At 41.0% G+C, this 72,089-nt stretch overlaps 2 protein-coding genes across 2 annotated transcripts in view; both read left to right on the top strand.

Annotated features, from left to right (window-relative positions):
• LOC127680181 (arylacetamide deacetylase-like 4) overlaps nucleotides 1-16,203 on the top strand; it is a 22,989-nt gene extending 6,786 nt beyond the window's left edge. The window contains exons 2-4 of the mRNA XM_052175744.1: nucleotides 11,101-11,317; nucleotides 12,022-12,085; nucleotides 15,429-16,203. Coding sequence (XP_052031704.1) covers nucleotides 11,101-11,317; nucleotides 12,022-12,085; nucleotides 15,429-16,203 — 1,056 coding nt within the window. The remainder of the gene's footprint in view (nucleotides 1-11,100; nucleotides 11,318-12,021; nucleotides 12,086-15,428) is intronic.
• Nucleotides 16,204-32,858: 16,655 nt separating this feature from the next.
• Nucleotides 32,859-42,785, top strand: LOC127680179 (arylacetamide deacetylase-like 4). Its single transcript, XM_052175743.1, has 4 exons — nucleotides 32,859-33,026; nucleotides 37,402-37,618; nucleotides 39,753-39,816; nucleotides 42,011-42,785. The coding sequence occupies exons 1-4, from the start codon at nucleotides 32,859-32,861 to the stop codon at nucleotides 42,783-42,785; spliced, it is 1,224 nt and encodes a 407-aa protein (XP_052031703.1).
• Nucleotides 42,786-72,089: the final 29,304 nt, after the last annotated feature.

Below are 72,089 nucleotides of genomic sequence, written 5' to 3'. Positions count from 1 at the left end.
AGTGTAGGCTGGTCCATTGTCTGTCTTAATGACTTTGGGTAATCCCATGGTATTAAAGGCTTGTAAACAATGATCAATTACATTTTTAGAGGCTTCTCCCGTATGCAGGGAAGCAAAAATGAGTCCCGAGCACGTATCAATGCAAACATGTATAAATTTTAATTTCCCAAATTCTGCATAGTGAGTTACATCCATTTGCCAAATTTGATTGGGCATAAGACCACGTGGATTAACCCCTAAGTGGGGCACTGGTGCTAAAGTGAAACAATTAGGGCATTGCTTTACGATCATTCTAGCTTGCTCCTTTGTGATCTTATGACAGAGTCTCAACGTATGACTAGAAAGATGAAATGTATCATGATCACGTTTTGCCAATTCTATGGGTGTGAGTGCCAAAGCCTGTCCTATAAGCGCTTTGTCAATGCACTCATTACCCTGAGCCAGAGGTCCAGGAAGGCCTGAGTGGGCTCTGATGTGTCCTATATAAAAAGGATTTTTCCTAGCAAGAATGATACCTTGCAATTGTGAAAACAAGGATCCAGCTGGCGTATTAAAATTAAACGTGCCACAGGTTTCTAATTGTGGTATAGAAAATGCAACATAAGCACTGTCAGTAAAAAGATTAAACGTACTATTTACAGATTGAAAAACACACAGCACTGCTGTTAGCTCTGATAACTGAGTGGACAATCCAGGTGTCTCTGTGACCACCTGCTGATTGTAAATACGATATCCGGCTTTTCCTTTAGACGAGCCGTCTGTGAAAATTAAGAGGGCGTTATGTAACGGCTGTAGAGATGTCATTTTAGGAAATACAACCTCATGCATATTTAAAAACTTTATCAACTTGTCTTGAGGATAATGATTATCTATACACCCTTTAAAACCTATTTGAGCTAGCAACCAATCTGTGCTATGCTGTTTTAGCCATTCATCCTGATTTACACTGTAAGGTTGTATAATAACGTCCGGTTCCTTGCCAAAATAAGTTAGCGCCTGCTTTCTACCAAGCATAATTACTTGGGCCACCGCCTCAAAATATGGCAAAACATTACGCCTTGAAGACACCCTCAAATGAATCCACATCAGAGGCGCCTTTTGCCATAATAAACCTGTAGGCGAGTGAGTAGTATTAAAAATTAGCAGATGCAGAGGTAAAGAATAATCTATATAGGTAACAAATTGATTTTCAATAGCTTTCTCCACTGTCTGTAAAGCCAAAAGTCCTTCTGAAGTTAATAACCTAGGAGATGTCGGATCAGCATCCCCTTTAAGAATATCAAATAAAGGTTGCAATTCCCCTGTTGTAAGCTTTAAATACGGCCGAAGCCAATTAATGTCACCCAATAACTTCTGAAAATCATTTAAAGTTTTCAAATTGTCCCTGCGGATAATTATCTTCTGGGAAAAAATTGCCTGGTCTGTAAGTTTAAAACCCAGATAATTATACGGCTCCTGGGTCTGAACTTTCTCTGGCGCTATCTGCAACCCTTTGGCGACCAAGGCTTGCTGTAAATCTTTAAAACATAAAAGCAAGGTCTGCGGATTTTTTCCTGCAATTAGAAAATCATCTGTGAAATGGATAAAGTAAATATCTGGCCATTTCTGTCTCACAGGCTGAATAGCCTGTGCTACAAATTTCTGGCATAAAGCCGGGCTGTTAGCCATGCCCTGAGGAAGCACTGTCCACTGATACCTTTTCATAGGCTCTGTAAAGTTAATAGAAGGAACACTGAACGCGAACCTTTTGCAATCCTCAGGGTGCAATGGAATGGTAAAGAAACAATCTTTTAAATCTATGACTATTTTATGAAACCCTTTAGGGATAGCCACAGGGGATGGAAGACCAGCTTGTAAGGTTCCCGTGGGCAACATTGTTTCATTTACTTTTCTTAAATCCTGTAACAATCTCCATTTGCCGGATTTTTTTTTAATTACAAATATTGGCGTGTTCCATGGAGATAATGACTTTATTAAATGTCCCGCCTTTAATTGTTCCTGCACTAGCAAAGAGGCGGCCTCCAATTTCTCCTTAGATAAAGACCACTGATCAACCCACACAGGATTATCACTAAGCCATTGAATTTTATCGGCGTGGGGTGCAGGCAAGATAGTGGCCATTACTGAAAATGCCCCAGACTTCTAGAGTTGGGGTTTGGCTGGGGGTTTTTAAACTTTCTAGTGCCTTGTCCTTCATTCCCAAGCCCCTGAGCAGGTAAGGATTCCTCCGACACTGTCTTTTGCTTAGAGGCGATTTCATTTGGACTACACATGATTAAATTCATCTGAGATAGGAGGTCTCTACCCCAGAGGGTAGTAGGCAAGTTCTGCATAACAAAAGGCCGAATTTGTCCTGAATTCCCTTCTGCATCTTTCCAAGTTAAAAGTCTCGAGCTCTGTTTGGAGTTATTTGCATAACCGATACCTTGGAGATGCGTTAGGGTCTCAGTCAGTGGCCAACTCCCGTATCTATTAATCCTTCAAAACTCTTTCCTTCAATAGTCAATTTAAGGTTAGGTCTTTTATTGGTGATAGATTGAACCCAAAACACTCCGGAGGAGCCAAAGCCCTCCTCTCCTCTTTTATCTTTAATGAATTTGGAAGGCAGTGGATGTAAAGGAACCAAAACGAGTTGAGCAATTCTTTGATTAGCAGGTATAGTTATGACACCATGAGGGGAAACAACCATAATTTTTATTTCTCCCTCATAGTCACTGTCTATGACACCTGGATAAATCTGCAGTCCTTTTACAGTAGAACTGCTTCGTCCTAACAGCAATCCCCAAGTGCCTTCAGGTAACGGTCCAAAGACCGTAGGCAAAACCTGAACACCCATCTCTGGCGCTAGTACGGCATGGAATATGCAGCCGAGGTCCAATCCTGCACTTCCTGGTGTAGCTCTGGCGAGTTCAAAGATAGATTTCCTTGGCTCGGCAGCAGCTGTGTTGCCCCACAGACTGTTTGTCCTAGATGCATCGGGGCCTGGGGCTGGCCCCTCCCCCCGTTTCCCGACACGGGTCTGCCTTGGGAATTAGTTTTGGACTTGCATCCCTTCACCCAATGATTTCCTTTTCTACACTTATGGCATGTTCCTAGTGGACCACCTGATTGCCCGTTTATAGTAGGCCTGTTATCAGGGCAATCACTTTTAAAATGACCCAGACTGCCACATTTAAAACACCTTCTATTTCCTCGTCTCTGCGAAAGGATTCCCTGGATAGTGGTTCCCTGCAGCGCTGCAGCCATAGCTAATCCCTGATTGTAGGAGGGACTGATTTCAGAACAAAGACGAATGTAACCAGCTAAGTCTGTCTTCCCCCTATGGGGTCTAATCGCCTCCTGGCAGGCCGCATTAGCATTCTCATAGGCTAGTTGAGTAACCAGTGGATTCTCTGCCTGAGAATTTCCAAAAATTCTATTAGCCGTTTTTAGCAATCGATCCACGAAATCCTGAAAGAGTTCATTGGGAGCCTGTTTCACAGCTGTTAAATTTCCACTAGGATCTCCCTTAGATGGTAAAAGATTCCATGCACGGCGGGCAGCCACCGCAATCTGCGCATACACTGCGATGGGAAACCCCATCTGGTTAGCATTTCCTTCATATAGGCCTTCCCCCAGTAACATCTCAGCATTCCATTCTGGATGGCCTGCCTGAGTGTTAGTGGCGGCGGTTCTTTTGCTAGCCTCACACCATTCAGAACTCCAAAGCAAGAAATCTCCCCCCCCCCCCCCCCCCCCCCGACAATGTGGCTTTGCACAGCGTTCTCCAATCCTGTGGAGTTAAATTCGACTCTATCACAGTATCCAATAACGCCTGTGTAAAGGGAGCTGTTGGGCCGTACTGGGCTACGGCTAGCTTTAATTCTTTTATCACTTTAAATTCCAAGGTCTGATATTTTCTAATCACATTGTCCTGGTCTTCTATCTCAAGGACTGGAAAAGCTAAGATTTCTGACGTATCCTGCCCCTCCCCGCGGGCCTGGTTTATAACTCTTTCTAATGGCGACTGGCGGGTCTCAGAATTATTGTTCTCTCTAGTATTAGAGACCCTTTTTAGCTCCTGTAACTCATTAGTTAATTTCTGCAATTTAATTTCAAACTCTAACTTTTGTAACTGCATGTCCTTCTGGATCTCGCCCTCTGCCATCAAGGTCATAGGCGGAGCAGATGGCGCTACAGGGGGCCATTCTTCTCCATGAGATTCAGTCGCTCCTTTCTTGGGATGAGCTATTTTTTTTCTAACAATGGGCTCATCAGGACTGTCTCTGTGTTTACGAGACTTAGGGTGTGGAGGGTCTTCCCTTACAGGGATCCTCTCTATCAGGCTTTCTTCTTGAGATTCCTCAATTTCTTGAATGACACCTAATTCTTCCAGACCTCCTTCATCTATGATATCTTTTTTTTTCTTTTTTTTTTCAGAATTAATTTTTATTTCTCATCAGAAAATTAATGGGATCCAAAATAAGGGATACATTTATAGGTTTTTACTTCCACATCTTTCTATTATTTTAAATTCTGAACATGCTAATGGGCATAGAAAAAGATTCAAACAGACAAGATAAAGGCAAAGCAATGATTTGAGGTATTACAGTAAAATCAATTCCAAAATAATGAAGTTCTACTGCAGCTGTTGCAATATTTTTTTTTTCTCTCCAGGCTGCAATGCTTCTCTTCCGGGCGGCCATCTATGATATCTTTAATAAGAGTCCAGAGGCAGAGAGTGATATTGTCTGCCTTGGCTGCCTTTAGTGAATTACCAATTCTTACCCAAGTTGTCTCGTTTAACGTTCGTTTTTCTTGGAACCAAGGACAACAAGAATATATATGGTCCAAGAAATCCTCTAATCTTTCTTCTTCAAACCCTATCCCTTTCGCCTGAAGCAACTCTTGAATGTTGCGGGCGCAAATTTTGCGCGAACTTTCCTGTCCCATATTTCCCTATCTTTTCAACCCAAGCGGCCACTGTGCCGGGTCAACACAGTTCGCTTGCAAAACCCGTATCCCTCTGCACTCACAACAATAGAAAAAAATTTTCCACTAGCGCTAGTATTTGACCTCTATGTTGCTTACCGTGCGGATACCATTCCTTATCACCTTTTCTGCGAAGCTTCGCTCAATAGGGTTACCTCAGGATATTCTCCCGTACCAGGTTTTCCCACGTTCTGGCGCCAATATGTAGTCTGCCAGCAGCTACATGTGAACCCAGTTACCTGTTAAGAGAATTTTGAGGTTACAGGGAAGGGGGAGGCGGAAGAGTCATGAGTCAAGGCGAATATTCCAATCAAGACTGGTTTTAATATTTTTAAGGCCAGTTATATAGTATTTGGGGGCTCGACCACCCCTCCCAGAAGTCGGTCACTTCAAAGGCGGGCCTGTGAATTCTCCTGGCTCCAGGTCTCAGCGGGTCGCCTGCCTTCAGACTGGCGAGTCAGGTGAAAACTGCCTTGGGGGCGGTGTTGGTAGTCGAGGTGAGGAGCCTGTTGTTCACAGGAACAAAGGCCGGAGGTAGCCATCGGAAGAGTTTGGGAGCTGCCAGCCAGCTTGGTTGTGGGGGGAGGAGACACTATGTCAGATGTAGGGTTGTTTAAGATCCTTTCCCAATCTGTTGGTTGCCATTTTGTCCTTTTGACTGTGTCCTTTGCCTTACAGAAACTTTGTAATTTTATGAGGTCCCATTTGCCAATTCTTGATCTTAGAGCATAAGCTACTGGTATTCTGTTCAGGAACTTTTCCCCTGTGCCTATGTCCGCAAGGGTCTTCCCCAGTTTCTTTTCTATTAGTTTCAGTGTGTCTGGTTTTATGTGGAGGTCCTTGATCCACTTGGATTTGAGCTTAGTACAATGAGATAAGAATGGATCAATTCCCATTCTTCTGCAGGCTGACCTCCAATTTCTCAAATTCCTCTAGAATACCAAAAAACCCAGGATTGCTAAAACTATTCTCAACAGTAAAAGAACTTCTGGAGTAATCATTATCTCAGACCTCCAACATTACTACAGAGCAATAGTGATAAAAACTGCATAGTATTGGTACAATGATAGGCAAGTGAATCAATGGAATAGGATTGAAGACCCAGAAATGAACCCACACACCTATGGTCACTTGATCTTTGACAAAGGAGCTGAAAACATCCAGTGGAAAAAAGATAGCCCTTTCAACAAATGGTGCTGGTTCAATTTATGTGCTTCTTAAAGTCCTCTATCATCATCATGAGAAGTGATTTTAGATCTAAATCTTGCTTTTCCGGTGTAATGGTGTATCCAGGACTTGTTATGGTGGAAGAATTCGGTTCCAATGATGTCAAATAACCTTGGTGTCTGTTGCTTATGTTCTTAAGCTTGCCTCCTGCCATCTGGTTATCTCTAGTGCTACATGTCCTGGCTATATCTGACTGGTGCCTGTCCTTTCTATGATCCTGGTTGTGTAAGAACTCCTTTGAATGAAGCTGTTGCTGTGATCCTGTGATTATGGGACACTGTGATACTGAGTTCCTGGGTGTGACCAAGCTCCTGGGAGTCAAGCTGCCTCTCAGACCCTGAGATCCTGGTGTGTTCAAGCTCCTGGGATCCTGGGTTCTTGTGGTCCTGTGATCCTGGGCAAGTTAGAGTACCCGACAGTGCAGCTTCTGGTGGAGTTCCTGTTTGCCTGGGTCCCACCAGTCCCAGTTCCTCCTGGACTTTGGACAGATGTTGGGTCCTCTTTACCTCTGACCATATGACCTGAGTGTTTTAGAGCATCTGGCAGTGGAGCTTTCTCTGGGTGTTGTGGGACTTGCTGCAGAGTTTGCTCCCAAGATCTGCTCAGGGACCCAGCCCAGACAGACTGTAAGGAACCAGTGCCACTGGTCTCTTTCCTAGAGTTCCTTTCTCTTCCTGATATACCATCTTCTGCCTGAGCTTATTGTCCATCAGATTTTCATTGACAAAAGTTCTTCATAAAATTACTTCATAGATAAAATGTTACATGAAAGAGAAGTTGCAAAAAGGATGTTGATAGTAAGTTCAAATTAGCAGTTTCACATGGCCTTGCTTTATCATAGTGCATGTCTGTGACTTCATCCTTGGACCTGACCCAGAATGAATGTTTTTCATTGACCACAAATTTGTCCCAAACCTATTTCTTAGTTCAATTTAGAAAAGTTCATTGTATTTCTTATTATGCACCATTTACTTACTGTCCTATGAGGAAGGAACACATTCTTTTCTCGATTTTAACTTTATTGCATCTTTCTGGAAAAACAACTAAAACCATCTCCTTAAACTTTCTTCCTAAAATTATTTCAATCAAAGCAGAATGCTATAAGGTAATTAACTCACCTATACAACATTTATTCATGAAAGTTCATCTTCATGTTGATCCGCAGAAAATTTGTCCAATAGGGTGGGCTTATGAATCATTAGTCTGTGTAATAATGTCAGGAAAAACATAACAGCAGTGAGAAGCAATCCCGGAATGAAGTCTCTGAGGACCTCACATCTCAGAGTGTACCCATCACATCCATACAAAATGGTGGACTATTTCCAATGAAACTCACTTGCTAGACTCTTTTCTAGATGGTTGCTGTCAGTTAGTACATTTTCGACTTTCTAAGAAGAACTGTATTGACTTTGATGAATTGTCTTGACGTTACTAAATTTATTGAAAGAGGAATTACAATATTTTCTGATAAAATCGAAGATTTACATGAAAAATATTTATGTTAGTCTATGTCTTTTTATTGGGGAATTGAGTCCATTGATGCTAAGAGATATTAAGGAATAGAACAGGATTGTTGCTTTCTGTTATTTTTTATGTTTTATTTTTATGTTTGTGTGGTTATCTTCTTTTGGGTTTGTTGGAAGAAGATTATTATCTTGCTTTTTCTAGGGTGTAGTTTCCCTCCTTGTGTTGGTTTCCATCTATTATCCTGTGTAGGGCTGGATTTGTGGAAAGATGTTGTGTAAATTTGTTTTTATCATGGAATATCTTGGTTTCTCCATCTATGGTGATTGAGAGTCTTGCGGGGTACAGTAGCCTGGGCTGGCATTCGTGTTCTCTTAGGGTCTGTATGAGGTCTGACCACGATATTCTAACTTTCATGGGCTCTGGTGAGTAGTCTGGTGTAATTCTGATAGGTCTGCCTTTATAAGTTATTTGACAGTTTTTCCTTATTGCTTTTAAAATTCTTTTTTTGTTGTTTAGTAAATTTGGTGTCCCGTTATTTTGGAGTTCTGTGGGCTTCTTGTATGTTCATGGATATCTCTCTCTTTAGGTTAGGGAAGTTTTCTTCTATAATTTTATTAAATATATTTACTGGAGTTATAAATATTCACTCTCTTCTATACCTATAATCCTTATGTTTGGTTTTCTCATTGTGTCCTGCATTTTCTGGATGTTTTGGGTTACAAGCTTTTTGCATTTTATAGTTTCTTTGACTCTTGAATCAATGTTTTCTATGGTATCTTCAACACCTGAGATTCTTCTATTTCTTGTATTCTGTTGTTGATGCTTGCATCTATGACTCCTGAATTCTTTCCAAGGTTTTCTATCTCCAGAGATGTCTCACTTTGTGATTTCTTTATTGTTTCTACTTCCACTTTTAGATCATGGATGGTTTTGTTCAGTTCCTTTACTTGATTGTTAGTGTTTTCCTGTAATTTTTAAAGGGATTTTTGTGTTTCCTCTTTAAGGGCTTCTGCCTATTGATCCAGGTTCTCTTGTATCTCTTTAAAGCATTTTTGTGTTTCCTTTTTAAGGGCCTTTTCCTGTTGACCCATGTTCTCCTGTATTTCTTTAAAGGAGTTATTTAAGTCCTTCTTGAAGCCCTCTATCAGCATCATGAGTTATGATTTTAAATCCAACTTTTGCCTTTCTGGTGTGTTGGGGTATCTGGGACTTGCTATGATGGGAGAACTGGGTTCTGATGTTGTGAAGTATTCTTGGTTTCTGTTGGTAGGGTTCTTGTGCTTGCCTTTTGCCATATGGTTGTCTCTGGTGCTAGCTGCTCTTGTTGTGTCTGTCTGGAGCTTGTCCCTCCTGTGGGCCTGTAAGCCTGTGTTCGTACTCCTGGGAGACCCACTCTCCTCTGTCAGGGTCTGTGCACAGAAGACTGTGGAGCCCCCTGACTCCCTGGTGCAAATGGCAACCCAAAGACCTCTATCCCAGCTGCTCCTCTGATCTTATGCCCTGTGTGCTCCTAGGTCTCTCTCCCTCCAGAGAGAAGGTGGAGGGAGACCTCATCTCCATGCTCACAAGTGAAAGCGCTACTGGGAGATCACTCTCTCCTGGCAGGCTGTGCACAGAAGGCTGTGGTGCAGACTGGCTCCCTGGTGCAAATTATGGCAGGAAGACTTCTGTTGCAACTGCTCCACTGATCATATGCCCTGTGCACTCCTAGCTCTTCCCCTCCAGAGAGAAGGTGGAGATCTCATCTCTGAGCTCAGAAGTGAAAGCGCTGCTGGGAAATCACTCTCTCCTCATGACAAAGAACTATCATAAGTGTTTGAAGTCCATGGAGGACACAGTCCAGTGACTGTGATATATTAAGCACATACACTGTGATGCCCTGTAATGTTTCCTGAAATATGACTATAGGGCATATTAGAAAAAATTTATCAGAGTGAACATATTAGCTTAGAATCACATTTGAGGGCCAGTGAATTGGCTCATTGTGTAATAGCTCTTTCCATGGAATCCAAATTCAAACCCTGGGACCAAGGTGGCAGAAGGAGATCACCAAACCTAAACTGTCATTTGAGACCCTTATATGTCCTGGGATATAATCACATTTGCATTGCATCCCCAAATAAATAAGCTAAAACAGAAAAAAAACTTTATTTGTGAAATGTGTACAAGCCTTTTTTTCCCTTCTCTGGATCCCATAGCATATCCCTAATCAATCATATTTCCTTCCTTCTGTTAATGACACACATAGGGTAAGCATCTTCCATAACCCAAAACTGTGGGGTTTTGATGATGAGTGCTGACAGTGATGGAAAACTCTTTTACTATCTCAGGATATCTGCAATCTTTCAGAGAGCAAGATGTTCTGGTTTCTTTTCTGTTGCTGTGATGAAACACTCTGATCAAAAACAATTTGGGGGAGGAAAGGATTCACTTCAAGATACAGCTCCAGGTCATAGTTGATCATTGAAGTCAGGGGAGGAATTGAAGTGGGGATTTGAAGCAGAAACCATAGACAAACACTGCTTGCTGACTTGATCAAAAGCTCATGCTTATCAAGCTTTCTAACATAATCCAGGGTCACCTACCAAGAAATGGTGGTGCCTGTAGTGGGTTGAACCATTCTACATCAATTAACAATCAAGATACACCCTCCCCCACACCCAGTCATCTCTTCAGGACAATATAATCTTGGTAGCCTATCAACTGAATCTCTGTTTTCAGGCAACTCTAGAATATGCCAGTTGACAGCTAAGTGGGACACCAAGGTTACAGCCTGTGACACTCAGCTTCATCTCACTTAATGACTTCTTGCTTCTCAACATTAAGCTGGCTTATCCTTCAGTTAGTTGTTTTTTTCTGCTGCTCTAAGAGTACCACAAAGCAGGTGATTTTCAGACAATAGAAGTTAGTTTGTCTCGTCGGATTCGTTTGGAAAACTCAAGAACAAAGTCTCAGCAATGGGTCTTCTTCATGTCATCCCTCAGTAGAAAGACAAGTGTGGCTATGTTCAAAGGACAAAACATTCCAGCTGAACTGACTCCTCAGGAGCCTATGCTAGAATTAATGATTTCACTCTCTCCCCTATAGATTTAAACCATATGTGGGGATAGCATGTCACCATCACTCAAATTATCCATCTCTTAACACTCACAATGGCAATGACATTTCAACACAAGTTTAAAAGGAAAGAAACACTCAAGTCACAACAACATCATCATTCATCGAAGGCCTTTTGAGAAGAAAAGTGTGAACTACCTTCCTTATATAAAAGAGTGCAAAACTAGTTAAATGGCCATGAATGTATCAGTGCACATGCAGAAGGCATGTGTGAAATGGTAAATATACTTGAGCAATGTTACATAGCTGCAGCAACTACTGTCTTGTCTCATCATTCCTACCCTCACACTCTCATTTTCCTTCCTTTCCCTCCAACAGGGTAATATATTAGAGAAACTGAGAATCTGCTCTATGCCTGGTTTCATTTCATTTATTCATGATTTACTGCCCATAAAGAAGGACCCTACCTTAGTGGTTACCAACATGCATTTTGGAACAATCCCTGTGAGACTGTTCCAGCCCAAGGCAGTGTCCTCCAATCTCCGGAGAGGCATCATCTTCTTCCATGGAGGGGGTTCCATTTTTGGTAGCCTGGGTGAGTAGCTTTCCCATAGGATGAGAGGGGGAAAGTCCTCCTGATTGATGGAATGTTGCCTCATGAGGATCCCTTGTGGTGAAACCAAAACAAGTAGAAACAGGTGATTTTATTAAAGAAAATAGATGGAAAGATTGGGGCTCACTTCAGCCAGAGTCATTGTAGTCTCCATGGAAATATTTCCTATATTAGTCTACCTTCAGGTTGGGACATCAATGCCTGGGTGGGGCTATCCTGGCACTGAATATGACTCCCTCTTTTCCCCACTCAGAGTACTGGTTATTCCTGTCTTTTCAGAATGGCCACATATTCAAATCCTTCTCTTAGCTCAGCTGAATTGCTGTGGTGAAAATCCATTCATTCACTTCCATCCTCTCGATCTCTGCTTCCCTAAATTGGGAGACTGGCTCTACTTTTTTTTATCTTTGCATTTAGTCTCATCTTCCCAAGAGAAGGATCCTTAAAAACACACTTCAGAGTCCATCACTGCTACATTTTAACTTCTCCTGTGTGCCTTAATGCTCTCTCCCATTTGCACACTCACCATTATCTCTCCCTGACCTTGATACAATAAAGCACTTAAACTCTGAACTTCAGAGAGGAGATATCAGCCATGTTCACTCTAGTAGCTGATGTCCATGGGAGTGTGGTGGGAGGGTCTTTGTTCTTGTCACATCTATTTAACAATTGGCCTTCTCTTACAGACCTTTACCATAACCTGTGCAGTTTCCTGGCCAGGGAGACAGACTCAGTGCTCCTTTCAGTAGGGTGAGTACCCTGAGAGCCCTGGGATAGTAATTATTTTTTGACTAGAGGTCACCAAAAGGAATCCAGAGATGGTGATTCTCTTGTACATAGTCCTATATCGGTGAACAGACTAAGTTCAAAACAAAAGAAGCCTGGCAAGATACCCATTGGCTTAAGTCCATTTGTGAGCTGTGCAGTACGATTTTGATACTAGAGTGCACCATGCTAATCTGAAGAATCACTTTGCCATACAATAAATGAGCCTTAAGAAAATGAGGTGATTTGAGGAACCTAGTGTGAAACCTTGGTAAAAACTTATTATAGCTTAATATTTCTTTATGACATTAAATTAAAATCAAAAGACTGTTGCCTGGGCCTGGCTGACATTCATCCTCTTAAAAAATCACAGGAGAAATGGTTTTTATGCGCAGTTACTTTGCAGAGCAGAGGATCCCTCAGGCTCTCTTTGACAAGTTGGAAGCTTAGCCGTGCAATGTTCCCTCCTGCTGGTACCTTTCTCATTGTTTGAGTTCAGAGAAAGGTACCATATCAATAAACAATTACAGCATCCTTTGCAGCACATTAACTTCTTTAGTTCTTCCTTTCTTTTCAAGCTGTACATTTTGTAATTTTTCATGCCCCCACTTGCTCTTTTTCAATGAATTCATGAGAGTAATCATTAATAATAATCAAGCTACAGATTTAATGTTATGTTATATTAAAAATTTCACCTTTTATGAACTTATCTATTGCTTTAAAATTTAAACTTATGTAAATTCTCAGAACGTGAGTAGAAAATAGATAGATTATTTGTTAAACTATCACATGAATCACCACATACAGGTTACAATCTTTATTCTCCTTGGAATCCTCTTGAGTATGGTCTCTACATTTTGTGTTACCCTCAGCACTACTGCCTTTCCACTTCTACTGAAAGAGTGTTATCTCTGCTAATAAAACACAATGACATCTTTCTTATTTCTTCATTCTTCTTTCATACAATACATTCTGACTGCCACCCCACCTCTCTCTCATTTTTCAAGTTCCCCTCTCTACCTCCCTTCTACCCCAGATCCACTCTTCTGATTATTTTCAGAAATGAGCAGGACTCCCAATGATATGGCATAACAAGATGGAGTAAGACTAAGTATAAACTCTCACATCCAGGCTGGAAGCAGTAACCCAGTAGGAGGAAAAGGATCTTATGAGTAGGCAAAAGAGTCAGAGACACATGTTCCCCTACTGTTAGAAGTCCCCCAAAACACGAGGCTTAACAACCACAGCATAGGCTTAGTAACGACTCCATGATTGCCATTTCACTCCCTGTGAGACCCTATGAGCCCTGCTTAGTTAATTCTGTGAGCTGTGTTCTCTTCTCCAGGTGTCCTGAACCCTTGTGCCTCCCACAATCCTCACCTCTTTTGTCTACAGTGTTCCTTAAGCTCCACCTAATGTTTCTCTGTGCATCTCTGTATTTGTCCCCATTGTGTGCTGGAAGAAGCCTCACTGAAGATGATTGGGTTAGGCACTGATCTATGAATATAGCAGAATATTATTAGGAATCATTTCATTGACATTTGGGGGTGTTGTTCATATTTGGTTCTATCCTAGGTCTCTACAATATCCAGCCTCTTGTTCCTGGGCCTCCAGGCAGTGACAGGCATGTGATCTCTCTTATGGCTTAGGTCTCAAATTAGGCCAGTTATTCATAAATGACTTTTAAAATCCAAACTTTTAGTCCCCCTTCAAAAAATAATGTAGTTGTGATTTTCACAGCAAAAACCTTACATGAAGACAGGGTTTATTTTGGTTTATGATTCCTTAGGGTCAGAGTCCATAAGGGAAGGGGAGGAGGCATGGTAGCCAGTAGCTTGGAAAATACATCTCAACTGCACATGAAAAACAGAGAGAACAAAAACAGGAATCACTGACATACTTTCTCTAGCAAGGCTCCATCTCTTAAAGGTCCCATCTTGGGAAGAAAGATGCTTCTCAAACAGCATCATTGACTAAGAAAAAGTGTTTAAATACATAAGCACATGCCACATTTGTCATTCAATTGTCATATGTAGCTGAAAAAATATTATCTTCAAGTCTTTTTTTTATTGAATATCTTCTCCATTTACATTGCCCAATGGTAAAACCTTTCCCAATTTCCCCCCCTCCCAAAAGCCCCTGCTCCCCAATGATTCCCTACCCCTGTTCCCAGCCCCTGTCTCTATGTATATGCCCCTCTACCCAACACACTCTCACCTCCCCCCCAAACCCCCATCCGTTTCCTTTTGTTGGAGCCTCTATTGAGCCTTTACCTGACCAAAGGCCACTCCTCCCACTGATGCCCAACAAGGCATTCCTCTGCCACAGTTTTGGCTGGAACCATGTGCACCCTTTGGTTGATGGTTCAGTCCCTGGGAGTCTTGGGGTGTCTGGGTGTCCGAAGTCATTGTTCTTCCCATGGGGCTATATACCCCTTTAGCTCCTCTGGACCACCCTCCAGATCCTCCGATTGGGATCCCAAGCCCAGTCCAATAGTTGGTTGTTAGTTTCTGCCTCTTTATTTGTAAGGCTCTGGCAGGGCCCCTCTGGAGACAGCCATGACATGCTCCTTTTGATACATGCTTCCTGTTGTATTGTTGGGGTTTGGTGACTATTTATAGGTTGAATCTCCAGGTAGGGCAGTCTCTGGGTGGCCTTTACTTCAGACTCTGCTCCACACATTGCCTCCCTTATTGCTCCTGTGAGTATTATGTTTCCTTTCTCAAATAGACCTTCAAGCAACTAAACATTTATATTCATGAGAATTGCTATATTGTCACTTTTGTACCAGTCTAAAAGAGTCCCTCCATTGGTCTATTAGGAAGAACAATTGCTCCCATTACCTCATTTCAATTCAATTCCAAGAAAAATAAACACTAGAAGGAATACTTATGAAAAGACTTTAATGTTAACATCATTATCAATTTGAAGGGTTTAGCTGTGGTTTAACAATGATCAACATGTGCCCAATACATCAGGAGAAGCATCCTTCAATTTTGTGTTAGCAGAAGCAGCAGTAGTTCCAAATGGCTTTTCTTGGCTTTAATGGCAGATTGGTCTCTAAAGGCAATGGCTTTGAATCTGCCTTATCCCATGTGTGCTATGCTCATCAATACACAGTGTGGGTTGGAATGTAGAATCCAGACCTCCCTAATTCTAGGTACGTTCAAGTTCATGGAGAAAAAGTAAGGGCTGCCTCATTTACTTCTTAGGATCACTCTGAGGACTGAATCAGATTCAGTTACCTTTGAGAGAAGAGGATAATGATTTAAATAACTTCCAGTTTTCCCTTTGTAAACAGGCATGCTGTGTTTGTTTTCTTCCTTAGGTACCGCAAGCTTCCTGTCTGCCATCACCCTGCCACTTTTAAGGATTGCCTGAATGCCACCATCCTCTTTCTGAAGGCCCTGGAAACCTATGGAGTGGACCCATCTCGGGTGCTGCTCTGTGGAGAGAGCTTTGGAGGTTGGATTGCAGCCTCTATCACCCAGATCTTGGTCAGTAACCCTTGTCTTCCCCAGATCCGGGCTCAAGTCTTGATTACTCCAATTTTACAGGTCATTAATTTACTTTTACCATCTCAACAACAGAATAAAAAGATCCCATTTCTTACCAAGGACTTCCTGATTACACTTCTGTGTAAATACCTGGCCATTGACCACTCTTGGAGTGATTCCATAGATACAGGTGCTGTTATACCTCTGGACAAGTGGAAGAAATACAGAAAATGGCTCAGTTCTGACAATATTCCCAGACATTTCTGGAGACAAGACACACAACCTGAGTTTCTTGGATGTTTTAATGAGGCTGCCTATCTAGAAGCACAACACATTTTTGATACAGAAATTTCAATTGTCATCGCAGATGATAAGACCATTGCTCAGCTTCCTGAGGCATTCCTAGTGAGCTGTGAGTATGACATACTTCGTGATGATACCTTGCTTTACAAGAAGCGCTTGGAAGACCAGGGCATTCCTGTGACCTGGCACCACGTGATCGATGGCTTTCATGGATGCCTAGTACTGTTTGATAGAAAGTTTCTGTCTTTCCCCTGCTCCATGGAAATAGTAAACACTACTGTCAATTACATAAATAGCATATGATAGTCTGATCTTTGAGTGTAATGAAATAAAAATGTCCTGTGCAGTGGAGTTGGTTGGGTTTTATTTTGCTGTGGGGGATGTTTACATTGTGTATAGTCTAAGAGAACAGGATGAAGTGTAAACAAAGTACTGATGGCTTTACAGTAAGGAAAACTCAGCATAGGCACATCTAATCTTATATCTTGTGATATCATCTGCTACTGCCATTTAGATTACATAAACATAAAAGTGAGGAAATATTTCTGAGATTTCTGTGTAGTTATTAGGGTATTTAACTGTATACAAAGGACACTAACCAAAAATGAAAAGATGCTAAGATCAAAATAAACATTAACCTCAATGTATATAGTTACATGTGAAAATTAGGCAGAAACAAAAATACCATATTTTCAATAACAACAGAGGAGAAAATACACCTGGGTGTAAATTAAAACAGGAATTCTAACATAGAATAATGAAAAAGTTCAGATATATCTTAATAGCTATCTTAGAATTTTATTGCTGTGAACCACAACTTTGGCAGCTCATATAAAGGAAAACATTTCATTAGTGATGGCTTATAATTCCAGAGGTTTAGTCCACTATGATCACGGCAGTAATCATAACAGCATGCAGTCACATGGAGAAATCTAACTTCTTAGTGTTGGAGGAGAAGCTAAGAGTTCTACATCTGGATCAGCGGGCAACAGAAAATGAACTGGCTTGACCTTCTGAGATCTCAAATCCTATCTCCTAATAGCACACTTCAACAAAACCACACATATGCCAGCAAGGATACACCTCCTAACAGTACCACTCCCTAGAGCACTACACTCCCCCACTTAGGATATATATATCCTAAGAACCACATAGAAAAAAAGAGAATATATGGTTCTTCTTTTTATTAGATATATTCTCTATTTACATTTCAAATTTTGTCCCCTTTCCTGGTTGCCCCCTACCCTGAAAATCCCATAAGTCATTTCCCCTTCCCCAATCAACCCTTCCCCACTTCCCTGTCCTGGTATTCCTCTACACTACCACATCAAGTCTTTCCAGGACCAAGTGCCTCTCTTCCCTTTGGTGTTGAACAAGACCAACCTCTGCTGCCTATATGTCTGGAGCCATGGGTAACTCCATGTGTACTTTTTGGTTAATGATTTTATCCATGGGAGCTCTGGAAGCACTGGGTGATTCATATTGTTCTTCCTCATGTGGTGCTGCAAACCCCTTCAGATCCTTGGGTCCTTACTCTAACTCCTTCGTCAGGGATCCTGTGCTCATCTCAATGGCTGGCTGAGAGTTTCACCCTCTGTATTTGTCATGCACTAGCAGAGCGTCCTATGTGACAGCTATATTGACTCCAGTCAGCAAGTACATGTGGGCATTGTAATAGTATCTGGGTTTTGTAACTACATGGAATGGATCACTGGGTGAGGTAGTTTCTGGATGGTCTTTCCCTCAGACTCTGCTCTATCCTTTGTGTCTGTATCTCCTTCTGTGGGCAGTTTGCTCCCCTCCCTACAAAGGCCCCAAGTATCTATACTTTGTTCTTCCTCCTTCTTGAGCATCATTTGATATGTGAAATGTGTCTTGGGTATTATAAGCTTCTGGCTAATATCCACTTATCAGTGAGTGGCTACCATATATGTTCTTTTGTGATTGGGTTCCCTCACTCAGAATATTTTCCAGTTCTATCCATTTGTTTAAGAATTTCATGAATTCATTCTTTTTAATGGGTGAATAGTACTCCATTGTGTATATATACCACATATCCATTCCTCTGTTGAGGGACATCTGGGTTATTTCCAGCTTCTGGCTATTATAAATAGGGCTGCTATGAGCATAGTGGAGCATGTGTCCTTATTACATGCTGGAGAATCCTCCGGGTATATGCCCAGGAGAGGTATAACAGGGTCTTCAGGTGGTATTGTACCCAGATTTCTGAGGAATCACCAAACTGATTTCCAGAGTGGTTGGACCAGCTTGCAATCCCACCTGCAGTGGAGTAGTGTTCCTCTTTTTCTACACCCTCGCCAACACCTGCTGTTTCCTCAGTTTTTGATCTTAACCATTCTGACTGGTGTTAGGTGAAATCTCAGGGTTGTTTTGATTTGCATTTCCCTGATGACTAAGGATGTGGAACATTTCTTTAGGTGCTTCTTAGCCTTTCGGTATTCCTCAGGCGAAAATTCTTTGTTTAGCTCTGTACCCCATTTTTAAGGGGGATATTTGGCTCTCTGGAGTCTACCTTCTTGAGTACTTTGTATATATTGGATATTAGGCCTCTGTCAGATGTAGGGTTGGTAAAGATCTTTTCCCAATTTGTTGGTTGCTGTTTGTTCTATTGACAGTGCCCTTTGCCTTACACAAACTTTGTAATTTTATGAGGCCCCATTTGTTAATTCTTGATTGTACGTTATAGGCTATTGGTGCACTGTTCAGGAAAATTTCCCCTATGCCCATGTGTTCAAGACTCTTCCCCAGTTTCTTTTCTATTAGTTTCAGTGTGTCTGGTTTTATGTGGAGGTCCTTGATCCACTTGGACTTGAGCTTAGTACAAGGAGATAAGAATGGATTGATTTGCATTCTTATGCATGCTGACCTCCAGTTGAACCAGCACCATTTGCTGAAAAGGCTATCTGTTTTCTTTAGGTCTTCTTGGATTTCTTTCATCAGAGACTTGAAGTTCTTGTCATGCAGTTCTTTTACTTGTTTGGTTAGAGTCACACGAAGATACTTTATATTGTTTGTGGCTATTATGGAGGGTGTCGTTTCCATAATTTCATTCTCAGCCTGTTTATCCTTTGAGTATAGGAAGGCTACTGATTTGTTTGAGATAATTTTATATCCACCCACTTTGCTGAAGTTGTTTATCAGCTGTAGGAGTTCTCTGGTGGTGTTTTTTTGGGTCACTTAAATATGCAATCATATCATCTGCAAATAGTGATAGTTTGACTTCTGCCTTTCCAATTTGTATCCCTTTGACCTTTTGTTGTCTAATTGTTCTAGCTATAACTTCACTTACTATATTGAATAGATATGGAGAGAGAGGGTAGCCTTGTCTAGTCCCGATTTTAGTGGGATTGCTTCAAGTTTCTCTTCATTTAGTTTGATGTTGGTTACTGGTTTGCTGTATATTGCTTTTACTATGTTTAGATATGGGACTTGAATTCCTGATTTTTCCAAGACTTTTAGCATGAAAGGATGCTGAATATTGTCAAATCTTTTTTTCAGCATCTAATGAAATGACCCTGTGGTTTTTTCTTTGAGTTTGTTTATGTAGTGGATTATATTGATGGATTTCCATATACTGAACCATCCCCGCATCCCTGGGATGAAGCCTATTTGATCATGGTAAATGATCATTTTGATGTGTTCTTGGATTCAATTGGCAAGGATTTTATTGAGTAAATAGTAAGGGTTTATGTATCTTGCTGATGTTTTCAAAGAATCAGCTCCTGGTTTTGTTGATTCTTTCTATAGTTCTTTTTATTTTTGCTTGGTTGATTTCAGCCCTGAGTTTGATGATTTCCTGCCTTCTACTCCTCTTTGGTGTATTAGCTCCTTTCTGATCCAGAGCTTCATAATGGAAATTGGTCTGAAGTTCTCTTTCTTTGTTGGATCTATGTGTGGTTTTGGTAACAGCATAATTGTGGCTTCATAGAATGAGTTGGGTAGTGTTCCTTCAGTTTCTATTTTGTGGAATAGTTTGAAGAGTATTGGTGTTAGGTCTTCTTTGAAGGTCTGATAGAATTCTGCTCTAAAACCATCTGGCTTTGTGCTGCTTTTGGTTGGGAGACTGTCAATGACCACTTTTATTTATTTATGGGTTATGGGACTGTTTAGATGGTTTATCTAATTGTGATTTAATTTTGGTGTTTGGTATCTGTCTAGGAAATTGTCAATTTTCTCCAGATTTTCCAGTTGTGTTGAGTATAGGCTTTTGTAGTAGGATCGGATGATTGAATTTCATCAGTTTCTGTTGTTATACCTCCCTTTTCATTTCTGATTCTGTTAATTTAGATACCGTGTCTGTGCCTTCTGGTTAGTCTGGATAAGGGTTTATCTATCTTGTTGATTTCCTCAAAGAACCAGCTCCTGATTTTGTTGATTCTTTGTATAGTTCATTTTGTATCTACTTGGTTGATTTCAGCCCTGAGTTTGATGATTTCCTCCCATCTACTCTTCTTTGGTGTATTAGCTCCTTTCTGTTTCAGAGCTTTCAGGTGTGCCATTAAGGTGCTTGTGTATGTTCTCTCCAGTTTATTTTTGTAGGCACTCAGGCCTATGAGTTTTCCCCTTAGCACTACTTTCATTGTGTCCCATAAATTTGGGTATGTTGTGCCTTCATTTTCATTAAATTCTAAAATGTCTTTGCTTTCTTTCCTTATTTCTTTTTATGACCAAGGTATCATTGAGTAGAGCATTGTCCAGCTTCCATGTTTATGTGGGCTTTCTGTTCTTTTTGTTGCTATTGAAGACCACTTTTACTCCATAATGGTCTGATAATAGGCATGGGATTAGTTCTATCTTCTTATATATGTTGAGGTCTGTTTTGTGACCAATATATAGTCAATTTTGGAAGAGGTACCATGAGGGAGTGAGAAGTATATTCTTTTGATTTAGGATGAAATATTCTATAGATATCTATTAAATCCATTTGGTCCAAAACTTCAATTAGTTTCACTCTGTCTCTGTTTAGTGTTTACCTGATATGTCCATTGAGAAGAGTGGCATGTTGAAGTCACCCAAAATTATTGTGTGAGGTGCAGTGTGTGCTTTGAGCTTTAGTAAAGTTTCTTTTATGAATAAGGGTACCCTTGTATTTGGAGCACATACGTTCAGAATTGAGAGTTCTTCTTGGTAGATTTTTCCTTTGATGAGTATGAAGTGTCCTGTATCTTTTTTGATGACTTTTAGTTGACAGTCTATTTTATTGGATATTAGAATTGTTACTCCAGCTTTTTTCCTGGAACCATTTTCTTGGAAAAATGTTTTCCAGACTTTTATTCTGAGGTAGTGTTTGTCTTTGACATTTTACTCTGAAGTAGTGTTTGTCTTTGACACTGAGGTGCATTTCCTGTATGCAGCAAAATGTTGGGTCCTATTTATGTATCTAGCCTGGCAATCTATGTCTTTTTATTGAGGAATTGAGCCCATTGATTTTAAGAGATATTAAGGAATAGGATTAGTGATTGTAGCTTCCTCCTATTTTTGATGTAATTTTAATGTTTATGTAGTTATTTTCTTTTGGGTTTGTTAAAAGATTAATTTCTTGCTTTTTCTAGTGTGTAGTTTCCCTCCTTCTATTGGTGTTTTTCATTCATTATGCTTTGAAGGGCTGGATTTGTGGAAAGATATTGTGTAAATTTGTTTTAGTCATGGAATACCTTGTTTTCTCCATCTACGGTTATTAAGAGATTTGCTGGATAAAGCAGCCTGGTTGGCATTTGTGTTCCCTTAGGTTCGGTAAGATACCTTCCCAAGTTCTTCTAGCGTTCATAGTCTCTGGTGAGAAGTCTGGTGTAATTCTGATAGGTCTACCTTTATATGTTACTTGACCTTTTTCCCTTCCTGTTTTTCATATCCTTTCTTTGTTTAGTACATTTGGCATTTTAATCATTATGTGACAGGAGGAATTTATTTTCTGGTCAAATCTATTTTAAGTTCTGTATGCTTGTATGTTAATGGGCATCTCTCTTTTTAGCTTAGGGAAGTTTTCTTCTTTTTGTTCAAGACATTTACTGGCCCTTTAAGTTGTAAATCTTCACTCTCTTCTGCACCTTTAATCCTTAGGTTTTTCCTTCTAATTTTGTCCTGGATTTCCTGGATATTTTGATTCAAGAGCTTTTTCAAATTTGCATTTTCTTCTACTGTTGTGTCGTTGCTTTCTATGGTATCTTCTGCATCTGAGATTCTCTCTTCTATCTCTTGTATTCTGTTGTTGATTCTTGCATCCAGGACCTCTGACTTCTTTACTACAGTTTCTATGTCCAGAGTTGTTTCTCTTTGTGATTTCTTTATTGTTTCTACCTCCATTTTTAGATCCTGAATGGTTTTGCTCAATTCCTTTGCCTTTTGTGTGTGTGTGTGTTTTCCTGTAGGTCTTTAAGGGCTTCTCCCTATTTACTTGTGTTCTCCTGTATTTCTTTAAGGGAGTTATTTTTGTCCTTCTTGAAGCCTTCTATTAGTGTCATGAGCTGTGATTTTAAATCCAAATCTTGCTTTTCTTATGTGTTGGGGTATCCAGGACTTACTGCTGTGGGAGAATTGGGTTCAGACGGTGCCATGTTGCCTTGATATCTGTTAGGAACATTCCTCCATTTGCCTTTTGCCATCTGGTTATCTCCAGTGTTAATTGGCCCTGCTGTCTCTGGCTGATGCTTGTCCCTCCTGTGTGCCTGCAAGCCTATCTCAGAACCCCTGGGTGACTGGCTTTCCCCTGGCACAGAGTGCTATGGTGCTGCCCAGCTCCTGGGCCCTGGTGGACAGTGTCCCAGGCAATCTTACATTCAGGTGTTCCCAGCATACTTGGCTGCACCTCCCTGCTCCCCAACTTCTTCAAGTGTCTTTTGAACTCCATATGTATGCTAGGAAAGGTGATTCTCCACCAGACAGACAATAAGTAAATAAGATAATAAAAAATAAAAAACCCAATCCATTGTATATGTGTACCACACTTTCACTATCCATTCATCTATTGATGGGCATATTACCTGATTCTATTTCTGTGCTACTATAAATAGAGCAGCTGGATTTGGAGATATCTTTGTAGACATACATGGAATCTTTTGAGTAGATGCCTAGGTGTGGTATATCTGGGTCACTTGAATCTCTCCTTTAAGCTTTCAGAGAAACTTTCCTTTTTTCTCTTTTTTTCTTTTTATAATTTTTTATTTTCAATATTCTTTGTTTGCATTCAAAATGATTTTCCCTTTCCTGGTTCTCCCTCTCCCCATAAGTTCCCTAAGCCCCCTTCCCTCTGCCCATTCTCCTATCAAACTACTTCTCTGTCCTGGTATTCCCCTACAATGCTGGAACAGCATTTTCAGGACCAGGGACCTCTCTTTCCTCCTTCTTGGGAGTCATTTGATATGTGAATTGTGTCTTGGTATTCAGAGTTTCTGAGCTAATATCCACTTATCAGTGATTGTATTCCATGTGTGTTCTTTTGTGATTGGGGTACCTCAGATCCAACCATTGGCCTAAGAACTTTATGAATTCATTGTTTTTAATTGCTGAGTAGTATTCCATTGTGTAAATATACCACATTTTCTGTATCCTTTCCTCCATTGAGGGATATCTGGGTTCTTTCCAGCTTCTGGCTATTATAAATAGGGCTGCTATGAACGTAGTGGATCATGTGTCTTTATTGCATGCTGGGGAATCCACTGGGTATATGACCAGGAGTGGTATTGCAGGGTCCTCCGGAAGTGTTATGCCCAGGTTTCAGAGGAACAGCCCGACTGATTTCAAGAGTGGTTGTACCAATTCGCATTCCCACTAGCAGTGGAGGAGTGTTCCTCTTTCTCTACATCCTTACCAACACCTATTGTCCCTTGAGTTTTTAATCTTAGCCATTCTGTCTGGTGTGAGGTGAAATCTCAGGATTGTTTTCATTTGCATTTCCCTAATTACTAATGATGTTGAACATTTTTAAGGTGCTTCTCAGCCATTTGAAATTCTTCAGGTAAAAATTCTTTGTTTAGCTCTGTACCCCATTTTTAATAGGGTTATTTGACTCTCTAGCATCTAACTTCTTGAGTTCTCTGTATATATTGGATATTAGCCCTCTGTCAGATGTAGGATTGGTGAAGATCCTTTCCCAATTTGTTGGTTGCTGTTTTGTCTGCTTCACAGTGTCCATTGCCTTACAAAAACTTTTTTTATGAGGTCCCATTTGTCGATTCTTGATCTTACAGCTTAAGCTATTGGTGTTCTTTTATTCAGTAATTCCCCGCCCCCATGCCCATGTCCTCAAGGGTCTTCCCCAGTTTCTTTTCTATTAGTTTCAGTGTGTCTGGTTTTATGTGGAGGTCCTTGATTCACTTGGATTTGAGCTTAGTACAAGGAGATGATAATGGATCAATTCACATTCTTCTGCAAGCTGATCTCCAGTTAAGCCAGCACCATTTGTTGAAAAGGCTATCTTTTTTCCAGTGGATGGTTTCAACTCCTTTGTCAAAGATTAAGTGACCATAGGTATGTGGGTCCATTTCTAGGTCTTCAATCCTATTCCATTGATCTACCTGCCTGTCACTATGGTCTTAGGAAACAAGCTGGAGTAGCCATTCTAATATCAGATAAAATTGACTTTCAACCTAAAGTCATCAAAAGTGACATGGAAGGACAATTCTTACTGTTCAAAGAAAAAATCCACCAAGAAGAACTCTCCATTCTGAACATCTATGCTCCAAATGCAAGGGCACCCTCATTCATAAAAGAAACTTTACTAAAGCTCAAAGCACACATTGTATCTAACACAATAATTGTGGGCGACTTCAACACTCCACTCTCCTCAGTGAACAGACCAAGAAAACAGAAACTAAACAGGGACACGGTGAAACTAATTGAAGCATTGGACCAATTGGATTATATATATATATATATATACATATATATGTATATATATATATGTATATATATGTATATATATATATGTATGTATATGTATATGTATAAACATTTCATCCTAAAGCAAAAGAATATACCTTTTTCTCAGCACCTCATGGAACCTTCTCCAAAATTGACCATATAATTGGTCACAAGACAGACCTCAACAAATATAAGATCAAAATAATCCCATGCTTCCTGTCAGTTCACTATGGAATAAGAGTGGTCTTCACATCAAATGAGGTACAAGAAGAAAGGAGGAGTGGTCCCTTGTTCTGGAAAGACTCAGTGAAGCAGTATTCAGCAAAACCAGATTGGGGAAGTGGGAAGGGGTGGGTGGGAGGACAGGGGGAGAGAAGGGGGCTGATGGGACTTTCGGGGAGTGGGGGGCTAGAAAAGGGGAAATCATTTGAAATGTAAATAAAAAATATATCGAATAAAAAAAGAAGAATAGTAAAAAAAAAAAAAGAGTGGTCTTCAATAGCAATAAAAACAACAGAAAACCCATTTACACATGGAGGCTGAACAATACTCTACTCAATGATACCTTGGCCAAAGAAGAAATAAAGAAAGAAATCAAATTCTTTTTAGAATTTAATGAAAATGAAGGTACAACATACCCAAATTTATGGGACACAATAAAAGCAGTGCTAAGAGGAAAACTCATAGCCCTGAATGCCTCCAAAAAGAAATGGTAGAGAGCATACACTAGCAGCTTAACGGCACACCTGAAAGCCCTAGAACAAAAATAAGCTAATTCACCCAGGAGGAGTAGAGGACAGGAAATCATCAAACTCAGGGTTGAAATCAATCAAGTGGAAAAAAAGAGAACCATACAAAGAATCAACAAAACCAGGAGCTGGTTCTTTGAGAAATTCAACAAGATAGATAAGCCCATAGCCAGACTAACCAAAGGGCACAGAGACAGTATCCAAATTTAAACAAAATTAGAAATTAAAAGGGAGATATAACAATGGAAACGGAGGAAATTCAAAAAATCATAACCTACTACAAAAGTCTATATGCAACACAACTGGAAAATATGGAGGAAATGGACAATATCCTAGACAGATATCAAATACCAAAATTAAATCAGGATCAAATAGCTCAACTAAACAGTCCCATAAGCCCTAAAGAGATAAAAGGGGTCATAGAAAGTCTCCCAACCAAAAAAATTCACAGGATCAGATGGTTTTAGTGCAGAATTCTATCAGACCTTCAAAGAAGACATAACACCAATACTCCTCAAATTATTCTACAAAATAGAAACAGAAGGAACACTACCCAACTCGTTCTATGAAGCCACAATTACACTGATACCAAAACCACACAAAGATCCAACAAAAAAGGAGAACTACAGTCCAATATCACTTATGAATATCGATGCAAAAATACTCAATAAAATTCTTGCCAATCAAATCCAAGAACACATCAAAACGATTATTCACCATGATCAAGCAGGCTTCATCCCAGGGATGCAGGGATGGTTCAATATACGGAAATCCATCAATGTGATCTACTACATAAACAAACCCAATGAAAAACACCACATGGTCATTTCATTAGATGCTGAAGAAGCATTTGACCAAATTCAGCATCCTTTCATGCTAAAAGTCTTGGAAAGAACAGGAATTCAAGGCCCATACCTAAACATAGTAATAGCAATATACAGCAAACCAGTAGCCAGCATCAAACTAAATGGAGGGAAACTTGAAGCAATCCCACTAAAATCAGGGACTAGACAAGGCTGTCCCTTCTCTTCATATCTTTTTAACATAGTACTTGAAGTTCTAGCTAGAGCAATTAGACAACATAAGGAGGTCAAAGGGATACAAATTGAAAGGAAACCCTCAAACCATCACTATTTGCAGATGGTATGATAGTCTACTTAAGTGACTCAAAAAACTCCACCAGAGAACTCCTACAGCTAGCTGATAAAAAACTTCAGCAAAGTGGCTGGTTATAAAATCAACTTAAGCAAATCAGTAGCCTTCCTATACGCAAAGGATATGCAGGTTGAGAAAGAAATTGGGGAAATGACACCCTCCACAATAGCCACAAACAATATAAAGTATCTTGTGGTGACTCTAACCGAAGAAGTGAAAGATCTGTATGAGAAGAACTTCAGGTCTCTGAAGAAGGAAATCGAAGAAGACCTCAGCAAATGGAACTCAGTTCTTCATAGAGTTAGACAGAGTAACTTTCACACTGATTTCTTTTGTTGTTGCACCAATCTATTACTAGCCACAGTGAGTATTCCTCTTCCTTCACACCCTCTTGGGTATTTATTACTTAAAAACATTTTGGATGATAGTCATTTTGGCAATAGTAAGATGGAAATTCAGCATGATTTGATTTTCTTATTCCTGATAACTCAAGATGTTGAACACTTTTCAATATGTTTTTTCGACTTTTACATTTCCCTTTGAAGAATTCTGTTTTCAGCCCAACAGCCCCTTTTAAATTATTTTTATTCTCTTGTTGAGATTGTCTTAGTTCTTTTTATTTCTTTGATATTTATACTTTTTCAAGTTTACAACTGTCAAAGATTTTCTCACACTCTGTAAAGAGAAAATCCCACTTGTGCCCTATATTAGGATCTTTGATGTTCTGGGAGTCGGTTTTTGTGCAACTAGAGAGGTAGGGGCTTCATTTTAGTCTTCTACACATAGATATCTAGTTTTTGGTATTATCCATTGAAGAGACTTCCTTTTTCTTTGGTTACTTGTTTAAGCATATTTGTCAAAAAAAAATCAAGTGACTGCAGATGCATGGCTTTGTGTCTGAGTCTTCTGTTTCTTTAATCTTCTGTCTGTTTTTATGCCAGTGACACACTATGTTTTTATTACATAAATCAGATAATTGAACAAATTAGAGAATCCACGCAGAACACAAATAACTACAGCCACCTACTATTGTCAAATATGCCAAAAAATATACAACAAATAAAAAACGGTGTCTTCAACAAACGGTGCTTGACTACTAGATTTTCACATGTAGAAGAGTGAAATTAGATCCACATTGTCAAAATACAAGAAACACAAACAGATCATAGCTTTCAGTATAAAACCCCAAATTCTGGAGTGTCTAGAAGAAAAAATAGGCAGGACAGTATGTATGGTGCCATACAAAGTATAGGGGCGGGAAACAAATTTCTAAATAGGACTCCATTTGCTCACAAATTAAGACCAATTGACAAAGGGGACTCCACAAAACTAAAAAGCTTCCATACAACAGTGGAGATAATCAATTGAGTGAAAAGGAAGCCCATGGATTGGAAAGAATCTTTACTGAATATATATCTGATAGAGGATTAATATCCAACATATACAAAGAACTCTGTTTAGTTTTTTCCTGGATGAACCGTCTATTGATTAGGGTAGAGTGCTGAAGAATTACACTGTTCTTTTTTTCTATTCCAGCTACATATTTTTTAATTATTTATTTTACTTATTTCCATTCCAAATGTTGCCCCCCTCTCTGGTCCTTACTCACAGAGTTCTTCTCCCATGCCCCCTCCCATTCACGTCCGAGAGGGTGACCCCTCCAAATATTCCCACTCTGGAGAATCAAGTCTCTAAAGGATCAGGTGCATCCTTTCCCACTGAGGCCAGACAAGGTAGCTGTATGTTGTCGGGGAGCCTCAGACAAGCCAGTGTATGCTCTTTGGTTGGTAACTCAGTCTCTGGGAACTCCAAGGGTTCCAGGTTAGTTGACACTGTTGGTCTTTCTACAGGGTTGTCAACCCGTTCCGTTCCTTTAATCCTTCCCCTAACTTTTTCATAGGAGTTATTGACCTCTGTCCAATGCCTGGCTGTGAGTATCTGCATGTGTCTCAGTTGGCCAGTGGTAGAGGCTCTCAGAGGACAGCTATACTAGGCTCCTGTCTGCATGCACAACATAGCATCAGTAATAGTGTCAGGGAGTGGTGCCCATCTGTGAGGCAATGGACCATGTTAGAAAACCTGGAGGTTGAGCTGGCTTGGAAGCCCCAGAACCCAAAATGGCTGATAGGAGCTCACCTGTTTCCAAACAGACCCCTGCCACATGACCACAGTACCTGATGGAGAAGATCATGACCATCAGCACACTAAAACTCATCCACATGCAGATGAGGCATTCCTAACATCTCAGACTGAGACAGCAAAAGAATCTGCTGTCAGACCCCAATCAACACCAAAAATGTATATAAAATCCTATCCAGAAGGAATAAAGGTGAGCGAATTACTCCAATGCCTGAGAGTATCTGTTGTATAAGAGCTGTAACACTTCCTGGGGAAGAGAGGCTCTTGTGAAGCTTTCACTGTGGAAAGCTCCTCTGCACTTTGCTTGCTAGCTGAGCCCCCGCCAGGGCTTGTGCACAGTGCAGCATCTTTGAGCAACAGCAGGAGCTGGAGGGACATCCATGGTGGTGTAAGCTGTGAGATGCGGTTGCGCTTCACTCTCCCTGCTCATGCCCTCCCCCTTTGGCTTGAAAGCTCCCACTGGGCCAGAGATCTCTGAGGATAGCATCCAGTACAGAGATCAGCAACTGGCAACAACATGGGGCAAAGACAGTAAATGTACTGCATCCAATACCACAGGAAAGTGAGCCTCCCCTCCTCCCCAACTTTGAAGACAAGCAATTGTCCTTTCCTGTCAGTGAGCACTAGCATGTGGATTTGGACAAGCTGAAGGGGCAAGGGATGCCTCTGACCAGAGCTACTCTCTGGTGTTGGCTGAAGATTCTTCTAGCCCCTGTCTAAATCTTTGCAGCCCACATTTGGCATTGGCAAAGGCTATTTTTTTAAATTGGATATTTTCTTTATTTCCATTTCAAATGTTATCCCCTTTCCCAGTTTTCTCCCCTTCCCAGAAACCCCCTATCCCATCCCATTTTCCCCTGCTTCTATGAGGGTGCTCCTCCACCAACTCATCCACTCCTACCTCCTGTCCTCACTTTCCCCTATGAAGGACCAAGGACCTCTCCTCCCATTGATGCCTGACAATGACATTCTTTGCCACATATGCACCTGGAGACATTTGTATTCCTTGGTTGGTGGCTTAGTCCCTGGGAGCTCTGGGGAGTGGGGGCTGGTTGGTTCTTACAATGGGGTTGCAAACCCCTTCAGCTCCTTCAGTCCTTTCTCTAACTCTTCCATTGGGTACCCCATACTCAGTCCAATGGTTGGTTGCGAGCATCTGCCTCTGTATTTAAGACTTTGGCAGGAACTCAACTTCTCCTTAAAACAAAAGCAAAACCCTGGTAAAGCAGCAGTCACTTAAAAGTTACAGGGTGTCTGTCAGTTTTTTTTATTATTATTATTATTTATTATTATTATTATTGTTGTCATGTATTTTTTCATCTTGCATTTTTTTAATTCTTTAATCTTTCTTTTTATTGTCCAGTCTTTAGTCCCCTCCTGGTCTGCCCTCTGATGTTCCACATCCCATATCTCCTTTCCCCATATCTCCTCACCCCCATCCCTGTCTCCAAGAGGATGTCCCCTCCCACCCTAGGCAGCCCCCTTCTTGGGGCCTCAAGTCTCTTGAGGGTTAGGTGTATCTTCTCTCACTGAGTCAAGACCCAGCAGTCCTCAGCTGTATATGTGCTGGGGGCCTCATATCAGCTAGTATATGCTGCCTGGTTGATGGCTCAGTGTCAGAGCAATCTCAGGGGCCCAGGAGAGTTGAGACTGCTGATCTTCCTATAGGGTCACACACCTCCTCAGCTTCTTCCAGATTTTCCCTAATTCAACTGCAGGGGTCACCAACTTCTGTCCATTGGTTGGGTGTAAATATCTGCATCTGATTCTTTCAGCTACTTGTTGGGCCTTTCAGGGGTGGGGGGGGGCAGTCATGTTAGGCTCCTGTTTGTAAGCACACCATAGTATTAGTAATAGTGTCAGACCTTGAGGCCTCCCCTTGAGCTGTATCTCAATTTGGAAGGAGGAAAGGACCTTTGTGGGATCCCTCAAAGCCAATAAACCAAGTGAATATTTCCATTGGTCAAGACATTTCTCCTTTTCTGTCACAGACAATTTGTCACTGCATGAAAAATCCCCACAGATTAGGGAGGTGTGTGCCCTTCTATCATCCCAGAGAATAACCAAGCCAAAACCCAAGCATCCTTGTTTTGGAAGGAAGTCCTTCAGATAGCACCAGGAATGGCCAATGATAATATTTAAAGCCCTGACTCATGGATCTGAGTAGCTTCTCTTATCAGAAGCAGAGATACCCAAGAAGGAAAACCCCCTCCTGTGATATTTTGCTGATCTTAGCTGTAATTTGGCAAGGCATAGAGCCATCTAAAATAGGACAGGATGATAACAGCACAGCCCTTGAGCCCCTCAGTCAGATGAGCCCAAAGATCAAGGTCCTAAAGAGCACCCTATTTCAGATCTCACAACTAATAAAGGAATTAAAACCCATCTACCTACTCCTGCCTACTTATCCCTCAGAGGAAACACTAAATAAAACATCTTCTCCTACCATGCCTCCTTCCTTCACCCAAAGACTGGACTCCATTAGAAAAACAAATGAGCTTCCACTGGCCTCTCCCCTTACTGGACTTTCCCCCAACCCAATGGGAGAGAGATATCTTCCACCCCTTCCCCAAGCCACAAAAGCCAAAGGCCTACAAAATGCTTAGACAAAACCCCACCAAACTCTGTAGTTTCCTACCCCCAACAATCTTCCAGGCAACAAGTTTGTAATTTTTGTAAGTCCATTGCATAAACAAACCCTGTCTCCCATGCTGCTCAGGAATACTATATGGAGCTAGAATCCCAAAATGTTCGAGCATTCCCCATTAATATTAACCCAATTAAACTAAACCACTCAACTGGTACCCATTCCAAGCCCCAGACTTAAAAGAACTCAGGCAGGCAGTGAAGGAAGATGGTATCCATGCACCCTGAAGCAAATCTCCTTCAGAGCCATATTGCCAACCTAAACATATCCCAAGATTGGTCAGATATTAGCCTCTCCTCCCTACCTGGCTTGAATGATGTTTTTTGGAATGGGAGGCCCTATTCTGAGATACATCAAATATATGAAGTGACCAACAGTGGGGAGAGAGAACTCGTAGAGTCCACCTTCAGTAGAAAGACAGAATATCAAGTAGAGAGATGTAGTTGCCATCCTACAGTCAAAAGCTCTGATCCAGAATTGTACCTGTCTAAAAAAACTACAGCTACAAAAATGGAGAAAAGACCGAAGGAAAGGCAGTCCAGCGATATGCCTAAGTAGAGATCCATCTCAAGGCAAAGCTCTAATACCTGACACTATTACTGATGCTCTGAGAGGCCCAACAAGCATCTGACTGAGATAGACCCAACCATGGGACTGAAGTCAGGGACCACCATGGTTGAATAAGGGGAAGTCTGGGAGAAGCTGAGGAGGAAGGTAACCCCAAAGGAAAACCAGCAGTCTCAACTAACCTGGATCTTTGTGATCTCTCAGACTCTGAGCCACCAACCAGGTAGCACACATGAGCTGATCTGAGGCCCCCAACACATATATAGCTGAGGACTCCCTGGTTTGGCCTCAATGGTAGAAGACATGCTTAACCCTAGAGAGACTTGAGGTCCCTAGGAGAGGGGATGCTTGGCTGTGGTGGGGTGCATATCTTCTTGGAGACAGTGAGGAGGAGGAATGTGATGAGGGAATGTGAGAGGGTAGACAGGGAGGGGATAATGAGTGGATTGTAAAAGATAAAAGTAGTAGTAGTAATCATCATTGTCATCATCATCACCATCATCACCATCATCATCATCATCATCATCATCATCATCATCATCATCATCATCCCCAAAACAAAAACAAACAAACAAAAGAGAAACTTTGGTCATCCAGATTGGCTTTCCTAGTGCATTTATTCCTTGGGGAGAAGGTTCCTCTGGCTGTTGTTAATTTGCATGGTTATTTCAGAGGCTAGGTCAGGCTACTGAGTCAGGTACAGTCTGAGAGAAGGAGTGGAGGTGGTAGGCCATAAAACTGGGTCATTTGTTGTCAAGGAATATCTTCGGGACAGCAGCTTCTCAGGACCTCAGAGAGCATTTTCTCAGAGCCTCAGTGCCATGGCTGTCCTGTGGCTGGTGCTGCTTGTGAGCCTATCTGCCTTTTATCTGGGGGTCTTCATATGGGCTGTCATTCAACATTTTCTCATTGTGGAGATTCCCTCTGCCTTGGAGCATCCTGTCAAGTTCAGATTTCTGCATTGTGTAATGCTGTACATCATTGCTCTGGTGAGTCTGCTCTTGGGGGTGTTATGGTCTCCAGCATTCATCTCTGTAGTTTTCCCTTCTTTTATTCTCCCCTAACTAGATTCCCTACAGGTCTGAATGACTACATTGTTGTAGAAATATGGAAACATTGTGTTTGTTTCTATCTATCCCTCCTTCCCTCTCTCTTTCTCCCCCCCACCTTACCTTCCTTTTGTCTTTGTTCTTACTTTTTTAAGACAGTATATTGTAGAGGTCAGGCTGGCCTTGATTCACTATGTATCCAGAAATGACCTGAGGCTCCTGATTGTTCCACTGCTACCTTTCTAGTGCTGGGATTAGAACTGTTACCTCCCAAGTGCTGTGGTTAGAGACATACAGTATCATGCTTGGTTTGGGTGGTTCTGAGGATCAGACTAGAGCTTGCATGCTAAGTCAGCACTCTGTTTAGCTACACACCCCCAGCTCTTCCTTTCCTTTTAAAGTTTTGAAATAAGTGTCTCATGATGTTGAAGTGCTTATCTTTTGGCTCCCACCATCTGAGGGCTGAAATTGGAGGTGGGCATCACTACTTATTAACTAGACTATTTCTGAGGACTGAAAAAGTATTTCAGTCATTTTCTCTTCAAAATAGATCCATAGCTCAATGGGTCTGACACCTCCTTCCACAGTAGCCCCCTACTTACACTACTCACTTACTTCTAGGTGTTTTGTCGCACACTTGTGAACACTTTGAAACCACTGATTATTTCTCAGCAGGAGCCCTTTTGCAGATCAAATCTATGTGCTGATGCATGTATTCAGCTTTTTCTCATGGCTGCCTTGGGTGACTGGACTCTGAACTTACCTTTGTTGCTGACTGGGGATAGGGACCAAAGTCTATCCTCAGGTACAATAGGTTTGGGGAAAGTTTGGCTTTGTGTGGGAAGTAAACAGTTTGAAGAATGTAATGTCTCAACCTTGGCTGAAGACTTGTAGTGGCCACAGTTCTTAAGTGACTACTTCATGTGGCACCTACAGTGGAAAAGAGAGGTGGAGAAGAAAGTGGAAAAAAGAAGCTACAGCCAAGCTGTCTGCTAAGCATTTCTGCTCTGCTCTCACTGGCTGCAAGAACCATTTGCTTAGCCTCTATGCATGTCAGAGTCTCCATCTTCAAGGTAGACAGCACTCTCTGCCTTGTGAGGTTAATATACATATTATATAACACATGATGAAGAAGAATAGGATTCATATGTAACTTTAAAAAGTAGTGTGTCCCTGTGCTGTTGGATTTTGTCCACAATGGACCACACCTAGTGGACTGAGCAAGCCTTGTTCAATACAACAATTGAAAGCTTCTGGCCTAAATCCTTCATTCATTTTTATCTGCAAGCGCTTTCCTAGACATCAAGATGTTTGAAGTCCATAGAGTTTGTAGAATAACAGGATAGATTAGAGCTGTGGATTGGCAAACAACGGCTTCAAATACCCCAATTTACCAGAAATACTACACTCTTTCCAACCAGTAGTTTCTTTTCTACAGTATCACACCTAGTTCACAGTTGTGGGAAATGTGAACGTCATCAAAAAAAAAAAAAAAGCCCACACAAAACAATGTAATTCTCTGATGTATCTAATAGTCTTTGAGAATGTGAGTTTTAGTTTAACACTACATGATCTTCAATATTCCCAAACAAATATTTGTTATTCTAGAGGTGGAGGTTGAGAGAGGAAGAAGTTGTGATTTTTGCTAGCAGGCACCTCATTGGGTGGTGTGGGCTATCATATTTTGGGAGTGAAGTCTTAGGCAATTTCTAAGGAAGTCAGGCAAGTATAGTGAAGGTATGTAAGGAATACACAGCTATCATTAAAAAGGGTGACAGTTTGGGCCCATCTACCTGAGAACAGATAAGAAAGGCTCCAAGTAGGAAAAGGGGAAGCTGCAATCTTCTCTTGAGGGAGCTAGGGATGGAGCCAACTTATGTGATTAAGGGGTGCCTTGAAACTTGAGGGGGTTGAGAACTGAGCTGTCAAAAGTCTAGCCTGACTCAGCAGGCCTTGCACTCTTGATGGGAGGCAGGTGAGCTACACCTTGTAGGCTAAAGTCTTTCTCCTAAAACTCAAACAGGGGGAAAACCACCATTTGAAGCCCTCTTTGGGGAGTTCTTTCATAGAATAATTGGTCACCCCCCACTGAAATCTGAACAAATTCATTTATCCAATACTTAGGGCTTCCTCTGCCGAGTCTCATCAGTAATACCTACTCTGAGGGCAGTTCCACCTGATCCCTCACCTCTTCCCTAGGTCACTTCCATAGATATAACTTACCCATCTGCAAATGCTGGAGGTTGAGCCTCCACAATAATGATGTACAGTGTTTTTTCAGTTAGCTGGTGATTGCCTCAGCCTTTAGTTTATATCTTCTTTGCTCCAGACCAGATACAAGCTCTTTCTAGTTTCTTAACCAGAAGAACTATCTCACTGCATGTATCATGGCCTTTATCTACACATGTGGTTGTGGCCAACTTTCTTATCACAGCCACAAAAGAAAAATAAGACAATATGTTTATTGACATCTGTCCTTTGTCTTGTAGGATCTATTTATTTTACTGTTTGGATGATTTATATGATATATTATATATATATAATATATATCATATCACACACACACACACACACACACACACACACACACACATGTCACGTCCACCTTCGCCAGCAAAGATTACGCGACACAAGGAGTTTCGTCCTTATAATGGTTTTATTTGGGAAACCTTGACTTGAACTTAATTCTTCTATTGGCGGCCCTGGGCTCTCTCCCAGCCTCACCTTAAGTACCCTAGCTAGCCTCATTTGCCCAGGGAGATAACCAGCCGTATTCTCATAGGTGAACTCAGTGAGTTCTTCATTAGCATGTAAGTGAGATAAGGAATGCAGCACTCTGCGCATGTGTTCCAGTGATTTACTACCAGGGAGCAGCATGTGGCCAGCGCCATCTTGTAACAGAGAAGAACAAAGGGTGGCTCACTACACACACACACACACACACACACACACACACACACACACACACACTAGGAATTTAATCCTCTCTGAGGCATCACCAGCAAAAATTTTCCCTTTCTACGGGTTGAGTCTTTAGTCAACTAAAACTGTTTCCTTTGGGTATGGAAGCCTTTTAATATCATTTCTCAGTGTTTACCCTTATTTCCAGATAGACAGGAGTCTTGTGCAAGAAGTCTTTACCTATATCTATATCTTAAAAGTTTTTCTCCCACTGTTTCTTCTAACATTTTTAGAATTTCAGGTTTTATAGTACAGTGTTTGATCCTTTTGAAGTTGTTTTATACAGGGTGAAATAGGGATTTAAGACCAATTCCAGAGTTGAGCTTAGTACAAGGAGATGATAATGGATCAATTCGCATTCTTCTGCAAGCTGACCTCCAGTTGAGCCAGCACCATTTGTTGAAAAGGCTATGATTTCCCACTGGATGCTTTCAGCTCCTTTGCCGAAGATCAAGTGACCATAGGTGTGTGGGTTCATTTCTGGGTCTTCAATCCTATTTCTTTGATCTACCTGCCTGTCACTGTACAAATACCATGCATTTTTTAACACTATTGCTCTGTATTATTGCTTGAGGTCTGGATACTGATTCCACCAGAAGTTCTTTTACTGTTGAGAATAGCTTTAGTTATCCTGGGTTTTTTGTTATTCCAGATGAATTTGAGAATTGCTCTTTCTAACTCTATGAAGAACTGAGTTGGGATTTTGATGGGGATTGCATTGAATCTGTAGATTGCTTTTGGCAAGATGGCCATTTTTACTATATTAATCCTGCCAATCCACAAGCATGGAAGATTTTTCCATTTGCTGAGGTCTTCGATTTCCTTCTTCAGAGACCTGAAGTTCTTCTCATACAGATCTTTCACTTGTTTGGTTAGAGTCACTCCACAATACTTTATATTGTTTGTGGCCATTGTGAAGGGTGTCATTTCCCTAATTTCTTTCTCAGCCTGCTTATCCTTTGCATATAAGAAGGCTACTGATTTGCTTGAGTTGATTTTATAACCAGCCTCTTTGCTGAAGTTGTTCATCAGCTATAGGAGTTCTCTGGTTGAGTTTTTTTGGGTCGCTTAAGTATACTATCATATCATCTGCAAATAGTGATAGTTTGACTTCTTCCTTTCCAATTTGTATCCCTTTGACTTCCTTATGTTGTCTAGTTGCTCTAGCTAGAACTTCAAGTACTATATTAAAAAGAAATGGAGATGGGGGCAGCCTTGTCTAGTCCCTGATTTTAGTGGGACTAAAATTTTTTCATGTTTCTCTCCATTTAGTTTGATGTTCGCTACCGGTTTGCTATATATTGCTTTTACTATGTTTAGGTATGGGCCTTGAATCTTCTTTTAACTCCTACAGGGAAATATATTAGAGAAGATGAGAATTTGCTCCATGCTCAGATTTATTCAGTTTTTCTACGATTTAATGGTCATAAAGAAGAACCATAACTTGGTGGTAACCAACATGCGTTTTGGGACAATCCCTGTGAGACTGTTCCAGCCCAAGGCTGTATCCTTAGAACTACGGCGAGGCATTATTTTCTACCATGGAGGGGGAGCCATATGTGGCAGCCTGGGTGAGTAGTTTCTGTGCTGGGTAAGAAAGGGTGGTCTTCATGGCAGGCAAAGTCTTTCATACATTCTTATGAGGACCACTTAGGAGAGAGTCAAAGCAAAGAGAAGTGGAGCTTTTAAGGAATGGATTTACAACTTAGAACTCAAGTCACTCAATGGGGTTGAAACCTAGATGGCAATGTTTCCTGTGTAATATATTATTAGTCAATCTAGGTTTGGGCAGCATTGTCAACCAGGCTTCTCCCAGCACTGAGCGTGACGTCTCCCTTTCCTTCCCACTCCCAGCACTGGCCATTTCTATCTGTCCATTCATGACTTCACGTCTGCATGCTTTTCTCAGCTCAGCTGGACCACTGAGTTAAAACCCCATTCTTGATCATCTCTACAGCGAAAAGTTGTTTCCTTGCTCCAATTATCATACTTTAGATTTTATTTTCTTTCCCCACAAGAATGACCCAGTACTTGACATTGATACACATCAGCCTACATTAAGTACCTGAGTACATCTGCCACTTAGCCACTTATGTCTCCCCTTACCCTTGCTGTGCTACAGCCTATGAACTTGTCAATACAACAAGCATCCTGGGCTGCTCACTTGTTCTGCTGTGCTTGATGTTTGTACAGACTCAAAAGATATCACTTTGGGATGAGGGTTACCTACTACCTTCTGGTGGTTAAGGTAGCCATCAAAATTCTAAAGATGTTACCAAGATGCCTTTTATAATTCATAAGTTACCTGTAAGTCTATCTTCTCTGTGGTACCCACACTTTTCTAGGGATTCTTTGTCCTTGTTTTTTCTTCACTGTCATTAGCCCCTGAGACACTCGTCCCTGAACTGTAATACTCTATTGCAAGATAGTGCTATTTCTATGTCTTAAGCAGAAATGGCTCAGGAGATATTTACTAAACATCTACATAGCCCTAAACCCTCTCCAGGAATAGGGGACAAATCAGAACACACACACACACACACACACACACACACACACACACACACAGAGAGAGAGAGAGAGAGAGAGAGAGAGAGAGAGAGAGAGAGAGAGAGAGAGAGAGAGTCCATAATGGTTTCAAATGTGCATAACACAGGACAGGGGTGGAACAAAGATGTATACAGTGTTTCTGATACAGTGTCTGATCTCTCAAACAAAGTCCCAAATTGGACCAAGATGAGTTTGGCATTAATCTTAATGGGCCTGCCTACTACTATAAACATCTCATCTGGTCATCATTTGTCCTTATGAATGCAATATTCTGAGCATATTAACAATCCAGGCTAGATCTGCAAACACATCTGCATAGCAATGCCCATTTTAGATCCTGATTCAAGAAAACTGGGCACCTCACTTCCAAAAGATCCTGCTATACCACTCCTGGGCATATACCCAGAGGATTCCCCAGCATGTAATAAGGATATATGCTCCACTGTGTTCATAGCAGCCCTATTTATAATATCCAGAAGCTGGAAAGAACCCGGGTGTCCCTCAACAGAAGAATGGATGCAAAACATGTGGTATATATACACAATGGAGTACTATTAAGCCATTAGAAAGAATGAATTCATGAAATTCTTAGGCAAATGGATGGAGCTGGAGAACATCATACTAAGTGAGGTAACCCAGTCTCAATAGATCAATCATGGTATGCACTCACTAATAAGTGGATATTAACCTAGAAAACTGGAATACCCAAAACATAATCCACACATCAAATGAGGTACAAGAAGAACGGAGGAGTGGGCCCTGGTTCTGGAAAGACTCAATGTAGCAAGGCAAAACCAGAACAGGGAAGTGGGAAGGGGTAGGTGGGAGAATAGGGGGAGGGAAGGGGGCTGATGTGACTTTTGGGGAGTGGGGGTCCAGAAAAGGGCAAATCATTTGAAATGTAAATAAAAATAAAAAGTAAAAAAGAAAAAAAAGGAAAAAGGAAAGTGATCCACAAATTCCAACCAAATCTTGATATTCAGGAATTTGGGAATGATGTCTAGCCTTGCCCAGGCAGAGTTGGCCAAGATTACCTCAGAAAAAATAAAGAATAACAACATTACCACATCCACCAGGACAGCTGCTATTTCTGGAACTATAGTAGGAACTGCTGGGCTTTTGTCACACTGCTTAACATCTGGGTTCCTCTTACAGACAGTTACCACAATCTGTGCAGCTTTCTGGCCAAGCAGACAGATTCAGTGGTGCTATCAGTGGGGTAAGTAGCTTGAGACAGTTGGTGGTTTATCTTTGTGAGGGTGGATTTTGGAGTACAGATTTGGGTGACTCTAGCTACCACTTCAGTGGTCCTCTCATACCCTGACGTTTCTCAGAACGGGTATAAACTGAAGTTGGATTGCAAGAACAAATCACTTAGACTCTCTATTCCTCTCTGGTAGTATAGGGATATCTAGTAACACCTTTTCAGACTCCAGAGACCTTCTCTCATCTGAACTTCCCACAGTGTCTGAACTTCTAATATGGGAAGGCACATCTCTGAAATTCCCTGAAAGGAACTGCAGAGGAGTGTGCAAGCACCTGATCTGAAATCTTGAAGGGAATTCCTCAGTGTGGGATTCCAGATACTTAGAGTTCTGATTCATGGGCCAGAGAAGCTGTACTAGAATGTCAAGTGGATATGTTTGGCTAGAGAAGAGACTTGGAACTGCCAGAGGGCTGCTGTGAGCCATTCTGCTGTAACACACAGTCATCTATCCCCAGCCTTCCCCCTTACCTACTCTTCCCTCCTCCCTTATTTCCTTCTTCCACACTCTTCCCTGACTCCTCTCATAATCCCCCCTTCCTTGTTTTTATCTCTCCTTCTTGACTTTCCTTTTCTGAAAGCAACAGCCCTTCGGTCTAAATGAAGTCTCTGAAACTCTGTTGACAGAGTGATGACATCATCTCCCTGGAGTTCTTTCCTTCCACTAGGGTGGGAATTGTGGGTAGATGAGCAATTCTTCCATTGGTCATTTATGGCTTCATAGTCCTTAGCTTCTGAAGTGACTCTTGGCAGCAGAGAACTAGGAGCCACAACAGGCACCACCTCTGAGTTCATTGCCCTTAAGCTTGCTTTTGTTAATGGGACCTTTAATACAATGGTGCTTAGTGATACAACTCCTGTGTATATGTGTGAAGTCACCTTTGACCCAAGCCTTTATAATACCCATGTTCTAGTTCCTAGCCTAGGATGTCTACAACCCTTGGCCCTTACAGCAGTGGTTCCTGCTTCTGTTGTTCTAATTACCTGCATTGGGGCCACTGCTGTCTATCTTCTTCCTTTATTGTTATCTACAAGAGCTACTACTGTTGCCAATGTGTCTTTTCTTCTGTTATCTGTTGCCATTCTTAAAGCTTCACTTTTGATGCTTGGAGACTACTTTGCAGTTTCTGTGTCATTAAGGTTTCTAGCTTTTTCCAAGAGCTACCAATTCCCACTGCCAAGGTGCCCACTGGTCTTTGTGCCTCTGCCACCATTGCACTATGTGGTGCTCCAATTCTTCTGGTTCTGTGGTCAGAACTGCCATCAAATCTTTCTTCCTGTAACTATCTCATTGCATTCATGAGAATAGTATCATTGTCCCTCTGAGGCAGTTTCAACAATACATCTTCTAGGCTACCAGAGTCTTGATGGGAAGGTGATAGGGAAAATCTGGTGAAAGCTGTTTGAAATAGTGGGTGGGTTACAAGCAACTGCAAGAGCTAGAGTGTCTTAGCATCTAGTGGCTGCAGTTGTTGCATAGCTTGTTGCTTCCTCAAGGTATGTAGGTTCTTCAAAGTGACCAGTGCTAGCATAAGGATAGCCCATATGAGTGTGTGAGTAATAGTTATTCTTTAAAATCTGCCAGGGCACTGGAGAAGAGTCTAAGAGCTTTCAATTAGGGAGTCTAATTCTCTCATTCCCTAACAATGACACTCATTTCCAGGAAAATAAACATTAGAAGGTTCACTCATATTAAGACTCCATGCTATTAGTTATTAGTATAACAAGTGCTATTAATATAAAATTGATGTAAAATTTAAATAACAGTGGTTTTGGCAATGCTCACTGAATGCTTGATACAACAGGGAGAGCCAAAACTCTTGACACATCCCAGGGGAACCAGCAGAGCTCCAGTTGCCATTCCTGGATCTTTACTGGCATTCTGTTTCCTAAGGCAAGGGCTCTGAGCTTTGCCAGATTTTCTCATCTATGGGAATAATAATGTGGGTTGGAATGGAAAACCCATCCTCCCTGACTCTGACAGGTTCCTCATGTCCACACAGGAAAATGAGGATAGCTATTTACTTGCTAGGGTCATTTTGAGGATTTAATCAGTTTCTTCTTCTAATGAGAGTAGAGGATGCTGTTCAAATGGCCTTCAGTGACCCATGTGCATATTGCTGTCTTGAGTTTGTTTGTTTCCTCTTAGGTACCGCAAGCTTCCTGACCACCATCACCCTTGTATTTCTAAGGATTGCTTAAATGCCTCCATTCACTTCATGAAGAATCTAATGACCTATGGGGTAGACCCCTCCCGGGTGGTAGCTTGTGGAGAAAGTATTGGAGGTGGGGCTGTGGCCCTTGTCACTCAGGCATTGCTCAACTTCCCAAGTCTCCCCCACATCTGTGCTCAGGTGCTTATTACCCCAGTTATGCAGGTGATCAATTTCCGCCTACCATCACATCAGCAAAACCAAAATGTCCCGTTCCTCACCAAAGACATACTCATGACAGTTGTGTGTAAATACCTGGACATTGACTTATCTTGGAAAGATGCACTATTTAATGGGACTTATATGCCTCCAGATACTTGGAAGAAGTACAGGAAATGGCTCAGCTCTGATAACATCCCTAGAAGATTTAAGAGCAAAAGCCTCCTGCCTGAGTTTTCAGGGCCTTTCAATGAGGCTGCCTATCTGGAAATCAAACATATTTCAGATGCAGAGATTTCACCTCTCCTAGTAAATGACAAGATTATTGCTCAGCTTCCGGAAGCATTCCTGGTGACCTGTGAGTATGACCCCCTGCGTGATGATGCATTGCTCTACAAGAAGCGCTTGGAAGACCAAGGAGTCCCTGTAACCTGGTACCATGTGGAAGATGGTTTTCATGGATGCATCACTTTGTTTGATAAGCAGCTATTCTCTTTTTCCTGCTCGATGAAAATTGCAAATGCTGTTGCCAGTTACATAAAGGGCATATGACAGTCACCTTTGGCTTTGAGTGTGGAACAAGATAATAATAACTAGTTCTTCTGGTTTTTTTCCCTAATTTGATTTTATTGGGTACGAAGATGCTGAAATAATGCAAGATCCAAGAAAGACTAGGTGGAAACAAGAATTGTTAGCTTTTTATTCAAGAAAGACTAGACTGTGTGTTTCTTTCTAGAGCCAACAACATCCTGTGTAGCAACACTTTCTACTGTTTCATTCACTCAAAATAAATGTCAAAGTGGAAAAAAGTCTCTCAAAATTTCTGAAAGACTTCTCTAAGAGGTTGTGTAGAATAAATACCATCATCTAGTCACACCATTACTGGTTAACCGGCACCCACGATGACAAGGGGAAAGGATCTTTCTTGTTACTGTTTTTTCCCTGAGGCCAGTCACTTGAACTCAATTTGTAACAATTTTCTCAATCTACCCTGATGGCATTTCACAAACCCCCTTCTAATACAATGACTCTTCTACTGAATTATGAGTTGACATCAGTGTGGGAATTTAAGAAACAGAAACAGAGGGAAAGTCAATGAGAGAGGATGAAAGAGGATGTGTGAGCTTTGGGATGCCATGTTTTGTTCCCTGGGATCACACTTGACAGTGGAATTTCTAAATCAGACGCTAGTCTACCATGAGATGTGTTCTCAGAGTCAGAGCTATGATGTAAGTGATGGAAGGTATGTCACTAGGTGAGGAAGGTGCTAAATTAGCATGTCATTCCAACTTACACAAGGGTCTCTTCCCTTGCTTAACCCACACCATTCTCTTTCAGTTGATATGGACTTGGAAGGAATTCTCCCAACCCATCTCTCTTCTCAGTTGATAGATTGTTGTTGTTATTTAATGGAACCATGTATTTTAAATTAACCAAGTGGCAATTAATCCAAACCCAACTTTCAAAATACTGGATTTTAAGGTTAATAAGGCTCTGTCTTCTATGCCAACCTGCCTTGTCTTGGTGTAGTACCCTAAGGTGTGAACAGTGGAGGAATGAGATCTTGTCTGCATCCTGAATCTTTGTAACTAGGGAAAGTATCAGAACAGAGGATGGAACTGAGATCCTGGGAGCACAGCTTATACTTTATTCCATGGGTTATATGTCTCTAGCTCTGTTGGAAGGTGTGCCATATTTATTTTTATAATAATGCTAACATAAATGTGTAGCTTAATAATACATATTAATTGTATCATGAGTTTCATAGGTCAGAAGTTTGGACGTGGGCTGGCTGAATTTTTTGAATTATGACATCCTCAGGACAGATGACATAGCAGTGAGTGGGATGACATCTTTTCTCTTGTGAGCCTTTAATGAGATGGATCTCTATCTGTGTATAGTCTGGTTATAAGGCAGATTTTAGTCCCCTTAGGTTTTAGATTGACTACATCAATTGTTTGTTTGCTGTTGGTCAGAACTCTCACCTTTTATACTGACTTATAGTGTCTTCTCTGTGACATTACCTAAATGGTTATGTTCTTCCTTAAATCTAGCAACACAGAGACAGAACTGGCAGTATAAATGTATGTGAAAGGATGGTCACTCTGTGAAGATCTGGATGCTGTCATATTCCCACCCTCATGCACAAGTAAGCCACAGGTCCTACCCTTACAAGGGAATCACACAAGGATGTGAGCAGCAGAAGTGGAGAGCACAGGGGTACCTTATGACAAAACTATGCAGAAAGTTACTTAAGAAAGGGATGGGAAAAACAGCCTAGCTAGCTTGTCTGCTCATATAATAGCATAGATCTATACTCACCCTTTTAAAAGAATTAGTCTTTTCATTAATTCTTAGTGAATTTCAGACAATGGGATGCATCCGTTGATTGTTTGTCAGGAATGTCCCAGAGACCCCTCCCCCAAACAATACAAGCTTTTGCTATTAGTCTTGATTGCCCACCAAAACCTTATAAATAGTAAGGTCCCATTCATAACTCCCTTTTTTTTAGAGATGTTGAGAGGTGTGGTGTCAGGAGTCATCTTCTCTTATCCATGAGCTTTCACTACCATTACCACTAACATCACCTCAATTTGCATCTTCACTGAGCTTCTTCTTCCCAGTCCATTCTAATAGTAGCATCTCTTTAACCCCTGTTACTAATGGATTACATTTTTATTTAAAGAAATACATTTTAGAAGGTGCAAAAACATACTGCAAAGAACTGATGATGGTCAGTTAAATTTCAACAATGTGCTCCTGTTTCCTCTTCTCTTGAAAGCAAGAACAAAAGCAAACAAACCAAACCAAAAACAAACAAACCAAAAACCAAACAAACCAAAATCCACAAACTTGTGAAACATAACTTAGCTGAACATGGTTTAGAGGACTAGAACAGCAACAGTGGCCATAGGGGGAAAAGCTGAGGACAGAAGTGTAGACCATTTCAGTGGTAAAATTAATTATCTCCAATCCAATTGTGTCCAAGATGTCATAAGATGTGTGTCATCTGGACATGGGATTCAACTGGAGGACATTGGATGCAGACAGTTGACCTCACATTCTGTGTTCACACTAATTGTTTATGTGTGCCTGATATTTTTGGGTATCCCCTTCCACATCTATAAAATAAGCATGACCACAGTACCACCTTGAAGCATCAGGGTTGGGTGACTCAAAATGATGAAATGCTTGGGATGGGGGGATGGATTGAAATAATGAAGTATAACTCCTTGCTATTTTTGTTACTTTTGTATTGCTATGACTAAATACATTCCAAACAACTCAGGAAGGAACCATTTATTTGGCTTCATGGCTTTGGAACGATTTCATTACATGAGGTGGGGAAGGCACAGTGGAATTTACAGCAACTGGAAGCTTCTCTGATGATAAATGGAAAGGCCATGGGGGAAGAGGAGGGGGAGGGTGGGGCTTTGAGGAGAGGAGGGAGGGGAAGCTCTGTTCAGGATACAAAATTAATTAATTAATTAATTAATAATGAAAATAATAAAGAGCTCAAAGATGGAGGAGGGTGGTGTAAAATGCAGTCTTCCGGATGCTACACAATGATTATATCCATGTACTCATGCTAGTTCTGTTATGCACATAAAACCTACAAAATTTCATGCCATACAAAAACCCCAATATAGATGTGGTGAATTATTTTCATACCCACCCCTTATGAGGAGCTATTGGAAATTTGATAGCTGCTTGATAGAGAGAATGATTCTTTTTTAAAATGTATCATTATTTATTATATTAATATGCTCCCAGTCTTTCCAGTTTTTATTTTTTTATTATTTTATTTATTTATGATCCAGCCATTGTCCCTGTCTTAGTCCCCTATCCTACAGTTCTGCATCCCATTCCTCCTCTGAGAAGATGCTTCTCTGCCACAAGGTCTTACCCATTCCTGGTGCTTCTCTCCTCTCCCACTGAGGCCAGCTAGGCAATCCTCTGCTATATATGTGTCAACGTGGGGATGGGGCTCAGACCAACTCATGTATGCTGCCTTGTTGGTGGTTATGAGTCTGGGAGCTTCCAGGGATTCAGGTTGACACTGCTGGTCTTCCTATGGAGTCACCTTCAGCTTATTCCAGTCTTCTTATAATTCAACCATAGGGGCCCCATCTTCAGTCCAATGGTTGGGTTTAAGAATCTGGATCTGTCTCAGTCCCCTGCTGAAGACCAGAGGACAGCCATTTTAGGCTCCTGTCTGTACACTATAGCATCAATGCTCTATAAAATAATAGTGTCAGGCCTTGGTGCCTCCCCACGAGATAGATTCCAAGTTAGGCAGATCACCGTACAACCTTTCCTTCAGTCTCTTCTTCATTTTTGTCCCCGAAGTTCTTTTAGACAGGAACAATTCTGGGTCAGAAATTTTGACTATGGGCCAGCAACCCTGCATTTCTAGACCAATTAGACAAGACTAATTCTTGGACAAAAGTTTTATAAGTGGGTTGGTGTCTCCATCCCTTCACTAGGGGTGCTGTCTGACTACAGGAGATCATCTCTTCAGCTCTCTACTGTTGGGCATTTTGGCTTTGACTTTAATCACATTTCAGAATGCAAATGTGGACTAGGTTGTGACAGTTTTGATCTACAGTTTCTTACCACTTCACATGAAGTACTGTTTACTTGATAAACTCTCACCCAGCATATGTAAGGCACTGAGTCCTTCAAGACTCAGATAGATAATGACTAATTTCAAAGGAAACCATAACTCTTGAATAAGCCAGTGTTAAAATATAGCAAAACTCACATTAAAAATCACCACAACTCTTAACTCTTAACATCATAACTTAGAGATAACACTGTCTGAACTAAAATATGAGTTAATAAGTGCACTACTTAAAAGATAACAAGATGAGAAATAGCAGCAAGTTGTATTAGAATATATATATATATATATATATATATATATATATATATATATATATATATATATTCTACAGTTCTGCATCCCATTCTTCCTCCCCAGTCCATCTCTGAGAAGATGCTTCTTTGCCACAAGGCCTTACCCATATATATATATATATATATATATATATATATATATATATATATATGTATGTATATCAAATAACCAATAAACTAAAGTGACCAAGCAACAAACAAGTGCAGAAAAGGACAAGCCTATGTGTTAAATATGTGACAAGAGAAAGAAAGCAGAACTGACTGAAGCTATGAGTTTTATTAAAAAATGGGAAGAGGAAAAGGAGTATTGAAAATTAAGAATTATAGGTTGAATGTGATAGCTTATATTCATATCCTTGGCACTCAGGAGATTCAGGAGAAAGACCACAAATCTATACAGCAGAGAGGGGGGGGAGAAATAAAAAAAATTAAAAATTACAACTTTCCATTCCTGTCCCTCTTTTATGCTTTCCCATGATCTCATGAACCAAGTGACCCATGTCTCCTCTTGGGCTTGCTTGACTGAAGCCCCTGAATCTGTTCCTTTCTCTGATCTCTGCCCTCAGTTTTATGGTTGGTTTCTTGATCTCAAAAGATGTCTTGCCTATGTCTTGAATTGACTGTCCTCTTGTTCCACTTTTGTCTCTCATGACTCTTACTGAGAGCCATCTTACTAAAGACTTTCCCAACATCTTACGAAAGACTCTCCTTGTCAATCTGATGTCAGATCTGGGATTTCTGTCTCCATACTTGAACTTTTCCTTGTTATATATCTTGGAGGCATTTATCATCAAGTTTTATGGATCTATTCTGTGTTTTCCTGTTTGTTCTATGCCTGTCCTCATTAAGAATAGAAACTCCAAGAGCTCAGGGAAGACCTGTGGTGTGCAGGGATCCTCGATGTTTGATTGAATGTTTTTTTTTTCATTTATTTTTTAATTTTATTTTTATTTATTTATTTATTTATTTATTTAATTGAATATCATCTTCATTAACATTGCCAATGGTAAAGCCTTTCCCCATATCCCCCTCCCCTAAGACCACCAACCCCTCCCCCTCCTCCTTCCCCCTGCCTCCATGTATATGGCCCTCTACCCAACACACTCCCACATCTCCCCCCTCAATTTCTCTTTGTTGGGGCCTCTCTTGAGCCTGTACCTGACCAAGGACCATTCCTCCCACTGATGCCCAACAAGGCCTTCCTCTGCCACATTTTTGGCTGGAACAATGTTTGCCCCTTGGTTGATGGTTCAGTCCCTGGGAGTCTTGGGGCATCTGGGTGGCCATAATCATTGTTCTTCCCATAGGGATGTAAACCATGTCAGCTCCTCTGGATCATCCTCCAGCAACTAACCACACTGTCACTCACTGCATGTGAGCTTTCCAAGTACATAGATTGCAAATAATAATGGGTCATGAAGGCTTCCACTCAGATTTCAAAGGAAACCCAGGGAGTCTGGGAAATGTATGACAGAGCTGGACCCCAAGTAGGGAATTTCTGGGATGATGATGTGTAAAGTTGTAAGTAAAATTGAAGATGTAACAGAAACTCCAGTATATTGGAGATGCTAGGAATGTAGAATGTATGCCAAAAATAGGCATGGACAGTTTGTGGTACCATCCCCAGAGGCCATGTGGCTTGCTGCTGTCAAGGCCATAAGAGAGACTTACCAAGTCCCTCAATGCTCATATCATACTACAATCTTCCTAGACTTGAAGATGCAGGGTTGAGTATTTTATTTGTTGGGCTTGGGGCTTGATTGATTTCCTCCATCGCTTATGTATCCCATGCTTTCCTTCTGCAATAAGAATGTTGAGTGTTTACCCTTAGCTACTTTGTCTTTGCGGTAAAGGTTTTTTGTTTTTTTTGGGGGGGTTGGGGTTTTTTTGTTTTTGTTTTTGTTTTTTTTTTTTGATTTTTGATTTTTACGAGGATCCACAGATAAGAGTTTGCCTTGAATCTCAGAGGGTATTGAACTTGCTACAAGTGTTTAGACCATGAGGATGCTTGGCAGCATTTTGCATCATGTGATGGACATGAGCCTTTTGGGTGTCAGAAATGCACTGTTATGGTGTAAGGAGATGTATTCTTTTGAGTACCAAATTGACAAGAAGTATGCGTGTGATGGTGGTTCCTTGTGAGGGGTGTGGGAAGATGTTAACTCATATTCCATTAACTATTTACATGCTATTGAGTGATGCAGTCTCTTATTAAAAGAGACCATAAAACTCTCTTCCTATTCTACACGTCAGCTAAAGGCTAGAATCTGTCCTTCCTGCATTAACAATCAGCTGAAGTCCTCAGATCATAAAGAATTAAGATACAAATTTTATGTCTTAGAAGACAAAGATTTCAAAAGTGGGATCTAAAATCTAAACAGTAATAATATCATACCATCCTATGCCCATCCCCCATCAAAGGTCAAGAACCAAGGAATCCAGGATCATGTACTGTACCAGGGGAGTCATCCTGGTGTAACTTGCTTTTCAAGATGAGATGCCTAATTACCTCATTTCTTAATACTGTTATGAACTTGTCATAACCTGCTGACCTCAAAAGAAAAGAACATTGAGGTTCATTCTTGGGCAGCTGTTAGTGCCATCTAAGACCATCAGGTCTTTACACTCTGTGAACTCTGTTTTAACTTTTGAGTTTAGGTATGATCCCTTGGGCTGTAAAAATAAACAACAAACTGGCAGTTATGTATATTATAAATGTGGCAAAACATAAAAGAATGATTTCAGGAAGAAATCTAATGGTGGGGTAGATTTTTAAAATAGCGTAATAGTAACAAGTAATATAAAATATCTGGGGTAACTCTAACCAAAAAAGTTAAAGATCTGAATGACAAGAATTTCAAGTCTCCCTAGAAAGATATTGAAGACATTAGAAAATGAAGAGATCTACCATGCTTATGGATTGGTAGGATCAACATAGTAAAACTGGCCGACCTACCAAAAGAAACCTACAGATTCAACACAATCATCACTAAAATTCTAACACAATTCTTCAAAGACATGGAAAGAATAGTTCTCAATTTCATATGGAAAAGCAAAAAACCCAGGATAGCAAAAACAATTCTCAAGAATAAAAGAACTTTTGGCAGAATCACTATCGCTGACCTCCAGCTATATTACAGAGCAACAGAGACAGACAGATTGGCCAATGAAATAGAATTGAAGACCCAGAAATAAAATCACACATTAATGGATACTTGATCTTTGACAAAGAAGTCAAAAATATACAATGGACAAAAGAAAGAATCTTCAATAAATGGTGCTGGTAGTTTGCATGTAGAAAATGAAAAGAGATCCATTTTTGCCACCTTGAACAAAGTTCAAGTCCAAGTGGATCAAGGACCTCCACATGAAACCAGATACATTGAATCTAATAGAAAAGAATGTGGGAAAGAGCCTCAAACTCATTGACACAGGAGAAAATTTCCTAAACAGAACTCCAATGACTCAGGCTCTAAGATCAAGAATTGATAAATAGGACCTCATGAAACCAAAAAGTTTCTGTAAGGCAAAGAACATAGTCAATAGGACAAATTGGCAACCTAGGGATTGGGGAAAAACTTCACTAACTCAACATCTGATAGAGGGCTAATATCCAATATACATAAAAAAAAATTCTAGAAGCTAACTTCCAAAAATCCAAACAACACAATAAAAAAATGGGGTATAGAACTAACAGAACTGAAAACAGAGGAATCTCAAATGGCTGAGAAGCACTTAAAGAAATGTTCAAAGTCCTAAGTGATTAGAGAAATGCGAATAAAAATGACCCTGAGATTCCACCTTATATCAATCAGAATGGCTAAGATCAAAAACTCAAGTGGCAGCAAATGTTGGAAAGAATGTGTAGAAAGAGCAACATTCTTCCATTGCTCGTGGGAACACCTTCATAGAAGCAGGGGGAGGGGTGATATGATAGGGGGTTTCAGGGGAGGTGGGAACCAGGTAAGAGGATAACACTTGTAATGTAAATAAATGTTTAAAAAAAGGGGGGAAAAGACTTAGGTTCAAGACATAAAGAGCAAAGTGAGGTAGCCCTCAGTTCCTGAAGGTCCCAGACAATTGTTGAGAAAGCAGGAAGAGATTTTCCCTTTTCTTGCACAACCTCTTTTATCTTATCCTATTTGTTGAGCCTTTTTTGTTTGTTTGTTTTGTTCGAGACAGGGTTTCTCTGTGTAGCCCTTGGCTGTCCTGGAACTCACTCTGTAGACCAGGCTGGTCTCGAACTCAGAAATCTGCCTGCCTCTGCTTCCCAAGTGCTGGGATTTGTGCCACCACCGCCCAGCTTTGTTGAGCTTCTTAATGTGATTTGCCTTTGCTGCCAGGAAGCATTTTGTTATTAGCCTGGGTCTATTTGTCCCTGACATGGTGTAATCCTGAGTGGAGAGTGATCTCAGAGAACACACACTCTAGAGAGAATGGCATTGGGACATTGAGCAGTTTTGAGCCACACATCACCTAGCTTCTAGTCTAGAGCTTATGTGTCTCTTTCAGAGGTACCCAGGACCAAATACAGGTTCTTCCATACTTTGGTCAAACTTATTGATGACTCAGGCTACATTGAAGCCAGATAAAGACACACAATAAGCCTTTAATCTTTCCTTTATCTTGCCAGAACTAGACTGATTTTTAGTTTTTGAGGATGTACCAGAGCAGGGAGGATGAGGAAATGAATTTCTTAAGTGGAGAAGGCCAAAAGCAGAAGGTCGCTGAAATGGGGGGAAACTATTCCACTGATCTATATTCAGAATAATTAAGAAAACATGATGGGAAAAAAGAATAAAAAGAAGAAAGAAAACATGATGGTTTGGAGCATTCTCCAATTTGGTAGAAAACATGATGGGTTCATCTATCTCCAATTTCCATCACACTACTGGGCATTCTTGCTGAACCCAGAGTAGTTAGAATATTGGTGGCATTTCTTTGGGGATTAGGAGACACTGGGTTTGCAAGTGCCTTCTGTGGGTAACTTTGAAGATATTTATTTTATCTTGATGGAACTAGAGTGTTTTTCCTAAGAAGCTCTTAGAATGTCCAGCTATTTAGGTTTAAGAAGAAACTGCTTTGCTATACTCTGCATGGCTCCAGGGATTGGTCTGACTTGAGTGGTGAAGAAATGATGGGAAGACTAACACAAACACAGAAAAGCTGCCATCAGTTGGACCAGGCTTTCTATGGAGAAGCCGTAGAGTCCTGGAAGCTTAGCGTGTTTATTATATACAGTTTAACAAGGAGGCACGGCACTTACATATGAATAAAGTGGTGAGTTTGCTATATACATAGTTGAACAAAGAGACAGCTTTAGCTAATTTAGGTAATTTAGGTAATTTAGCTCTTAGCAGGAGCATTCTGTGTAGGGGAGCAGTCTTCAGGCTGTAAACACAGGAGTGGGAATAAAGCTAAGGTGTTCATTTTTGGCACATTCTATCAACATCTGCACATGGACCAGAGGAAGGAGACTTTGCCATCCCCCAGAGCCTCACCTTGGGAGGGCTCTGTCACTCTTAGGGTGTGAGACACTAGGGTCCTGGATATGGCTGTGCTCATATCAAACAATGCATGTTCACTCACATCTTCACATGTTCTCTCCAGGCTTGCCTACCCAAGTGGCTATGGGCTCCCTGATCACCCTCCAGACTGCCATCCAGGATAAAAGCACAAATGAGTAGCCTTTCTTAAGTCCATATCCTTTTGGAACGGAACTATCTACAGTGAGAAGGAAAAACAAAGCACACCTAAAGTGAATGGGATATGGCAGGACAGAGATAGAGCAGGAAGCCTTGAGCAAAGTTAGCGAAGAATGGCATGAGTGCACAGAAGCACAGAGGCCCCAGCACTGCATAGGAGTTCAGTTAAGTGGCAAAGCTGTGACTGCACAGACTCCAAATCTGGAATCACTGCATTATCACCGTGCAGAGCCATCCAGATGGACTCTACATACTCGTGGCTCCTGATGCCATCCTGCCTAGACCTCAGTGTCTTGACCAATAATAAATGCCCAGACAGCTCCCTTCCTGTCATCTTCCCACTATACCCAAGAACCCCAGGGAGAACTAAAAGGAAGTGGAGAAAGAAGGAAAGGGGAATGAAGGAAAGAAGGAAGAAAGGCAGGATAGAAGGAAGAAAGGAGAGGAAGGAGAGGAAGAAAAAAGGAGGGAAGCAAGGAACAAGGTGGACAAGTAAGGAAGAAGTAATTTCTGAAGAAGTCCAGAGGGAGAGGAAGAAGACATTTATGGCCCTCTGAGGTTATTAGGGATTACCAGAGAGCTTCTGTGGGACATGAGTGATGTAAGGTTTTACAATGTTTTCAATTTATGATTTTTTTCTTCCCTACAGTAGAGAAAACTTTGAACCTAGACTCATGACTAGATGATTCCTGTCACAGGAGTCTGCAAGTGGAGGGTGCCCCTATGATGCTTAGCTACCTGGAATGTGCCTGCACTTGGAATGGTTCCTCTCAGGTGCCCCAGAATAAATAGGAATTTTAATAAATCCCCCCCCCCCATTTGCTTGGCTTGTTGTCTAGTGGCGGCATATATTACATTTCAGTATATACCTCCAGGGGGAATTTCCAGGTTCTTAAGTCCTAGAATCAAGAATTGGCCCAGAGACAATCATAGAAGAGGCTCAGAGAGTTTATTAGGAAAAAACACACTTCTGAGGGGGAGTGCAGACTAGAACAAAGAGAGAAGGTTTAGTAGTTCCATAGACCTTCTGTGTTAAGTATTGGAGTTTTCATGTCACATAGCTCATGATTTAGGGCTCATTTGTATAACAAAGGGCATTTGGATCATTTGCATAATATAAGTTTTCTTCTACTTGCTAAATTGCATGTAGTTCTATATGCAACGTCATACACTGCAAGATTCTTTGCCAACTGAAATTTTCCTGGGGTGTGCGCTTCAGCCTTGTAATAAGTTGTAGGTTACCTGCTGAAGTGCTTTTGTAATTGCCCCCAGTAATCTAGATGCAGTAAGCCTTGACTAGGCCAGGGGGGCAGGTGGTAGGTAGTTCAGCTTTCATTTTTGCCAACTTGTTTCTCACAGATGCTGATTTCATAAGACTTTCTGTTAAGGCCTTCTGGATCTCATTCTCTACTCTATTCTCCTACTTCATATCTTTGACAAGTTATGTATTCATTCACTGCTCAGTTCCCATGTTGGTTAAATGGCTTGCTCATACTTACCATGCCTGATGGGTTATGAGTGTGGAGAGTGCCACCTTGTGGGCTGTGTATGGATCTTTGCAGGTAATGTTCTGCCATTGAGCTATACCTCCCTATGTGTAGGTCTCTGCTGGAGATAGGTCACCATTGATTCAGTAGTAGAAGCCAACGAAACTTTAATAGAGAACTCACATCAACATCTTTTCTTTCCTGTGGCTGCTACAACATATTGTTACAAAATTAGTGACTTAAACATATCGGAATGCACTGTCTTGCAAGTTGACTTCAGGAGTCATATGACACTAGATATGAACAGTTGTTATTATTTAACACTGGAAGTGAACAAATATATCTTAATACTTGACAGGGAATCTAAAACATACCAAAGCAAGGAAACTATCACTGTCCAACTTTGTGCACTAGTGAGTTTTATTCAGGCTACTTATGGGAGCAGGAATGACTCAAATATAGTTGTATCAACAAAAGTTCACCCCAACATGGGTGACATCTCACAAAAGCCTAGAACCCTGTAGCTCACTAAATGAGTTACAGGCAGATAAATAGGTTGGAGGGTATCTTTCCTAAACAGAGCAGCTGGTCTGGGCTTCTTGCAAGCAGCTAGGTTTGTGGCAGCTCAGCCTGTCTGAGAGTGTCTCTCAGCAACAGAGAGGGGCATGGTTAATATGGTCAGTTTTAGGGACTTCCTGAAACTTTTAAAGCCTCTCAAAATGTCTTTGCCACTTTGACCACTTGCTGTGTGGTTGAGGAAAAGTTCTGTGGTCCTGGGTTGATGGTGTTCATACGTGTGACTCAACTACAACTTGGCCCAATTTCATTGCTATGCTCTACACAAAGCCCCACTGATCATATTGGGCAATTGATATAGGGAGTGTGGTGGGGAAAGTACCTTCTGAAACTGACTACCTATCTTTAGAGGAAATAAAAAAGGCCATTACCAAACTCACTAACCCTAAGTTATAAGAAATAACAGAAGAGCTTCCAAAACCCCACTTTTGGCCTAGGCCATCTGTAACAATGCACAAACACACTAATATGGATCCCAAGAATCTAGAGGGCTAAGCCATCCTGACTGTACAGTTTGTAAGCCAGCTATTAGATGAAACCTTGGACCAGTGGTCCCTGTGTCATTTCTACTTTATTAGACATAACTTTCACATCTTCAGAAGGAGAGGCCATGAATGCCAAACTGGAGGAAGAAATAGACAAGAGAAAAGCCTAATTAATGATTCTAGCAACCATTTCTCCCCTTTCCATTTCAGGACATCTTATATCTTATTGTAGTGGCCACTTGATTCAGCCTATAGTAAAAAACCTCTTTTCTGCTATATAAAACTGTACCTAGAACGTTGCAGCTGAAAGTGTGCAAATCCACTGGTCTATCCAAGGGCTATGTTCTAGCTGCAAAGGGAGAAGTAACTGAAAGGGAGACTGTCTCACCTTTGTTGGGGAAAGCCAACCTCCATCTGGGGAACTTCAGACTTAGGTGAAACCTAAGGATCAATTTTCCTGATGCTGCTCTTAGACTATGACTGTGGAGCACCAAATAATGGAAAGGCCTCCTTACTCTTTTGGACTGAAGCTCTACATATTTTCCATCTCATGGATGAGTCTCAGCTAACCCCACATGTATATCTCTTTTGGATATTGGATTGAGTACCTTCTTTGGTTAGATTTTAGTCTCCACCCTTTTCACCAAAATTGAGGACAAACCCCAACCATCAGTTCGACACCCTGTAAGTTCTTTAAAAAAATCTTTATTCATTCCTTTCCAGTGCTAAATAGTTGTCTTATTATCTGCCTTTAGACATTATACCTAAACTTAAGACTTATTTAAGATTGTTGAGAGTTTAGAGACCATTTGACATTCCTGATACCTACTCCTCTGTCCTATAATTCAAGGGTTTTTGAAACCTCAAATTCTTTCCCTATAGTTTCTTATATAGACCCTTATATTACTCAAGCAGTTCCTTCTGAGGTCTACTGTTGATTCATTCCCAGATGCTCACTATAGTTTTTCCTGTGACAATTTCTCTTAAGTATCTGTCTTAGTCAGGGTTTCTATTCCTGCACAAACATCATGACCAAGAAGCAAGTTGGGGAGGAAAGGGTTTATTGAGCTTACACTTCCACATTGCAGTTCATCACTAAAGGAAGTCAGGACTGGAACTCAGGCAGGTCAGAAAGCAGGAGGTGATGCAGAGGCCCATGGAGGGATGTTTCTTACTGACTTGCTTCCCCTGGCTTGCTCAGCCTGCTCTCTTATAGAACCCAAGAGCACCAGCCCAAAGGTAGTACCACCACAAGGGGCCTTCCCCACTTGATCACTAATTGAGAAAATGCCCCACAGCTGGATCTCATGGAGGCACTTTCCCAACTAAAGCTCCTTTCTCTGTGATAACTCCAGCCTGTGTCAAGTTGACACATAAAACTAGCCAGTACAGTATCCATCAATTTCCATGAAATATAAATATCCTTCAAAGCAGTGGTTCTCAGCCTTGGGTCATGACCCATTTGGGATTCCATATCATATATTTACACTATGATTCATAACACTGGCTAAATTACAGTTATGAAGTAGCAATGAAATACTTTTATGATTGGGTGTCATCATAGCACAAGAAACTGTATTAAAAGATCACAGTGTTAGAAAGGATGAAAACCCGTGCTTTAAATCCTGAGGAATGAAAGGCCTTGTAGACTTTCACTGATAAATGACTGGATCAGCCCTGGAATTTTCTATGCAAGAATGTTATCATAGCCATAAAAAGTTAGATGGATCCTATGGAGTGGTACAGTACCTGAGGGTCATGTGAAATTGTGGTTCCTAACCATCCCATAAATTCAAACCCTTAAACCTTCTTAGAACAGATACCTTCTAACTAAAACCCATCATCCTATCAATTTCACTGTTGGAGAAGCACCATTCAGTATATAAATTATGCATTAGTTTGTAGCCTAGACAAACTAACTTTGAAACAAAATACTACTATAACTCTTCAGATCATAGTTTCATATGTCTATTAAGATTTTTTTCCCCTCAAAGACTCAAATGTGGCCAATGCACAGCCTCAGGGTAGGCAAGATATTCTGTCTATGATGGGCCAGTTGATAAAGCTAAAAAAAAAAAGACAGAGATCACAGATAAACTGCAAGGGGGAAATCAACAAGGTGGTGAACAAATGTATCGACCTGGGTGTTGCTGAGCTGGTCCCTGGAGTGCTTTTTGTGGATGAAGTCCACAAAAAGCTGGATATCGAGTGCTTTACCTACCCACACCGAGCCCTGGAGTCCTCCATCACAACCATTGTCATCTTTGCATTCAACTGAGGCAACTATGTCATCAGGCGTACTGAGGACATCGCTCCTCCACACAGAATCCCATTGGACCTGCTGGACCAGGTAATGATCATCAGAACTATGCTGTATAGAACACAGGAGATAGAGCAGATCATTATGATCTGAGCCCAAATGGAAGGCATCAGCATCAGCAAGGAAGCACTGAAATGACTCAGGGAGATTGGCACCAAGACCAGTCTAAGGTATTTGGTGCAGCTGCTGACCCCAGCCAACCTGCTGGCAAAGATCAATGGGAGGAGCAGCATTGAGAAGGAGCACAGTGGAAGAGATCAGCGAGCTCTTCTATGATGCCAAGTCTTCTGCCAAGATTCTGGCTGACCAGCAGGACAAGTACATGCAGTAACATTGGGTTTGGAGGTGCACCTAGAGGACAGATCCCACACCGTGGACAGAGTCTCGCCCCAAGCATGCTTTGCAGTGTTACAATTTCTTTGTAAATAATCATACGTCCATGATTGTTTCGAAGGATCCCTTTCCCACCTAGCTTGTTTTCTAATAAAGCTGAATAGGTTATTTTGATGATAAAAAAGAAATTATTGTTAAATTTCACTACCATGTCCACACTGAAGGACTTCAATATACACTAATTCAAGTTGATCCTTAGATTTATTAGGGTTTCTATTACTATATTAAACACCACGACCAACATGGGGAGGCATTTATTTCAGTTTACCATTCTGTATCACAGTCAGTCACCCAGGGAAGTCAGGAAAAGAACTCAAGCAGAGCAGGAACCTGGGGCCAGGGGCTGATGCAGGGGAGTGCTTCTTACTGACTTCCTCTTCTGTGGCTTGCTCAGCCTGTTTTCTTATAACATCCAAAATCCTGTAGGTAACACTGCTGACACAGAACTGTGTTCTCTCATATGAGGCATCAATTAAGAAAATGCACCACCCACCTTTCAACAGGCCAGTCTGGAGGAGACATTTTTCTCAATTGAGACTGATCGTACTTCTACAGGGTCGCCCTCACCTTCTTTCCACCTTTCCCTAATTCAACCGCAGGGGTCAGCAGCTTTGTACAAATATCTCAACCAGAGCCATCCAGCTTCTCTTCTCAGCTCTGTCAGCAAAAGACCATCATTCCTTACTCATAAGTTGAGCTTTCTGATGTGTAGAGACCAAAAGACAAAAACAAACAATAAACAAACAAACAAACCCCTGCTGTTTAACAATCAGAGTCTGACTGCTTAGAATCTGACCCACTGATCTATGAGGCCTTGTGCAAAACTAAGATTTTTACCCACTGTGCCTCATTTAAAGGTCTTTTCTTTGTCATCTTCTTTTAAGGATGTCCCTAGAAGAACCTGCGCATTAGCTGCACAAGAAGAGTAGTTGAGGAAGTAACAGTTTATATTATAGAAATCCTAGTTGCCTACTCTAGCAACTTAACACATGCTCTGCAAACCTGCTTTTACTGGACTTGGATCTGTTTTGACTACTGGTATATTTCTGCTATGTTTAGATTCTGAAATGTCCCTATCCATGATTTAAATTCCTGTTTCCCAGAAAGTGGTGCTGGTTTGGATGGTTAGGGAAATTATAGGAGGTCAACTGTGTCTCAGTAGTAGGTCATTGGGCACAAGTTATTGGGGTTATATTAATTTCGAAAGCTTCCTGTGCCAGGCTTTCTGTTTCTCAGCCTGCCATGATGCAAATGACCTCTGACATACACTCCTGCTCCTTCGTCATGCCTCTCTGAGCCAAAACAAATCATTCTTCTTTTACACTGTGTTCTATCTGCATTGGGTCACAGCAATAAAATAACAACAGGAAGTTGGCACGAGAAGCAGTGGGTCATCATTGAGACTAGATCTCACCATGTGACTCTGAGATCATTGGAGCTGACTTAGAAGATGAAATTTGCAAGATTTTGGAGAAGAGGACTGGAGAAGCACTAGAATGCTGGAATCATGACATAACAGGTGATTGAGTGAAAGTTCAGAAGACCAGAACATGGGTAAAAACACCAGCCATAAGCTGTTCTCAGAAGGTGACAGGTGGGAACAAGTATGACCATATCACTGGAGCTTGTGCTGTCACCACAACTGTTAATGAGCAGAGAAAAGAATTAAATATTTAAATCCAATCCAAAAATGTTTGGCTGCTCCCATGATATTCATGACAGTATTGTACAAGTGGGTATATCTTGCCAGGTTAGTCACTACTGTAACTTGACAGCTGGGTAAGATTGATAATTATTTTTCTCTGTTGGTAGTAAGCACAGCACTTTCTAACACTATGAAAGCTGGCCAGTAAAGGTAGAATCTTCAAGTTCAGTATCAGTTTGATTTCTCCCCATTCTGTGATACAAGTATGTAGTGTCTTTGATAATAGGGTCTTATAATCAACTTCTGGAAAGAAATGAAGAGTGTTGGCATTTTCCTGTGGTATTTGGTTTCTGGAGCCTTCCTGACCAACAATTCAAACTGAGATAATGGTAACCCATTCCTGTAACTGGACTTTTTATTGTTTAATCTGTGATCTCTAGTAAGGAAGAACATCATATAACCCTGTTAGGGTATAACTCCATTCAAATATATATTTAAATATTCATATATATTAAGTTTCTACAGCATCAGGTTTCTTTATGGTTCTTTTAGAAAGGTGTGCAGTGTTAAGGTATGCTCTACCAGATGAAACCAATACCTGGCACCATTATTACAACCTGTGGCTATAGAGATCATAGGCCATAGAGAAGAAACTACCATTATTATTATGTTAAATGGGAATAATATTACATAAACTTCTAATGGTTTATCATTTGTATATCTCTTTTTTAAAAAGTTTTATTTATTTTATGTATGTGAGTACACTGTCACTATCTTCAGACACACCAGTATAGGGCATCAGATCTCATTACAGATGGTTGTGAGCCACCATGTGGTTTCTAGGAATTGAACTCAGGACCTCTGAAAGAGCAGAGGATGCTCTTAACCACTGAGCCATCTCTCCAGCCCTGTGTATCTCTTAACCTTCATCCGAGAAGCTTCTTCTTGCAGGAGATGGTGATTAATATAGACCCACAACTGGTCCAGTAGCAGAGAATGAGAAACTGTAGAATGCTCCGTTCTAAATGGGAGATCTGTATCACATTCCTTCCTTCTAAAGCTTAGGGACTGTTGTGTAAGAATCCAAGAAGTGGGCTGGAGAGATGGCTCAGCAGCAAAAAGCACTGACTGATGCTCTTCCAGAGGTTCTGAGTTCAATTCCCAGCAACCACATGGTGACTCACAACTATTAGTAATGGGATCTAATGCCTTCTTCTGGTGTGTCTGAAGACAGCTACAATGCACTCATATAAATAAAATAAAATGAAGAAGTGGTAGACATCTTCAAGAAAACAATGCTTTCAGACACAACAGGGCAGAGGCATGGATGAACTCCCAATGGTTGTGACAGGATATAAAAATCCTGTACAAGCTCAAGCCAGACAAAAATTACAACTTGGAGAGGAGAAGTAGGCATATATCCCCACTCCAGCTGAAGAACTGTTAGCAATTAATAGCTGCTGGGAGAGGAAGAGTTAATTTTCTTTAAGCGTGTAGGCCCTGTATATTACATGTATATATCTTTTCAGGCCTGACAATTTAGTGTTGGATAACCAATTGAAATGTTATTTTCTAAAAAATCATTCTCCCACTTTCAGCATTTCTTAGTTGTTGGATACATGCATGCAACATTATTCAGACATGTAATATTGGATTTAGATATATATATATACATGAAGATAATAACAAATAATAATAGAGGCCATGATTTTGAAAAGGAACAAGGGAGAGTATATCAGATGAGATGTCCTTAGGAACAAGGGATGAGATATTACTTGAATTTGCAATGGCCCTATGGGCTCAAGTTTTCAATACTTTTTTTCCCAGCCTGATGTGGTTTTGGAAATATAGTTTTCCTGCTGTGCACTTTGGGGTTTTATTATTCTGACAAGGCTTACTGATTCACTCTCTGTGCTTCCTGTTTCACCATGATGTCAACAGCCTCTATCACACATCTATTGCACAAACTGAGCCTTTCTGTTATACATTCTATACTTTAATGAACCTAAATCCTTTGAAATTCAGAGCCAACATCACCCACAGTTTTTTATAAGATAGTTTGTCACAATGATTTAAAACTATCTAATACATTAATGAATTTGCCCAACAGTAGAGCCAGGCAGCCCAGGCAGGCCGGGTGACATTTTATGTGAGGAGCTCAGCCTCTAATACACTCTGGGTGCATCACAAGAATGTGCTCGCAAATCCATTTTTCACCACCACCATGTGAGGTAATGAGGTCTGGAGGGATCCACTTTCATGAATTGCTTGGTTCAATGATGGGAAGACTTGAAGCTCTTAACTGAACTTTTCTCCTTACCCATGGATAATGAATCATGATGGCCCCCACTAGATGCTTGAGCCTTGGTGATGGAATCAATGCCACCAAATTATGGGCAGTACATTTATTTTATACAGAACCCTGTGCATTATATTTTGTGATGGCAGTACATTTTCGAAGATAGGCATTGTAGTCACCTGGTCATCCATCGAACAGGAATTTTCTTTCAATTTTCTCTTGATTGGCAACAAACCAAAATTTGATTCTCAAAAGGAGAACATTCATTTAAAAAGAGGGCTATTTTCATTCTCAAATCCTAGGAGCTGCATTGTGATTCTCTGTATATATCAGTGGAGCTGCTAAATTACAAATGCAAGTGGGACAAAGCTTTCACTGTAGCATTGGCTATCTTCTGAGTCTTCTCTTTCTTTTCTTGGTCTGCAAAACATTTAAATTCAAAGATTTCCACTTGACTCAACAGATAGCTTTAGGTTGCTGACATTAGCATTTAAGAATCCCCTACCTCCTAAAATAATCACAAAATTAATGCTTATGACCTTTACCATTGGGTCCAGACATGAAAAGCAGAGAATAAAAATACTGGAGTCAAATACAGGGACAAAAATGGAGCAGAGGCTGAAGGAAAGACCATCCAGTGACTGGACCAACTTGGGATCAATCTCATGCACAGGCACCAAATCCTGACATTATTACTGATGCCATGTTCTGTTTGCAGACAGGATCCTAGCATGACTGTACTCTGAGAGACTCTACCAGCAACTGACTGAGACAGATGAATCCTACATCCAACCATTGGACTGAAGTCAAGGACCCCTATGGAAGGGTTAGGAGAAGGATTGAACGAGCTGAAGGGAATTGAAACCTAGAGGAAGAACAACAGTATCAACTAATCAGTACCCCTCAGAGCTCCCAGAGACTAAGCCACCAACCAATGAGTATAAATGGGCTGGTCGATGCCATGCCACCCCTGGGACATACATATATAGCAGAGGATTCCTTTGTATGAATTTAGTGGGAAAGGATGTACTTAATCCTAAAGAAACTTGATGCCCCAGGGAAAGTGGAAGGTCATGTGAGTGAGTTGGGGGTGGGTGGGTGGGTAAGCACCCTCTCAGAAGCAAAGGGGGGATGGGGTGAAGAATTTAGGAAGAAGGACCAGGACGTGGAACCACATTTGGAATGTAAGGAAAATAATTTAATAAAAAAATCTTGGAGTCAGTGAACATAAACTTTACAGGCCAAGGGTGAATGAGATGTTGCTTCACTGCCTTTTCATGTCAGCCCTTATGTTGTAAAGAGCTCCCTCTCTGTGATTTATTTAGCGCCATGGCTTTAAAATTTTTATGTATCTTTTTTTGTTCATCAATTTGTTGTTTGGAATGATCTCCTCAGTGTAACACTGAATTTTTATGTGCTGATAGTAAGTGATAATAAGAGAAGATACCTGTTTTGGGTGAGCTTCCTGCATGTATGTGTTATAGCACTGAGTTATGGGGAAAAAAAACAACATGTTGTACCTTAGAGAAAAACTCTTGGGATTGGGGAGATGGCCCAGAGGTTAAGAGCGCCGACTACTCTTCTAAAGGTTCTGAGTTTACTTTATTTATTTATTTTTTATTTTTCATTGAATATTTCTTAATTTACATTGCTAATGGTAAAACCTTTCCCAATTTTCCTCTTCCCAAAGACCCCCAACCCCCTCCCGCCCCCTGCCTCCACATATATTCCCCTCCACTCGACTCACTCTAACCTCACCCCTCTCAATTTCCCTTTGTTGGGGCATCTATTGAGCCTTTACCTTTCCAAGGACCACTCCTTCCACTGATGCCCAACAAGGCATTCCTCTGCCACATCTTTGGCCGGAACCATGTGTACCCCTTGGTTGATGGGAGTCCTGGGAGTCCTGGGGCATCTGGGTGACTGAAATCCTTGTTTCTCCCATGGGGCTGTAAACCCCTTCAGCTCCTCCATACCACCCTCCAGCTCCTCCATTGGGGACCCCACACCCAGTCCAAAGGTTGGCTGCTAGCATCTACCTCTGTAATTGTAATGCTCTGGCAGGGCCCCTCAGGAGACAACCATGGCATGTTCCTTTTGGTATGCACTTCTTGTAGTCCATAGTAGTGTCTGGGTTTGGTGACTGTTTATAGGATGAATCCCCAGGTAGGGCAGCCTCTGGGTGGCTTTTACCTTAGTGTCTGCTCCACACATTGTCGCCCTTATTGCTCCTGTGAGTATTTTGTTCCCTTTCTCAGAGGAACCAAAGCACCCTCCCTTAAGTCCTCCTTCTTCTTGAGCTTCCTGTGGTGGGTGAATTGCAACTTGTTTATTTTGAGCTTTTGGGCTAACATCTGCTTATTAATGAGTGCATACCATGTATGTTCTTTTGTGATTGGGTTACCTTGCTCAAGATGACACTTTTTAGCTCTGTCCATTTGCCTAAGAATTTCACAAATTCATTGATTTTAATAGCTGAATACTAACCCTATATCCAATAGAGGACTAATATCTAGTGTATACAAAGAACTCAAGAAGTTAGTCTCCAGAGAATCAAATAACCCTATTAAAAAGTGGGGTCAGAACAAATTGGGAAAAAATCTTTATCAACCCTACATCAGATAGAGAGCTAATATCCAATATATACAAAGACCTCAAGAAGTTAGACCCCAGAAAACCAAATAACGCTATTAAAAAATGGGGTACAGAGTTAAACAAAGAATTTTCACCTGAAGAACTTCAGATGGCAGAGAAGCATCTTAAAAATGCTCAACTTCATTAGTCATTAGGGAAATGCAAATCAAAACAACCCTGAGATTTCACCTTACACCAGTCAGAATGGCTAAGATTAAAAATTCAGGAGACATCAGGTGTTGGCGAGGATGTGGAGAAAGAGGAACACTCCTCCACTGCTGGTGGGGTTGCAAATTGGTACAACCACTCTGGAAATCAGTCTGGAGGTTCCTCAGAAAATTGGGCACGTCCCTTCCTAACGATCCTGCTATACCACTCCTGGGCATATACCCAGAGGATTCCCCAGCATGTAATAAGGATACATGTTCCACTATGTTCATAGCAGCCCTATTTATAATAGCCAGATGCTGGAAAGAACCCAGGTATACCTCAACAGAAGAGTGGATGCAAAAAATGTGGTATATATACACAATGGAGCATTTAGAAACAATGAATTCATGAAATTCTTAGGCAAATGGATGGAGCTAGAGAACATCATACTAAGTGAGGTAACCCAGTCTCAAAAGATCAATCATGGTATGCACTCACTAATAAGTGGATAGTAACCTAGAAAACTGGAATACCCAAAACATAATCCACCCATCAAATGAGGTACAAGAAGAATGGAGGAGTGGCCCCTTGTTCTGGAAAGACTCAGTGTAGCAGTATAGGGAAAAACCAGAACAGAGAAATGGGAAGGCATGGGTGGGAGAACAGGGGAAGGGAAGGGGGCTTATGGGACTTTGGGGGAGTGGGGTCCAGAAAAGGGGATATCATTTAAAATGTAAATAAAAATATATCGAATAAAAAAAAACAAAAAAAGTGGGGTTAGAGCTAAACAGGAAATTCTCAACTGAGGAAACCCAAATGGCTCTAAAGCACCTAAAGAAATGTTCAACATCTTTAGTTATCAGGGAAATGCAAATCTAAACAACACTGAGATTCCACCTCACATTGGTCAGAATGGCTAAGATGAAAAACTTGGGGGACAGCAGATGCTGGAGAGGATGTGGGGAAAGAGGAATGCTTCTCCATTGTTGGTGGAATTGCAAGTTGGTAAAACCACTCTCTGGAAATCAGTTTGGCAATTCCTCAGAAAATTAGACATAGTATTACTTGAGGACCCAGGGACACCACTCCTGGGCATATACCCAGAAGATGCTCCTACATGTTATAAGGACACATGCTCCACTATGTTCATAGGTGTTTTATTTATAATAGCCAGAAGCTGGAAAGAATCCAGATGTCCTTCAACAGAGGAATGGATATAGAGACTGTGGTATATATGCACAATGGAGGTCCTGAGTTTAAATCCCAGCAACCACATGATGGCTCACAACCATCCCTAACAAGATCTGACTCCCTCTTCTGGAGTGTCTGAAAACAGCTCCAGTGTACTAACATTAAGTAAATAAATAAATAAATAAATAAATCTTAAAAAAAAAAGAAAAAGAAAAACTCTTTAAATAGAAAATCACATAAGAACTGATTAAAGTGGGCGGCAGCAGTGGCAGCAGCAGTGGCTGGTCCAGCTGAAGGGCCATCAGCAGTGGAACCAAGGTGACACAGGGTCCAGTTAGGCCCTGCGCCCACGACCACTGACCTTCGCTGGCCAGCTGGGCTGCAAGCAGCAGCGGATTTACGGTACCTTTCACCTCACAGAAGCCACTTCAGAACTCTGACTCCTGCCAGTCACGAGAGACTAGCCTTCATCTTGATTCTCGGACTCCAGAGAGATCAGACAGCCTGAGGTATGCAAACATAACCCGAGACCAACATCGCGGGGGTCTAAGCCCGATGGGCGTTGGCCTGCACCCAGGCCCTGGGCTGTTTGGGGGGCCATCAGGGTGCCAACCCAGCCAGGAGTTTTTTTTTCCTGGGCCAGGCGCGCACGCTGCCATTTTGCCTACAGGACGCCAGAGAGCTCTAGCAGGCAAAGCCAGCAAACAGGCAAAGCCTAGGAGTCTAGGCCCCAACAGGCCCTGGACTGACCCCAAGAACTGGGCTGCCCAGTGGGCCATCGGTGTGTCAACCCACCCAGGAGGTTGTTAGCCCAGCAGACTCTCCTGGCACTTTCAGGGAGCCTGCCGCGCGCCATCCTGGCCCTCTGACAGACCCAATTAACAGTCATAGCCCAAGGGGAAATTTGCTCGGACCTTGGCCTCCCAGGCTTTTGCCTAGACTCAGGGCCTGAGCAGCCAGGCTAGCCTTGTGTGCACCAACCCGGTTGGGAGATCAGCTGCCCAGCAGAGTGATCAGCATGTGGAAAAGGTCCCGGCAACATACACCCTTCAGCACTCCCTGAAGGTGCAAACGGGCACCATCTGGTTCACAGACACAATCTAGGGCAAAGCACACTAGGGCTGCAAGGGCACCCAAGAGGAGGACAGCACATCAGCAATCAGCTACAGGGGAAACCCAGCCATCCAGTGTTGCACAAATAGCCCAGAGCCCCTCAGGAGGCCCAAACACCAGCTAGAGACAAGACCAACTAACTCCAGAGAACAAGATGGAAAAAGGCAAATGCAGGAATGCTACTAACAGAAATCTAGGCAATATGGCAGCATCTGAACCAAACTCTCCAACATCAGCAAGTCCTGGTTATGCCAACACACCAGAGAAACAAGATTTGGATTTAAAATCACTGATCATGATGCTGCTAAAAGAACACAAAAAGGACATAAATGAATCTCTTAAAGAAATACAGGGGAACATGAATAAGCTAGAAACCTGTATAATGGAAACAGACAAAAAAACTTAAAGAAATGCAGGAGAACTTGAGTCAAGAGGCAGAAGTCATGAAAGAGGAAACACAAAAATCTCTTAAAGAATTACAGGAAAACACAAACAAACAAATGATAGAACTGAGCAAAACCATCCTGGATCTAAAAACAGAAGTAGAAACAACTAAGAACTCACAAAGGGAGACAACTTTGGAGATAGAAAACCTTGAGAAGAAATCAGGGGCCATAGATGCAAATATAAACAACAGAATACAAGAGATGGAAGAAAGAATTTCAGATGCCGAAGATACCATAGAAACCATTGACTCAATAGTCAAAGAAAATGCAAAATGCAAAAAGCTTGTATCCCAGAACATCCAGAAAATCCAGGATACAATGAGAAGACCAAACCTAAGGATTATAGGTATAGGTGAGAGTGAAGATTTACAACTGAAAGGGCCAGCAAATATCTTCAACAAAATTATGGAAGAAAACTTTCCCAACATAAAGATAGAGATGCCTATGAATATACAAGAAGCCTACAGAACTCCAAACAGACTGGATCTGAGCAGAAATACCTCTCACCACATAATAATTAAAACCCCAAATGCACTAAACAAAGAAAGAATATTAAAGGCAGTAAGAGAAAAAGTCCCAGTAACATATAAAGGAAGACCTATCAGAATCATACCAGACTTCTCACCAGAGACCATGAAAGCTAGAAGATCCTGGACAGATCTCAAGCAGACTCTAACAGAACACAAATGTCAGCCAAGACTACTATACCCAGCAAAACTCTCAATCACAATAGATGGAGAATCCAACACATTCCATGACAAAACCAAATTTACACAGTATCTTTCCACAAACCCAGCTCTGCAAAGAATAATAGGAGGAAAACTCCAATACAAGGAGGGAAACTACACCCTGGAAAAAGCAAGATAGTAACCTTCCTTCATCAAACCCAAAAGAAGATAATCACTCAAAATAAAAATAACATCAAAAATGACAGGAAGTAATAATCACTATTCCTTAATATCTCTTAACATCAATGGACTCAATTCCCCAATAAAAAGACATAGACTAACACACTGGATAAGGAAACAGGACCCTACATTTTGCTGCATACAGGAAACACACCTAAATGTCAAAGACAAAAACTACCTTAGAGTAAAAGGCTGGAAGACAATTTTACAAGCCAACAATGGTCTCAGGAAACAAGCCGGAGTAGCCATTCTAATATCAGATAAAATTGACTTTCAACTTAAAGTCATCAAAAGAGACTCTGAGGGACACTTCTTGTTAGTCAAAGGAAAAATCCACCAGGAAGAACTTTCAATTCTGAACATCTATGCACCAAATGCAAGGGCACCCTCATTCGTAAAAGAAACTTTACTAAAGTTCAAAGCACACATTTCACCTAACACAATAATTGTGGGGGACTTCAACACTCCACTCTCCTCAATGGACCGATCAGGAAAACAGAAACTAAACAGGGACACAATGAAACTAATTGAAGCTTTGGACCAATTGGATTTGATTGATATTTATAGAACATTTCACCCTAAAGCAAAAGAATATACCTTTTTCTCAGCACCTCATGGTACCTTCTCCAAAATCGACCATATAATTAGTCACAAGACAGACCTAAACAAATACAAGAAGATCGAACTAATCCCATGCCTCCTATCAGATCACTATGGTGTAAGAGTGGTTTTCAATAGCAACAAAGACAACAGAAAGCCCACATAAACATGGAGACTGAACAATAATCTACTCAATGACACTTTGGCCAAAGAAGAAATAAAGAAATCAGAGACATTTTAGTATTTAATGAATGTGAAGGCACAACATACCCAAATCTCTGGGACACAATGAAAGCTGTGCTAAGAGGAAAACTCATAGCCCTGAGTGCTTCCAAAAAGAAAATGGAGAGAGCATACACTAGCAGCTTAACGACGCACCTGAAAGCCCTGGAACAAAAAGAAGCTATTTCACCCAGGAGGAGTAGAAGACAGGAAATCATCAAACTCAGGGCTCAAATCAATCAAGTGGAAACAAAGAGAACCATACAAAGAATCAACGAGTCCAGGAGCTGGTTCTTTGAGAAAATCAACAAGATAGATAAACCCGTAGCCAGACTGACCAAAGGGCACAGAGAAAGTATCCAAATTAACAAAATTAGAAATGAAAAGGGAGATATTACAACAGAAACTGAGGAAATCCAAAAAATCATCAGATCCTACTACAAAAGCCTATACTCAACACAACTGGAGAATCTGGAGGAAATGGACAATTTCCTAGACAGATACCAAATACCAAAATTAAATCAGGACTAAATAGATCATCTAAACAGACCCATAACCCCTAAAGAAATAGAAGGGGTCATAGAAAGTCTTCCAACCAAAAAAAGCACAAGACCAGATGGTTTCAGTGCAGAATTCTATCAGACCTTCAAAGACCTAACACCAATACTCTTCAAACTATTCCACAAAATAGAAACAGAAGGAACACTACCCAATTCCTTCTACAAAGCCACAATTACGCTGATACCAAAACCACACAAAGATCCAACAAAGAAAGAAAACTTCAAACCAATTTCCCTTATGAACATCGATGCAACAATACTAAATAAAATTCTTAAGAACCAAATCCAAGAACACATCAAAACGATGATCCACCACGATCAAGTAGGCTTTATCCCAGGGATGCAGGGTTGGTTCAATATATGGAAATCCATCAATGCAATCCACTACATAAACAAACTCAAAGAAAAAAAAACCACATGGTCATTTCATTGGAAGCTGAAAAAGCATTTGACAAAATTCAGCATCCTTACATGCTTAAAGTCTTGGAAAGAACAGGAATTCAAGGCCCATAACTAACCATCGTTAAAGCAATATACAGCAAACCGGTATCCAGCATCAAACTAAATGGAGAGAAACTTGAAGCAATCCCACTAAAATCAGGGACTAGACAGAGCTGCCCACTTTCTCCTTATCTTTTCAATATTGCACTTGAGGTACTAGCTCGGGCAATTAGACAACATAAGGAGGTCAAAGGGATACAAATTGGAAAGGAAGAAGTCAAACTATCATTATTTGCAGATGATATGATAGTCTACCTAAGTGACCCAAAAAACTCCACTAGAGAACTCCTACAGCTGATAAACAACTTCAGCAAAGTGGCAGGTTATAAAATCAACTCAAGCAAATCAGTAGCCTTCCTATACTCAAAGGATAAGCAGGCTGAGAAAGAAATTAGGGAAATGACACCCTTCACAATAGCCACAAACAGTATAAAGCACCTTGGGGTGACTCTTACCAAACATGTGAAAGATCTGTATGACAAGAACTTCAAGTCTATGAAGAAGGAAATTGAAGAAGACCTCAAAAAATGGAAAAACCTCCCATGCCCATGGATCGGCAGGATTAATATAGCTAAAATGGCCATTTTGCCAAAAGCAATATACAGATTCAACGCAATACCCAACAAAATCCCAACTCAATTCTTCACAGAGTTAGAAAGAGCATTCCTCAAATTCATCTGGAATAACAAAAAACCCAGGATAGCTAAAACTATTCTCAACAATAAAAGAAATTCTGGGGTTATCAGTATCCCTGACCTCAAGCAATACCACAGAGCAATAGTGTTAAAAACTGCATGGTATTGGTACAGTGACAGGCAGGAGGATCAATGGAACAGGATTGAAGATCCAGAAATGAACCCACACACCTATGGCCACTTGATCCTCAACAAAGGGGCAGAAAACATCCAATGGAAAAAAGATAGCCTTTTCAACAAATGGTGCTGGGTCAACTGGAGGTCAGCATGTAGAAGAATGGGAATTGATCTCTCCTTGTCTCCTTGCTCTAAGCTCAACTGCAAATGGATCAAGGACCTCCACATAAAGCCAGACACTCTGAAGCTAATAGAAAAGAAACTGGGGAAGACCCTTGAGGACATCGGTACAGGGGAAAGTTCCTGAACAGAACACCAATAGCTTATGCTCTAAGATCAAGAATTGACAAATAGGACCTCATAAAATTACAAAGTTTCTGTAAGGCAAAGGACACCATCAAAAGGGAAAATCGGCAACCAACAAATTGGGAAAAGATCTTCACCAACCCTACATCAGATAGAGGGCTAATATCCAATATATATAAAGAACTCAAGAAGTTAGACTCCAGAAAACCAAATAACCCTATTAAAAAATGGGGTACAGAGTTAAACAAAGAATTTTCACCTGAAGAATTTCAGATGGCAGAGAAGCATCTTAAAAAATGCTCAACTTCATTAGTCATTAGGAAAATGCAAATCAAAACAACCCTGAGATTTCACCTTACACCAGTCAGAATGGCTAAGATTAAAAATTCAGGAGACAGTAGGTGTTGGCGAGGATGTGGAGAAAGAGGAACACTCCTCCACTGCTGGTGGGGTTGCAAATTGGTACAACCACTCTGGAAATCAGTCTGGCGGTTCCTCCAAAAACTGGGCACCTCACTTCCAGAAGATCCTGCTATACCACTCCTGGGCATATACCCAGAGGATTCCCCACCATGTAATAAGG

The sequence above is a fragment of the Apodemus sylvaticus genome, chromosome 3, assembly GCF_947179515.1.
Source record: "Apodemus sylvaticus chromosome 3, mApoSyl1.1, whole genome shotgun sequence".
Lineage (NCBI taxonomy): Eukaryota > Metazoa > Chordata > Mammalia > Rodentia > Muridae > Apodemus > Apodemus sylvaticus.
Note: the sequence above shows the minus strand (reverse complement) of the source record. Positions and strands in the feature narration are given on the sequence as shown.

Coding starts and splice junctions, on each gene's coding strand:
- LOC127680179 (XM_052175743.1), top strand. CDS start 32,859: ATGGCTGTCCTGTGGCTGGTGCTGCTTGTGAGCCTATCTGCCTTTTAT. Junction 37,619..39,752: donor AGCCATATGTGGCAGCCTGG/GTGAGTAGTTTC, acceptor TTCCTCTTACAG/ACAGTTACCACAATCTGTGC. Junction 39,817..42,010: donor TCAGTGGTGCTATCAGTGGG/GTAAGTAGCTTG, acceptor GTTTCCTCTTAG/GTACCGCAAGCTTCCTGACC.